Source organism: Pleurodeles waltl, chromosome 4_2 (genome assembly GCF_031143425.1).
Source record: "Pleurodeles waltl isolate 20211129_DDA chromosome 4_2, aPleWal1.hap1.20221129, whole genome shotgun sequence".
Taxonomy (NCBI): Eukaryota; Metazoa; Chordata; class Amphibia; order Caudata; family Salamandridae; genus Pleurodeles; species Pleurodeles waltl.
Window position 1 is genome coordinate 273,428,225 of NC_090443.1, and position 72,089 is coordinate 273,500,313.

A 72,089-nucleotide genomic window follows, 5' to 3' on the forward strand; every position below is an offset into this window, starting at 1 on the left:
CAACCACCTCACAATAGCATCCAACCCATGCACCTGCACCCAAACACAGCAGACAGACACTTCCTACCACCACTCCCTCTTCCTCCACTCCCAAACCTTCACCCTCTTCCAGCCCCAGTGTCCCTAAAAGGATTTTTCTCTCCACCCTTGACCTATTCCCTGCCCCTCCAACCCCCCTGTCCTTCACTTCGGGCCAGGGTGGGCAGAACCCAGCCCAGCACCTCAGCCACCCATTCCATGGCCACTGTAGTTTCTGCAGCTACTGCAGGTGTGAGAGGCTCCAAGGTGACACCTGTCAGCACTGCCAGTGTGCCTGTAGCAGCTGCCAAGGGCAAGAAGGGTCCACCAGCTACCAAGTGCAAGGAGGCACCACCAGCTAGCAAGGGCAAGGAGGTACTACCAGCTGGCAAGGGCTAGGAGGCACCACCAGCTAGCAAGGGCAAGGAGGCACCACCAGCTGACATGGAGGCACCACCAGCTGTCAAGGGCAAGGAGGCACCACCATCTGCCAAGGGCAGGAAGGTAACACCAGCTGCCAGAAGCAAGGAGGCACCACCAGCTGCCAAGGGCAGGAAGGGAAAACCAGCTGTCAAGGCAAGTGAAAAAGGCACAGAAGCCGCAGGCAGGATGTATCTGGTGCCTGGTGCTGGAGCAGCATCTGGGCAAACAACACCAGCCATGGCACTTCAGCTGTCGGAGGCTGCTGGGGAAGGGCTGGAGCCTCCCCTCACCACTGGCAGCACCGCCAGCAGCGCCACCAGCACTGCCACCTGCACCGCCACAAGCAATGCCACCTCCACCGCCACCAGCATCACTGCCAGCAGCAGCAGCCCCAGTGGGCTGCCGTCCGAGGCTGCAGGGGAAGGGCTGTAGCCTCCCCCACCACTGCCAGCACCACTGCCAGCAGTTCCACAGACACCACTGAGCAGCTGTCACCGCCGGCGGGCAGTGTGTAGTCGTGCCTACATGGGCTGAAGCAGTTGGCCCCTGAAACAACTGTAGGTGAGACACCCAGATGAGAGACTATGATCATGCACCATTCAAGATCTGCATCGCTGGCCACAAATCCCCCACCAGAACCGGTGGAAGAAGGCATCCACTCACCCCTTCCTTGCCAAGATGAAGCACACTGGGCACAAAGACCCCTCCAGAACCAGTGGAAAAAGGCATCCACTGACCCCCTCCTTGCGAGGATGAAGCACACTGGGCACAAAGCCCCCTCCAGAACCAGTGGAAGAAGGCATCCACTGGCCCCCTCCTTGCCAGGATGAAGCACACTGGGCACAAAGCCCCCTCCAGAACCAGTGGAAGAAGGCATCCCTTCACCCCCCTCCTTGCCAGGATGAAGCACACTGGGCTCAAAGTTCCCTCCAGAACAAGTGGAGAAGCCACCCACTAGAGAGACTGTGGATTTGCACTCCCCAGGACCAAGCAGTGGGCAAACCACCCACTACAGAGACTGTGGATATGCACTCCCCAGGACCAAGCAGTGGGCAAACCACCCACTAGAGAGACTGTGGCTTTGCACTCCCCAGGACCAAGCAGTGGGCAACCTACCCACTAGAGAGACTGTGGCTTTTCATTTCCCAGGACCAGAAGTGTGCAAAACACCTACTAGAGAGACTGTGGCTTTGCACTCCCCAGGACCAAGCAGTGGGCAGCCCACCCACTAGAGAGACTGTGGCTTTGCACTCCCCAGGACCAAGCAGTGGGCAAACCACCCACTAGAGAGATTGTGGAGTTGCACTCCTCAGGACCAAGCAGTGGGCAAACCACCCAATAGAGAAACTGTGGCTTTGCACTCCCCATGACATCGCAGAGGGCATGCAGCCCCCTCCAGGAGCAGTGGTGTTTTACCAACTTCCGGCTGAGGTGCCCCCCCTTCCCCTTCCCCCTGAGGTGCCTGTGGATTTTTGACCTGATGCCCCAGCAGTGTTCTCTCCGTATTGAGGCAGGAGTCACGTGTGGCCTTTGCCTATGTGATATGGCCCTATGGGCCATGGACAGTTTAGACTGGGCATTGTCCCTCCATTTGTATATATTGTAGATACTGTTTTGTGCTTTGAAGACATATTTCTTGAAATTTATATTATTACACTGACTTTACTCATTTCCTTTTGTCCTTGCGTTATTCCTGAGGGGTACAGGGTGGATTTGTACTGTTTTTGCAACTGTTTGTGTGTATGTTGTTGTGGGTGGGGGTGGGTGTGTTGCATGTGTGTGTCACTCTCTTTTTCCTCCCCCCTCCCTTGGGTGCTAGGTGCGGTACTCATTGTGGTCGTCTTCGCCGCCGTTCATGTTCCTGGTGTAGGAGGAGGTATACCAGCATGGGAAACACCTGCAGTTCGGGCCCCATGGTGTTGTGGTTCTTCCTTGAGTGTTGAGAGGTGAGTCGCGTGCTTTTGATGGCATTGGTACCACCCCAGAAAAGCTGGAGGATTGGCTTCTTGTAATACTGTGGGCGGTACATTGTCTTCCACCTGGCTGTTGGTGGTTACCGATGCGGTGCTTGTTGCTACCGCTGTGGCGGTTAGTGTGTTAAAGTGGCTGTCTGTGTTTCCACCGTGGTCAAAATTCAATTTTTTTTACCGCCGGTCTGTTGGCGGTGTTACCGCCGCTTTCTCACTGACTGCCAGGGTTGTAATGAGGGCCATAGTATCCTAATTTTTATTTCCTATCAAAGTGTAGGGTGAACCAGAATCAGCTGGAACAGCTACCTCCTTCCCTCCAATCACAACTTTACACTTGAGTATCTTTATCATTTCAATATCCTATTCTCGCACATTTAGGAGTTCATCTATCACATGTACAACAATTCCTGCACGTTTTGTATAGTATCAACATTAGAGACTACATTGTCTTCTTTAATGTAGCACACCCTGGCATAGTGATATTTGTCCCCGCGTTTAGGACATGTGGACAGCTTTGCATAATAATTCAGACTGTTGGGTCCATGGCTAGCACTTCCATAGGGTTAGCACTTGAACTTTTTACCAGTTTGTTTTTGTAGTCACTTCTTTGCTTCCTCACTTTAGTACCATTGTCACGAATTCCATCTTTCACCCTTGCTATTTCAGCTACCGTTTTTGACTCATTCCTAATTTCTATTACGAATCCCATGGCATACTCTATGCTTTTGATTAAAGTAATAATGTAGGAAAGTACCATCTTCCTTGGCATATTACCCCCATTTTTACCTGTATGTCAGTATGTTTTTGCCTGTCTCACTGGGATCCTGCTGGTCAGGACCCCAGTGCTCATAGTTTAGGGCTTAATGTGTGTGTCTGTATAGTGCTTGACTGTGTCACTGAGGCTCTGCTAATCAGAACCTCAGTGCTTATGCTCTCTCCACTTTTAAATTTGTCACTGTAGGCTAGTGACTTAATTTACCAATTTCAATTGGCACACTGGAGCCCCCTTATAAGTCCCTAGTATATAGTACCTAGGTACCCTGGGCATTGGAGTTCCAGGAGATCTATATGGGCTGCAGCATTTCTTTTGCCTCCCATAGGGAGCTCAGACAAACCCTTGCACAGGCCTGCCATTGCAGCCTGCGTGAATCAACACACACGTTATTTCACAGATATTTTCACTGCACTTAAGTAACTTATAAGTCACATATATGTCTAACCCTCACTTAGTGAAGGTTAGGTGCAAAGTTACTAAGTGTGAGGTCAACGTGGCACTAGCCAAGGTGCCCCCACATTTTTCAGGGCAATTTCCCCCGGACTTTGTGAGTGCGGGGACGCCATTACATGCGTGCACTACATATAGGTCAATACGTATATATAGCTTCACAATAGTAACTCCGAATATGGCCATGTAACATGTCTAAGTTCATGGAATTGTCCCCCTATGCAAAATCTGGTATTGGAGTGCCAATCCCATGCATCCCCGGGGTTCCAGCATGGACCCTGGGTACTTCCAAACTAGCTCTCTGGGGTTTTCTCCCTCAGACAGGTTTCTGCCCTCCTGGGGTCTGGGCAGCCCAGTCCCAGGAAGGCAGAACAAAGTATTTCCTCTGAGAGAGGGTGTTACACCCCCTTCCTTTGGAAATAGGTGCTAAGGGCTGGGGAGGAGTGGCCTCCCCCAGCCTCTGGAAATGCTGTGAAGGGCACAGATGGTGCCCTCCTTGCATAAGCCAGTCTACACCAGTTCAGGGATCCCCCAACCCCTGCTTTGGCGCGAAACTGGACAAAGGAAAGGGGAGTGACCACTCCCCTGTCCATCACCACCCAAGGGGTGGTGTCCAGAGCTCCTCCAGTGTGCCCCAGACCTCTGCCATCTTGAATGCAGAGGTGTGAGGGCACAGTGGAGGCCTCTGAGTGGCCAGTGCCAGCAGGTGACGTCAGAGACCCCTCCTGATAGGTGCTTACCTGGTTAGGTGGCCAATTCTCCTCTGAGGGTTATTTAGGGTCTCTCCTATGGGTTTCTTGTCAGATAACGAATGCAAGAGCTCACCAGAGTTCCTCTGCATCTCTCTCTTCAACTTCTGCCAAGGATCAACAGCTGACTGCTCCAGGATAGCTGCAAAACCGCAACAAAGTAGCAAGACGACTACCAGCAGCATTGTAGCACCTAATCCTGCCGGCTTTCTTAACTGTTTCCTGGTGGTGCATGCTCTGAGGGCTGTCTGCCTTCACCCTGCACTAGAAGGCAAAAAGAAATCTCCTGTGGGTTGACAGAATCCTTTCCCCTGCTAACGCAGGCACCAAGCTTCTGCATCACCGGTCCTCTGGGTCCCCTCTCATCTTGACTAGCGTGGTCCCTGGAACACAGGAGCTGGATCCAAGTGACCCCAACAGTCCAGTGGTCCTTCTGTCCAAATTTGGTTGAGCTAAGTCCTTGCCTCCCCACGCCAGACAGTAATCCTGTGTACTACGTGATCTGCAGCTGCTAGGGCTTCTGTGCACTTTTGCAAGGATTCCTTCATGCACAGCACAGCCCAGGTCCCCAGCACTACGTCCTGCATTGCTCAACTCGCTGAGTTGACCACCGGCTTCGTGGGACCCTCTTTTGTTGTGTTGAGACGACCACCTTGCTCAGATTTCTTGAATGCCTGTTCAAGTACTTCTGTGGGCGCTTCTGCATGGTCTCTCTCTGCTGCTGAGCACCCCCTCTGTCTCCTCCTCCAAGGGGCGTCCTTCTGTTCCTTCCTGGGCCTGGGCAGTACCCATTATCTTTAACTGCATCTCTTGCAGCTAGCAAGGCTTGTTTATGGTCTTTCTGCGTAGAAACAACTCTGCATCCACCAACACGCCGTGGGACAGCTTCTGACCAAAGGAGAAGTTCCTGGTGCCTTCCGTTGTTGCAGAATCTTTGGCTTCTTCCACCCAGAGGCAGTCCTTTTGCACCTTCATCCGGGGTTTAGTGGGCTCCTGCCCCCCCTGGAATCTTGCGTGACTCTTGGACTTGGTCCCCTTCCTTTGCAGGTCCTCAGGTCCAGGAATCCATCTTCAGTGCTTTACAGTCAGTTGTTGCCTTTGCAGAATCCCCTATCTCGACTTTACTGTCTTTCTGGGGTAGTAGAGTAACTTTACTCCTACTTTTCAGGGTCTTGGGTGAGGTATCTTGGACACCCTTAGTGTTTTCTTACACTCCCAGCGACCCTCTACACACTACACTAGGCCTGGGGTCCATTTGTGATTCGCATTCCTTTTTTGAAGAATATGGTTTGTGTTTCCCTTGGGCCTATTGTGTCCTATTGCATTCTATTGTATTCTACAGTGTTTGCACTACTTTTCTAACTGTTTACTTACCTGATTTTGGTTTGTGTGTATATTTTTTGTATTTTACTTACCTCCTAAGGGAGTATATCCTCTGAGATACTTTTGGCAGATTGTCACTAAAATAAAGTACCTTTATTTTTAGTAACTCTGAGTATTGTGTTTCTTATGATATAGTGCGGTATGATATAAGTGGTATAGTAGGAGCTTTGCATGTCTCCTAGTTCAGCCTAAGCTGCTCTGCTATAGCTACCTCTATCAGCCTAAGATGATAGAACACTACTAATCTACTAATAAGGGATAACTGGACCTGGCACAAGGTGTAAGTACCACAAGGTACCAACTATAAGCCAGACCAGCCTCCTACATGTGCCACAAGGGTTCACCTTACAGTTGTAAGGTAATGTGCTGTGATGTTGCTTCATTGTGAAGGACGGAAGCTCAAGTCTCTGAGAACTGATTCAAGGGAAAGCTATGAATGGAAGCCGAAGATATGGGATCTCTTGCACTGAGTTCAAATGATAAGAGGGCCGCGAGGTGGCAATGATAATTGCATGGCCCAATGCACTACTAAAATATGTAATAAAAAAACAACAAATGCTTCTTGCAGGAAATCTATTAGCAATGACGTTTCAAAACAAACAAGATCTCCTCTTGACAAGATACCTTTTTGTGTGACTCACCACAAAATTGTAAATCTTCCAAGATGATGGATGATTCAGATCCTCATGTGTGGTGGGGAATAGGCCTACCCCAGCGGAATTCCCTCATCGCACATGTAGGCTTTACTGCTGCAAGAAAAAGCTTGGACCCTGGTAGGTTTTTTCCATTTTCTAAAGTTTTGAATTTTCCCAACCAAGGGATAACAGAACCGAACACTTCCATTTCTCCCTACACAAACCATCCCACTCTACAACAGTATACCCAGGCAACATATAGCATCCCCCATTCCAATCAGATCAAACCGTAACAAACTACTGTCCATTATTCCTGTTTGCATTCTCTAAAAATCATGATCTTATATTCTGCCTCAATAAGTCTGATATATTTCTGGACTTATTGAGTGTTGGGTGGATGCAGGACACCCACTCAAAAGGGGTGAATATCCCATCTGCCATATTATGATTGTTAATATCAATGGAAATTTAAATATGCCAAACAACATATAAGCCACTTTTTAGGTCAAGCCTAGGCAGCGCGCATACTCTGTCTCTCAACATGTTGTAAGCTACTTCTGTGGGCTTGCAACGTCCTTCACTTTTGTTAGTTCCTTGGCCTGCCTTTCAAAATTCCCTTGAATTTGTAGGTAAATGCTTTACGTTTGTCCTGCCTTGAGGCTCTTTTGCTACCACCTTGGAGACGGATCCTTTTATATGGATTATTAGCCACATACCTCAGTGTGGTGCACTATTTTTTTCCACTCCGCTTCGCGCTCCATGTCTGTATGTTGTTTCTTCCTCTTCCTTGTTTTTGGGCATGCCCCTGTTTCTTTGTGGGGTATGCACCCAAAGGCTGCAAGCTGGAGAAGGTGTTCTTTTTTATTTATTTATTTTTCATTTTTTAAGTTTCACATAGTGCAAACTCGATTGGAGGAGCGCTTTACATGAGTACCACCTATGTACAAGTTTAGCAGTTGAAAAAGACTGGCACATTTTAAACAGAAAAACTCCAGAAATCCTCAATGTGGCTCTCCCGGCATCGCACGAGAGCCAATGATACAAAATGCACTGCACTTGGGAAACTTGCTCCATAATGCTTTGCAGGCCATTTCTTTTACAAAACATTTTGGCCCATAACTCAGCCTGTGGTGGTCCTATGACAATGGGACCACCACCAAACCGTTCAGTACGATTCTATCTTTCTGTGTAGGTCATCTCTGGGTCGCCACACTAGGTTGGGTGTCCAAAATAATGACCCCATCCACCATTCAGTATCTTTTTCAGCTTTGTCATGGCTGGAACCTTTGTTTTACAGCTGGGAGTTGTTTGTATTTTAAGGGCCTTGTTTGTAATGTTATTCTAGTAGGCCTGAAAATGTGTAATGCACTACACCCTATAGAGTCTAAATATATGGTTACATTGCATTACATTTTGCCGTTCTCTTTTCAGGTGGTTATGCTCTCTAGGGGCTGACTATATGGTTACATGACTGTGTTTCTTACAAATAGTATTTTTATTGTGGTGCCCTCTAGGGTCTGTTCTGAGCATTACGGCTAAGAACCTGCAATATTTGCTGCACTTGGAAACTCGCTCCATAATAATTTGCGAGACATTCCTTTTATAAACTATTTTTGCGCATAACCTACAATGGAGCCACTATCAAAATGTTCAGCACGGAGCGCTCTTTTTGTCTAGGTCATCTCTGGCTCCCCAAACTAGGTTGGGCAGGCAAAATAATGACCCCTCCCACCGCTCAGTGGCTTTTTGAGATCTCTCATGGCTGGAACTTTTGTTTTACAACTTGGAGTAGTTTTTCTTTTAAGGACCTTATTTGTAATATTATTCTAGTAGGTCGGCTAGGCCTGAAAGTGTGTAATACACTACGTCATCTGGGGGCTAAATATATGGTTACACTGCACTATGTTCTGCCATTCTGTTTTTGTGTGGTTATGCTCTCCAAGGACTGACTATATGGTTACAATACCAGATTGCTTACAAATGCTATTTCTATTGTGGTGCCCTCTAGGCTCTGTTCTGAGCATTACAGTCAAGATACTACAACATTCGCTGCACTCGCAAACTCACTCCATAATGCTTTACGAGGCATTCCTTTTACAAAATGTTTTTGCCTATAATCCACTGTGTGGTGGTCCTAGGACAATGGGGCCACCATCAAAATGGTCAGCACGATGTGATCTTTCTGTCTATGGCATCGCTGGGTCCCCACACTAGGTTGGGGGAGTCCTGAAAATAATACAATAAATATAATGGCAATATTTTTATTTTCTGCTGTAGATAGAGGAAGAAGGTCGGTGGAAGTGCTTTAGTTATATGTAGGGCCACTGGAATTATGTGGCAGAGAGGACCAAATTATGCGGCCGGGTTGACCAATTTTTGTAGCAAGAAAAGTCAAGTTATGCATTTACAACACCAATAGCTCTAACTGAAGCAAATTTGAGACATATTGCATTGCAAATGCTTGTTTGCAGATGCTCTGCTCTGCCAAACTCTAATTAGAATCTACATACAGAAACCTAAATGCCCAAGAAATTGTGATGAACTGATCCCTAGCAGCATACTTGAACAACTACTGGTGTAACTTTACTTGAAGAGTAATTGAAATAAACGTTTCAACAGGTGAACAAAGTAAGGCTAATAGAATTAGAGCAGCTGTGTGAAGAATCAGGGTAAGCACCACATGAATCCTAGGAAGATAAATGGTTGGTGACTTGTGATTAGAGGTGAGCAATATCGCCTGATTCTCAACTTCCCACTGCCAGATCTGCAACTGAAATACAAAATGCATCCTGTGAGAAGGGAGTAGGGCCTCGAGAGGGGAGGGGGACTTGTGCTGAGAAGTTCCAAAGAGGCATTTTTTGCAAACTCCTTCCTCCCAAAATAAACGGAAAAAGCTTGCTGAGGTTGGTGCTGATGTCCTGGGTTGTTTTCATACCCCTTAATAGATGTCAGCAGTTTAAAGCCTCTTAAAAGCAGTTGAAAATCCACTCTTTGCAGTGATTTTTAGCTTGTTTTCCTTGCTACCATGTGATATCGGCTGCTCATTGGGTGGCAATGTGAAGGGAGCTGATATTGTGTGTTACACGATGGCACCTTGTGATCTAGCAAGTCTTCACTGCTGCCAGGGGCTGAGAATGGATTCGTACTCCTTGAAACCATTCGTTGGCCTGAATTTACACCACCAGGCACATTTTAGATGAATGACTCACCGCTCTCTCATGCTGTCATAGTAGTCCTGTTTCCTGCACTTCAGAAGTGCGCACCAACAGTATCAAAGCCTAACTGAACGAGAAAAACAGTGTGGGACTTTCGAAGCTCAGTCTGCTCTTCCTCAGTGCCTCACTGTATATCAGTGCTGTCGGAAAGTAAAGAGCCGTTGAAGTAATGTGTGCATTAACATACCGCCAAGACATGTAAAAGATACACTGCAAAGTGCACTGAAAGTTTGTCTGTATTTATCTATTAAGAAGAAAAAACTGAATAATCTTAAAATATTATACAAATGGTTGCACTGCAACATCAACTGAAAACAAATATTTAAAAGAAGGATTCAAATTAATCCTTAATTCCATTATGTGCATTGTGCCAGTTACAGTGTCACACTATGGTTACTACTAATGGAAAATAATACATCTCAAAACACATAATTCTATTCATTTTATATATCACTTTAAATGGCAGTTTACTTAATATTGTTTTTTCTCACAAAAGTGGGGGTTGGCTGTAAAGGGTTGGGCACAGTGAAATTTTGGATGTGGTATAGGATTTAAGAAACCCAAATTCGCTGAAATGAAATCAAAGGTTATAGTTATAAGTTATGGTTTGCTTTAGTTTTAACACTCTAGTTAGTCTATGTTTAAAAAGAATCTCACAAATTCACCCACAAAAACAGAGTTAAACTTCAGTTTTTCCCATTAATGAATTATGAGAAACCACTGAATTTCGCAGATTATGAATAGGAACACAATCGAAAACCATGCAAGAAATAACCAGCACACCAAATGCAATGCGTAACTAAGTTTTTAAATGACCTTCTCAGTGAATTTCATTGTTTTTTTAATGATGCACTTATGCTCCAAGCCCAGCTGCATATGCCAGCACGGCCTTTGTTCAGGCCATATGTGTAACCCACGGCAGGCAACCAATTGCTGCAGCATTTGACCTTTGGCTGTGCGAAGCTGGGGTTGATCAAGCCTAGAGCCCAACCAGCTGGGAGTAGCCATCACCCATTGCGCATAGCCGGGGGTGGATGTAGGGCCTGGCTGTAGCTCTGCACGCAACCTGCCACATGCAGACATCCACAGTTGTTCAAGGCATTTGTCCTTCCTTGGTGGTGGCTGGCTGGCAAGCCCTGCTGTGCACAAGAGTTGGCCAGGCGTTTCATTTAAAATGATTTCTAATTTGTGAATACTAAATAGGATTTACAAAACCAGTACAAGCTTCATGCCCTGAAGCTTGTATCGCGGTTCTGTTTTCGGACTCACGAATCTCCAACACCTAAAATGGCATTCTATAAAGATGTGCATGTTTGTTAAAAGGCAGTGCTCTGTGCAGCAGCTACTTACATCGACTCCATTCTGAAATGTCAGCAAACTAGCAGATATTAGCCAACAGATGTGTTTGTGGTTTTATTTCAGTTGTTAATTTTGCAGAAATCTTAAAATTCCCACTTTTACTCCCTCTAGGGTCTCTAATACAAATTGCCAGAAGTGGAATCAGTAGGGGGGAACCGCATAGGGCCACTGGGTAGTCCTCTGTTTCTAGACCTGAAATGTCTGGATCTGGAAGCACTGGACATGTTTTGCCAGGTGTAGTTCACACCTGGAAAATCTGTGCCTGGGAGAGCCCAGCCTCCTTAGTACTACAGGGTGCAGACAATCCTCCCTCCTGAGAGGACACATACCCTGATGCCCTCCCAACCCCCACTTAACAATTCCTGAGCCAACCCGCCTGCTCAGCCCACAAATATTTACCACTTGCTCAGACATATGTGGTAGATATCTGTATTATTATATCTGGAACAGATGCAAAAAAGTGCAAAAGGAACTTGTGCCACCAGATACAGCCAGTTAAAGTTTAACTCATGATCAGCATTTATTCACTAGCAGATACACATCCTGGATCGATAATTTCGGCCCCAGTATCCTGCCAATAAGTTAATACAGAAATCCTTTAGAAGGACATCTGGTTTTACTGCATAAATTACTCATGGACATCAATTCAGCAAAATGCCAGGGGTAGCAGCAGTAACTTCATGCATCATGCACTAATATATCAGTACAAAAAGATCTCATTTTAGATTCTTACCTTCCTGCCTTTTTTTGTTTCATCTCCTGCCTTTTCTATTTCTGTGCCTTTCCCCTAGTTCTTCCCTGTCCCCAATTCTCTTATTCTATTATTCTCTCTCTACCCCTTTTTCTCTTCACTCTGACCTTTTCCCCTCCCCTTCAATGTTTCCTATTTTCTGTTGTTCCTTGTTCTTTCCTCCTCTTTCTTCTTTTGCCTCATAATTCCTCACTTCTCTCATTTTCTCATTGTGTTGTTCTTCACTGTCACATTGGTGAGTCCAGTCCCTGGAACCTTAGCCCTGAAAGTTCAGTCCCTCTTTCACATTATGTATGATCCTAAACCTGATAGCAGATATAACTTTTGAAGGGGGGCATACAAATATTTGGTCACTTGCAACTGTTAGCACAGCAGACCATATTAAGTAAGCTTACAAGGGAGAAGCGAATAGGCCGATGGACCTTTTGACCATGTTTCGAGTTTTCCCCACCATATTATCCCGTACTAATACAGATCAATTACAAATAGCAGTCAATTACATCAATAATCAATAAGAGTCAGTAATTTCCACACATCATGACCTTGCAGTCATTTATAACCACACCTTTATGTAAAAGTTAGAATGTTTATTTCCCTATATTAGCAATGCTAATGTCACATAACTTAGGGTCAGATGTAGCAAACATTTGCGAATCGCAAATGGCCCGATTAGCTATTTGCGACCGCACAAAATCCGAAATGGGATGCAAAAATCCCATTTCCGAAGTGCAAATAGCGATGCAAGCCATTACCGACTCGCAAAATTTGCGACCTGATTTTGCGACCTTCAAATGGGAAGTCGCAAACCATATCCAAAAGCCAGTCACAAATTGCGACTAGTAACAAAAAGCCCATTTTGCACATCCAGATTAGCACTGATTCAGAGCAGGTGGTAACCAGAACCAAAGTATAAAAGGAGACCCAGAAGGCATCTGAGTTACATAAAATGGTTGAACTGTATGTGATAGCATGGAGGAGGAGAGTCCACGCTGCCCAGCAGAGGAGTAAGAGGAGGCAGAGACAGGAGAGGATATACCGAACCAGGCAGACAATGTTTCAACAAACTGAGGAGGAGATTTATGACAAATATAGACTGAGCAGTGCAGCAATTTTAGAATTAATTGAACTACTTAATCCTCAGCTTGAATGACAGATTATGTGCGGCAGCGCAATCCCTACACATGTGCAAGTGCTATGCTCACTGCACTTCTTTGCCTCGGTAGCTATCAAGGGTGATTGCCGAAGCAGGTGGGGTATCCCAGAGTTCACTCTCACGATTTTTCAGATCATTCCTAGATGCCTTACTCACACACATGTCCAGATATTTATACCTACCCAGGAATGAGGCAGAAATTAACAGCACCAAGTTGGAGTTCTACAGAATTGCCAACTTCCCCCATGTAATAGGATGTGTGCACGGGACACATATACAAATCTGCCCTCCTGCAAATCTGGAATATGTGTTCCGCAATAGGAAATGTACCCACTCACTAAACATCCAGGTGGTGTGTAATGCACATAATGTCATTACTGACATTTTTGCTAAATTTCCAGGTAGTACAAATGACTCATACGTATTCAGGCATAGTGGGATACACCAACCCCTAGAACGTGGGGAGTTTGGAGACAGATATCTATTAGGTATTGCTGAATACACCTTGAAGCCTTACATACAGGTCAATGTGGATACCATTCATGCCCTGCTAAAATTGCTTATTTTTGGCAAACAGGTGACAGTGCATACGCTCTAAGACCATGGATACTTACCCCGAACCTAACACATGGCAATGAGAACGAGAGGCGATATAACAGTGCCCATCAGCGGACCAGAACTGTAATTGAGAGGACATTTGGCTTGTTGAAGGCAAGATTCAGGTGCCTCCACAAAATTGGAGGTGCACTCCAGTATGCCCCAGAAACAGCATTCAAGATTGTCGCCGCCTGTGCAATCCTACACAACATTGCCACCAGACGTGGCCTACATCTCACCCCTGAAGACATAGACACGGATGATGAGGAGCAAGAGCTACCACACCGACAGCCTGGGGACTGAAGCATCGCAAATCAAGGCAGACAGAGACGGAACCACATTGCAACCCAGTACTTTGGCAGGTATGTGGCAATTGTCACCACACTCACTGATGTCAGATACACATAGCCCAGTTGTGTAGTGAAACAAACAAAACCTTTTTGCTACTAAACTATCTGGGAAAAGAAAAGTGCTGTCTGTCACAGTCTGTAATTGTCCAAATGTAATGAAGACACATTATAAGTCATGTGCCTCATGAACAGTGCTGTATGGTGGCTCACACCCTCCTCCTTGTGCGGCCAGCATGACTCATCCCTGGTGGGTCTCCTGCCGTGCACTACCACTCCGTAGCATACAGGACTCACTGGCAGACACGCTACTGATGGTTGACCCCTCCTCGCTGTCCTGAGGGGTCTCCCCTGTCCCCCTTACATCCAGCCTACTTTCCATCAGGTCCACAGCATGGCTGATGCGGCCAAGTCCTCGCGCCACATTGCCAGCAAAGTGCCCAAGTTCCACCTGTAGGCTGACTGTCCGTCTTGAGAGGCCTGTTGTATTGGTTGCAAGACACCCACTGGATGCAGCCAGGTGGTCAAAACGTGCCGCTGTGTGTCGCTCCCTGCGCCTTGCATGTTGTCGGTCTGCCACTAGTTCAGTCACCAGATGGCGGATGGCCTGTGTCAAATCCCCTAAATGTTCATTCATCGTGGTGAACTGACTGTTAACATCCGCCAGCCCATTGGTCATGCTGCTCTGCATCATGTTGAGGGTTCTTGTGATTGTCCTTAATTGTCTATTTTGCAGGCGCTGACCATGGATGAGGGATGCCTCCAGGTCCGCGAAGCCTGCTTCCCCTACATCCTCCTAAGGCACCGACTGAACTCTGTGCCGGCGTCTGCGCATTCGTCCAGCTGCTGGCTCTGATTGCCTCTGTGGGGTTGGGCCCTGGGGTTGTGTCAGCTGCCCCCATGTCCTGTGCATGTTCCTCAATGGACCCTGGTGGTGTCCTGCCGGGCCCAACAATTTCAGCAGTAGCCTCTTGCAGTGTCTCTGGCCCATGCTCTCCTGCCTGCCTGGTGTAGCTGCTGGGGGTGTCTTTTGGGAGACCTGTGGGACATAGGGGATACACTGTCAGTCTCTCACATCTGTTTTATGCCTCATAATAAACATTTGCCTATATTCTGACTACTGTACTACATTTCCCACAATGCACTCTTCTAGAGGTTGCTAGACTAGAATGGAGCTAGTCTGGTGGTTCCTGCTGCTGTGTACTGGGAGAGTGTGTATACTGCATTTGTGGGTTTCAAAGCATATCTCATGGTACTCACTTTTGGATGTCCCTGGCGCTGAACTGTCCACTTCTCCCATGCCAATGACGGCCTCTGGCTCCAGGGACTGCTCAACCATGCATTCCATGGCTGTGGGTGGTGGGACGGTGGATGGGCCTCCTACGTTTCCCCTCATCTCTCTCAGGCACTCTGCAACCCTCTCCTTCGTCCTGGAGCGCAGGTCATACCACTGCTTCCTAATTTCCTCAAGGGTGCGGTGGCTCACCCCTATGGCATTTATCTTTTCCTGGATCTGCTGCCATATCATTTTCTTTTGAGTGTCTGGGACACTCATGGCTGCCTTCCCAAATAGTTCATCTTGGTGCAGGCAGCATTCTTCAGTCAGCACCTCCAGCTCTTTCTCAGAAAACTTCACCTTCCTTCTCCTGCCAGCACTGCCTGTCTCCTCCATTGTTGCAGCAGCTCCTCTCTCCTGGGTGTGGCACAGCAGTTTGCCAGGTGTATTTGATGACTTCCTGGTTCTGATGTCATTACCAAGAGCCAGGAAGTGGATTTCCAAACTGTTGTGCAGCACCTGCAGGCAATTTGCGAGTCAGTCGCAATTTGCGACACCCTTCTAGCAATTTGCGACCTCGCTTTTAGCAAGGTCGCAAATTGCGACCTCGCTAAAAGCGAAGGTCGCAAATTGCGACCTCGCTAAAAGCGAAGGTCGCAAATTGTGGTGCGACACCTATGCGACTCGCAAATTGGTATCACAATTATTTCTTGAATTTGATTTTGTGAGTTGGAAATAGCGATTCGCATTGAGTCGCTATTTCCGATTCACAAATGTTTACCTACCTACATCTGGCCCCTTGTCTCAAAATCAAATAATAGACATACAGAACATTCCTAGCCGACCAAAGCGTCAAAAGAATCGCAATTTAATCAAAGCTTGAGCTACCACACATTCTAAAGTTACAGTACAAATTAATAGCAAGAATAACTGTGCAAATGATATTGCATACATTTAGATTCAGCAAAGAAAATACATCAACTGTTATCACATGTGGTGAGCTTGACCTACTACACATTCAAAGGTTACAGTACAAAATAATAATACGAATAGCTGCGCAAACAAAATAGGGTACATTTAGATCCAGCAAAGAAAAGACATCAACTGTTATTATAGATAGCGAACTTCATCAGTGAGAACCCTAACTAACATCGGATTAGAATAGCATGTTTGGGCTTTATGCAAAACGATTTAGGGCCAGCTGTATCAAGCTTTTTTGCATTCGCAAACGGTGCGAATTGCAAAGTTCGGCCGTTTGCAAATGCAAAGATGCCTTTCACATTGTATGAAATAGCGATTCCTTAAAATTCGGACCCCATTTAGAGAATCGCAAATTGCGATTCTCTAAATTGGAAATTGTAAATTTAGAATTCCTATTTGCCATTTCCAAAGCACATGTATCAAGCATTTCCTAATTGCGAATTGTACATTTTGGAAATGGAATTACCACAAATTAAAGTTTGGTGGTAACCATGTGCAAATTTTAAAAATGCATTATGAATGCATTTTTAAAATGGAAATGTAGCGCACACATGCCGCTAAGGCATGTGTGTGCTTCACATGTCCGTAAAAATATTTTTTGGGGTGCAGCAGAGGGGGCCTTAGAACCCCAGCACCCTGGGATTTGCATTTCCTAATTTGCAAATTCCTAACTGGAATTCGCAATTTGGGAAATGCAAAAACATTTGCAACAGGCCCATAGGTGCGAATGGGGTCGGATTCTCTATTTGCGATTCAGTAATAGCATTGGCAAATTTTTAAGAAATCGCTATTACCAAATCGCAAATATCATACATACTATTTTGTATTTCTTAAATAACGATTTCTTAACATTTGCTATTTAAGAAACGCAAATCGTTTTTTTGATACATCTGGCCCTCAGTCACATAAATTTGGAGAAATATCTAACTACGGCTCTATCAAAATAGTGGTTGGTACCTAGAAACAAAAGCAAATAGACATTACAATCAGTACCTTTGTCAGTTTACCTGACCTCAGTATGGTTCAGCATCTATTATCAAAATGCCCCTCACCTACAAAGTGCCTATCTCCTGCAAAGCACCTCTGCCAAGAAAATCAATTTCTCAAAATGTACGTCTCCCTGTTAAGTTTATGTATTCAAAAGAGCCTGCACATGTTTTCCTGCATGTCTCCTGCAATGTACCTCTCTTGTACTTCAAGCACTACTGTAAAGCACATTGGGCCAGATGTATGAAGAAATGGCTTTGCGAATCGCAAATAGCGATTTTTAAGAAATCGCTATTTCTGAGTCGCAATAGGCTATGTATCATAATTGCGATTCGGAATTAGCGATTTCTTAAAAATCGCTATTTGTGGTTTGCGAGGCCCATTTACAGAATCGCAATTTGCATTTTTGTAAATTGCGATTCGGTAATTGAAAATCGCAAATTGCGAGAAATTGTGAGAATGCACACCTGGAGGAGCCTGATGACATCACAAGCAGGAAGTGAGTCATCCCAGGCAGTTTCAGGTGCCACACCCAAACCAGCACTCAGAGAGAGTCAGCCCAGCCACACTGAGCAACACTCTGAAGGAGGCAGCACACCAGAACAACCATGGACACCTCTGCCCAAGGAAAGGAGAAGGGAGAAAGTAAGCGTAAGCTTAAATTTAGCATGCAAGAGCTGGAGGTGCTGACAGAGGAGGTGGTCAGGAGCCATGACCGGCTTTTTGGCAAAAGCTCACTCCAGGTGCCTGAGAGTGAGAAAAGGAGACTCTGGGCAGACATACAAACAAAGATCTGCGCTGTTGGAGTGGCACAGCGCTCGGTAGAAGAAATTAAGAAGAGGTGGTACGACCTGCGGTCCCGTGCCAAGGAGAGGGTGGCAAGACGACTGCAGGAGGCCAGGAGCACAGGAGGCGGCCCACCCACAGAGTCACCCTCCACCCCGATAGAGGACCTAGTGGAATCCACACTCCTCCCTGAAGCAGTCAGTGGAGTCACTGAGATTGACACCTCCGGCACACCAAGTACCAGCAAAGGTAGGTGCAATATTGATTTGCCCCTTAGGAATTAGCAAGTAATGTAAAACATTGTGAGAAGTAGTCCATTACACATCTTAGAAGCAGCACAATGCCTTATGGGAGTGGCAGTCCACAACCCAGAGCTGAAAGTAGCACATACAATGTAATTAAGTAGAGCGACACCCAGAAGAACACAACACCCACAACACAGTGAAGAGAAGTACCTGTACCTTTATTACCATTGTGTGACCGTAATTGTAACACACATAACTGACATGCTGCATATTGTCGTTGCAGGTGGGCCAGGCCCAGCAGCCACAGCATGTGCCAGTTTAGGGGAGACTGACACCCATCCTGCTTCAGACTCAAATACGAGTGGGTCTCTGAACATTGTGCCACTCCGATGCAGGGCCAGGGCACTGCCACTGCTAGAACTCAGTCAGGACTCCGATGAGCAGTAGGAAGGCCCACATACACCATCCCCAACTGGCAGATGCACCCAGATGCAGAAGCCTAGTTCGCAGCCCAGTTCCCCGCAGGATGGCTACAAATGCAGGTGCACAGGCGTATGAGGCAGGTGAGGGAACCTCCTTCTTTGGTGGCCTGGAATCAGCTATGTTGCAGCAGCAACGCCTGCAGAATAAAAAGATCACTGCATTACAAAAACAGATGCAGCAACATAATGCCAACATGGGGAGCCTGCATCGCCAGCTGGAGTGCCTGAATGCAAACATTGAACAGCTGCATGAGGGACAGGTCCAGGCATCGCAGGACACAAGGGAGCTCACTTCTGCTGTGAGGGAACTATGTCAGGAGCTGAGCCATGACAGGGGGAGTCACTGCAGGCAGGAGCGACGCTTCATGAGCATGTTCAGGGGATTTTGTCGCTCTGTCACTAGGCTGGCTAATTCCACCTACCAAATTTCACGTCGTGCAGTGGCTGCACAGGTGGAGGCAGCACACAGTAGCAGGGATGTGGCTCACGGACTAGTCCAAATCACAAATGTGATTGACAATATCATGGGAAACAGGTCAGCCACACAAGCGAGCTTGGACTGGGGGACATGGAGGACATTTCCAGCCTCAGCAGCCTAGTTGTGCCCGCAATGGACACCAGACGGCGCAGTGCCAGGCACAGCATTGCCACAGAGGCAGACAGTCGAGGTGCCAGTGAGGCGACTGGGCACTCGAGTGGTGTGCGTGTCCGCAAGAAGTGACTGTAGTGGCCAGAGGGGTGATGAGTACACTATGAAGGAATAGTGCTTTACTGTGAACTGCTATTGGTTTTTTTTCAACCCACTTTTGTTGGTATTCGTTGGACTAACATTACCTGACTTTAAGGGAATAAATTTACTCACTACAGGTACATTTGTCAGTGCATTTGAGTTTACATACTTACATCTGAAATGGTTGTGTGTGATGTCAGCACGCCTTTGCCTTCCCTCTGCTGCACTGGTCCTGTCTGCTGGCTGTAGGTGTGGTATGGGATCATCATCCTCATCTGAGTCTGGCTCCGATATTTCCACAGGTATGCCCCTGGTGGTAGCTATATTGTGCAAGATTGCACAAGTATCCACTATTCTACATTTCGTCTCTGGGCTGTACTGTAGTGCCTCTCCACTTTTGTGGAGGCAGCGGAAACGACTTTTCAGCAGGCCAAAGGTGCAGTTCACCACGTTGCGGGTCGCCCTGTGTGCTGCATTGATCTCCATTCAGCAGGCGTAGTAGGATTTAGGTAGGGCATCATCATGTAGGTGCGCACTGCGTAGGCACTGTCTCCTGGAAGGGACAGAGGGTATATTGAGTAACTGAGCCATATGACATCAGCACGCCATCAATGCACCAGTGTACAGAGGGACAATACCTAGTAGATATCCTTCTACAAACTCCCCAGCTAGCAGTCTTGTGTGAATCCCGCCACGGCGAAAGATGTATGAATCATGGGTGCTCCCTGGGTACCTGACCACGAGATCAGTTATGATGTAGGAGGCATTGCATATCACTGTATGTTCATTGAATGTTGGTATTTACGGTTGCGGGACACATACAATGTGGCTGATGGTGGACAGATTGCAACATGTGTCCCATCTATGGCACTAGGACATGGGGGAACTGTGTTATCTGGTGAAAATCTATTTTAGTCGGCTGTATTTCCTGTGTGGTGTGGGGGAATCTGATGTACTGGTGTATCCTGCTCAGCATGGCGTTAATAAATGCATTGAAAAATCTAGAGAGGGTACTCTGTGAGACCCCTCCAGCTGCTGCTGTGACCCCTTGATAGCTCCCTGAGGCAAGTAGGTCGAGGGAGCATAATACCTGCGCATGGGTGGGGATACTGTGAGTCCTATGTGTTCTGCGCTGCAGTATAGGTTGTAGCTCAGCTATCAGATCAAGTATCATGGCTGAGTTCAACCTATACCTCTCAAATATTTCCTCCTCAGTCTGGTCAAAACGTGTAATGCGCACTCTGAAAATGCGCTCCTGTCTCCTCCCTCTCCTCAAACCTGCCAAGATCCTCATCCTCCTCACCATTACGTAGAGTGCAGCCATTGTGGAAAAGAGTCTGAGGCATTCTGGGCCTCTTTATATAGGTTGCACCTGGTTTCACTTAGTGGTATTTTGCATGTGCAAAATGCCATTCTGCGAAAAATCGCAATTTGCGATTTTTTGGTGCATCAAATTGCGACTTGGATTTTGCGAATCGCATTTTGCGCCTCGCAATTTCCTACTGGAAATACCGAATCACAAAATGCGACTCGCAAAACCAGGTCGCAACGCAAAAAAACGCAATTTTTGCAATTTCTTATTTTTGGTCTGCGAATGGCTTTCATGCATCACAGACCACGTTTTTGCATTCGTAAACGACCGATTTTTGCGATTCGATCCGTTTGCGTATGCTAAAAAGTTTCATACATCTGGCCCATTTTTTTATGCTATACCTCCTTCCTCTAAAAAATACACCCTCCACAGTAATGCATCCTTGCCTATAAGGCACGTTTGTACTCTTAGGTACTTTTTGTATTTTTATTTGCCTCACACATGTCTTTCCTAATGGCTCAGTAGGATGGAATTCAATAATGAGGTTCCATAAATACAATAGTAAAAAGACCAATCCTAGTGTCTGCTGTGGGTAAACTAGGGCTGTATTTATAGGCCCCAAGTGCCACTTTTTGTGATGCTCTAGTGGCGCTAAGCACAGCACCATATTTACAAGGTGGCTTTAGGCCACTTTTTGTGGCTTAACACCACCTTGTAAATATGGCCCCTTCCCACGCAGCACTGTGCGTGGAAGAGGCGTGCAATGGGCGTTGCTGTGGGTGTGCCATAGCAACACTCATAGCATTTTGACTCTGCCTCAGATTTATGAAATTTCGTAAACCTGAGGCAGCGGCAAAATCAGGGCGCAACGAGGAGGAATACTTTTAATCCTCCTCGTTTTTTGCTTTTTCTATGCGTGCTGCATTCTGCCACGCGCATAGAAAAAGCGAAATACCAGAAATTATTGTTTATGTGTGGGAAGGTGTCCCTTCCTGCACATAAAAAATCATTTGAAATGACGTTTTGACACTTCTGTGTGTGCTGCATTGTGCAGCACACACAGAAGTGCCAAAGGCCATTATTGATTGTTTATGTGCAGGAAGGGATACCTTCCTGCACATAAAGAATCACACTCCTCGACACAGACATCCTTGCACGATGGTGCAAGGAGGTCTGCGTTCACAGCTAAATTTAGCACCAGTGCAGGGGTAAACGCAGGGGTGCACCGTCTTCCCTTAAATACGGCGCATCCCTGCATTTCTAAAGTGATGCAGCACCGCACTGCGCCACTTTTCTTTAAATCTGGCCCTTAGTTGTAGAGCTTTAAACGCTCAAGAAAGATACAAGAGCAGTCACTCTCTCGGTCTTGCACCAAGTGTGTAGCAATATTCAGAGCATACTCTTTAAAGCACAATGCTTCTGTGCCACACAAGGGTGCTAGGTCCGAGGCTGACCCCTTGTGACACCCCCCTTTATTTACCTCTCTGTTTTAGTCCAAACTGGTGATCACTCTCACTGAGCAGCAGCTGCAGGTATACTGGGAAGACACTAGGCATGCAGGACTGACTGATTTCACACCATCAGTGATTCTCTTATGCATCAGTCTTTGACTGGGCTGTGCAGAGGCACTCTGGAGTCTTGAATCTGGGTGGGTCTTCACTCATTAAGCTGTATTGTATGAACCTTCCCATGCCCTCTGAGATGTGTCTTAGTTGTTACAGTTATGTAACAAATGCACCTGCCCACCTGATTATGGTGTGGCAGAACTGGAAATGGACTGAGACTGATTTCTGTGTGTAAGGCTTTCCAAATTAAGGGCCAGATTTACGAGGCCCTTGCGCACTTAGCACCACATTTGCGGCACAATTTTTGGCACAAATGTGACGCTAACAGGCCACTACCATAGCGCCATATTAACAAGGTGGTGCAAACTTGTAAACACTTTGCGCTACATCATGCATAATGGATGCATGATATATGCAAAGGGAGCATTCCCCTGTTAGAGGGTTGCTAAAAATGATGCACTGGAATCTACAAGATTCGTCTACCAGGTGTGAGAATAATAGGGACAAGACCTCCAAAGAGACATCTACATGGTGACATCCTGTCCTTGAATTAGGAATCATCGTGGCAGGAAATTCAAAACATGCTTAATCTTAGTGCCTTAAAGTACCTGAAATAGACACGGACATATTAGCAGCGGGTGATTCAAGCAGGCATGGGTATGGTAGTATCAAGCACTTTAAGCAGGCATGTGGTGACAAGCATTTAAAAAAGGCAGGAGCATGGTCGTGGCAAGCACCTCAAACAAGCATTAGCATGGTGCTTGTAAAGACCTGAAGCAGAGAGGGGCATGGTGCTTTCTACAACGTCAAACAAACATGGGCATGGGAGTGGCAAACATTTCAAGCAGTGATAGGCATGGTGGTGGCGTAAACCTCAAGCAGGTACGAGCACGGTAGCAATTCAAACAAGAAGCAGCGTGATGGTTTTAAGCATGTGAAGTAGGCAAAGCATCTTGGTGGCTGGAGCTTCAAACAGACGTCCTCAGGGTCCCAGCAAGCACTTCAAGCTGCAGATTGTCCTGGTCCTCTAGGCTGTGAATCATAGCTCCAGGAACCCTGATTTCACTGTATGTAAAGCTGAACTAGATGCAGATGAATTCAGAATGGTAAGTAATGCAAGTGTTCTTCCGTGTTTAAATGGACGGGTATGCACTGCGCATTTTGCCTGTTTAGTAACCTATAAAGCAGCCCTGTTTATGCAAAAACGAGATTATAACGCTTATGGAGAGGAGACAGCAAGGGCATAACGAACTGAGATTATCTGAGCTTTGCATCGAACTACTTCTTCGCTCTGGAATTATAATGAGGAAAGCCGCACTGGCCAATACAACAATTTAATTGTAAATATGTTTATGCGTGATATCTGTCACTGATGTGCATGTCCTACAAAACATGCTTTTATCCACATGTTCGTGCATGTTGTATTACATGTTATGAATTATAGCGTCGCTCTGCAGAAAATTTGCAGCGCTAAGTAAATTTAATGCACAATTATATTTATCAACGAGACTTTCGTTCGTGTTGTGCTTCGTTTATATTGTTCCCATATTTGTTGTTTCACGAAGCATTTTGTGCAGAAGATAAACATTATGTAAATTAGCTAATTAATCCAGTTTGTGCAGTTGAGCACTACAACGAGTTGAAATCCGAAGGAAAGGTAAATCCATGTGTTCTTCCAGCACGTTTTGATTCAAGTGAATATATTTAATTGCTGAAGCATTGTCATTCTTATCTCAAAGAAGTAAATTGGGCGTTTAAATATATAACAGATAATGTGAAACGAAATTCAGAGGCTAGTGGTCCAGCGTCTCTCTCCAGCTGCTCCATTAAAGCATGTGACCTTTGTTCTGGAAGCTGCCATGTATTTCCCCTGCAGGGATAGTGAGGAGCCCCTTACCCCAAAGTCTCCTCACACTATATACACTCCTCAGTAACACTAGTCCTTTGCACTAAGGAAACAGAGCCCCTAAATTATTGGTCTTCCTGCCGATATTCTCAAATGAGTCCAAAGGAACCCGATGCCCATGTCGTAGATGGTTCCAACAAGTCAGATTTTTTGGGAATACGTAGATGCACCAAGAGGTGGTGCCCAATGGCTTCCCCTTGCTAAGTAAGCCCAAAGACCACTTTAAAAAATGTATTTATTTTGGTACTGAACATGGACGACCGCAACCGTTTTATGAGTACTTTTGTGCAAAAATGATTGACAACATCAAGGTAAACGCAGACAGCAGACTGAGTGCGATCACCTTCAGTGCACCTGTCGTTAGAGTTACCCTAAGAATATCACAAACCTCTTTTAGTATAATGTGGTGAACATAGGATGGATAAATCTGAGTTGCTACTCATAAAGGAACAAGATCTTCCCCTTTACCCAGTTCTTCCTCTCTCAACTTCCTCTTTCCCAATCCTATCGGAAGACAATGTACAAGGTTTCCAGACAGAGCAGACTACTGGAGATTGTACATTGCTAGTGTCACATCGGCAGCACCCAATCGTGTAACGAAACTTGAGGGGGTTCCTCCTGCAAAGCACATGAAGGGCCCCCCTGCTACCCAGCCCACCTCCTACCACTTTTACTGAGGGTCCCCCCTGGAGCTCAGCCGCCCGCACCTTGTGGGCTGCGGGGGTTTATGTTACACCACTGGCAGCACCCCCAATATTGTATTCCAGGAGCAGGACAAGGCCTCCTCCCGCCCAACCCCCACAGGGGGGGGAAATGTGCCCAAGCTGGTTGGTTGCAATGTCAAATTTCGTGGATGTACTGACACTATGAATATAAGCTGCAGCCCTACTCTAGCTCATTGAAGAACAACCTCAACAAAGAACTATGTGGACGCTGCTGTGGTCCTTACAGAATGTGGAGATGCCTGTAGCTTGTTACCTCATTTCTGGCAATGAGCCTACCCACCTGCTGAAGCTTTTCTTTTCTGCCCACTTTCAGCTGCTGGCCTTGTCTTTAAGCCCAGAGCCAGGCTTGGAGTCCAGAGAAGCATGGGCAGTGTATAAAAAAGCCCTATGTACATTCATCCAAGACCGGTGAAGTTGGGGCCGAAGAACCATCTATCTACAATTACAGATGTTATGAGTGATGGCTCTACCACGATAAGGCAATCCATTCCCTAACTTTCTTTGCTTTTACCTTTATTCATCAATGTGGAACCAACCTCCCCCTATAGGTACACACTAGCTTCCACTTGGTATAGTCTGAGAATGGGTCCACTTCAAGCCTCAGTGTCTATAGTACTGGAATAAGTACAACAATGCCAGACGCCCCAACCATCTCAACTGCATCCTCCTCAACACCGGCTCTGTCCACAAGCATGCCATCGAGCTCTGGGACCTACTCACGTCAACCTCCCCTGACATCGCCTTCCTCACCGAAACATGGATGAACTCCTCTTCAGAACCAGACATCGCCATAACCATCCCTGAGGGCTACAAGTTCACACGAAGAGACCGTATCAACAAACCAGGAGGAGGAATCGCCATTATACACAGAAACACCATCAGGATCCCCACCGACACCAACCACGCCCTAGATGCCGCAGAACACCTGCACTTTCAGATACACATCAACGCCAACACCACCCTGAGAGGAACCCTTGTCTACAGACCACCAGCCCCTGCTCCCAATTTTGCAACGCCATCGCTGACACGATCAGCTCCCATGCCCTCGCCTCCTCGGACTACCTGCTCCTCGGTGACCTAAATTTCCACCTGGAGAACAACAAAGAATGCAACTCTGCTGCCCTTCTGGACAACCTCAGCCTCAAGCAACTGGTCACTTCGCCCACCCACTCAGCTGGGCACGCACTCGACACCATCTTCTCCTCCAGCAGCCACATCACCTTCACCCACACCACCGAACTCCACTGGACCGACCACCATTGCGTTAGTTTTTCCTTCCTGAAGCCCACCACCCTCCACCAACAGCATCCGCTCCCTCACCGCAAGTGGAACAAGGTCTCCAAGGAACAACTAATCTCCAACCTTGCCCAAACCCTACCACCCAAAACCAGCGACCTCAACACTGCCGGTCTCAACCTCAAGCAATGGCTCGACGAATGCGCCAACACCCTTGCTCCACTCAAGAAAACCAACAACACCCGCGTCAACAAGAAGGCTAACTGGTTCACCGCAGACCTCCAGGCCTCTAGGCCTCCAAACGGAAAGATGAGAAAACCTGGCACCAAGAACAATTAGAGAGCAACTTAACCGCCCTCAAAGCAACCATGCTCAAACACCACCAGCTCATCCGGACCACCAAAAGATCCTTCTACAAAGAACGAATTGACAACAACACACACAACAGCAAGGAGCTATTCAATATCATCAAGGAACTCACCAACCCCAAGTCCTGCTCCACCAATCCTCCCCACTCACAAGACCTCTGCAACTCCCTCTCCATCTACTTCCACCACAAGATCACGGACATTCATGGAAGCTTCCACCCCACCACCCCCTCCACCGACATGGTCGACCCCATCGTACCTTGCTGCACCAACGTACTGAACACCTGGACCCCCACCAACAATGAGGAAACCACCAAAACCATAAGCACCATCCACTCCGGCTCCCCTGCAGAACCCTGCCCTCACCACGTCTTCGATAAGGCCAGCCAAATCATCGCTCCCCAGCTCCGGACCATCATCAACAGCTCCTTTGAGACCGCCATTTTCCCGGAAAGCTGGAAACACCCCGAAGTCAATGTCTTACTCAAAAGCCGAACCAGAAGTCCTCAAAAACTACCGACCGATCTCCCTACTCCCCTTCCCCGCTAAGGTCATAGAGAAGATAGTCAACAACCAGCTTTCCCACTTCCAGGAGGACAACAGCCTACTCGACGTCTCCCAGTCAGGCTTCCACAAAAACCACACCACCGAGACCGCCCTCATCACCTGCACCAACGACATCAGGACCAGGCTAGACAAAGGTGAAACCGTTGACCTCATCCTCCTCGATCTCTCTGCAGCCTTCAACACCGTATGTCACCAAACCTTCTGCACACGCCTCTTCGATGCCGGAATTCGCCAAAGAGCCCTGGACTGGCTCACCTCCTTCCTCTCTGAGAGAACACAAAGAGTTTGCCTCCCCCCGTTCCGGTCAAAGGCCACCAAAACCATCTGCGGAGTCCTCCCGGGATCCTCACTCAGCCTCACCCTCTTCAATATCTACATGGCTCCGCTTGCCAACATCATCTGATCCCATGGCCTCAACATCATCTCCTACGCTGACGACACCCAGCTCATCCTCTCCGTCACAAGGAACCCCGCAACCGCCAAGAACAACCTCCACACTGGACTCCTCGCTATTGCCAACTGGATGACAGCAAGCCACCTCAAGCTGAACTCAGAAAAAACAAGATCATCATCTTCGGCCCCAACAAGTCAGCATGGGACGCCTCCTGGTGGCCAGCCACCCTGGGGTCACCCCCAAGACCAACCACCTACGCACGCAACCTCGGCTTCATACTAGACTCTTCACTCTCCATGACCCAGCAAATCAACACCATCTCGCCCTCATGCTTCAACACCCTTCGAATGCTTCACAAGACCTTCAGGTGGATTCCCGTAGAAACCAGAAGAACGGTCACCCACGCCCTCGTTAGCAGCAGACTGGACTACGGCAACGCCCTCTACGCGGGAACGGCCTAGCTCCAGAAAAAACTCCAGCGCATCCAGAAAGCCTCAGCACGTCTCATCCTCAACCTCCCTTACCACAAACACATCTCTGCCCACCTCAAGGACCTCCACTGGATACCCATCGACAAAAGGATCATCTTCAAAATCCTAATCCACGCTCACAAAGTTCTCCACGACACCGGACCGGCCTACCTCATCGATCGACTCAACTTCCACATCACGACATTCCAATTCCGCTCCGCCAACCTTGCTGCCCTCGCAACAGTCCATCGCATCCACCGTACCACAACCGGTGGCAGATCCTTCTCCCACCTCGCAGCCAAAATCTGGAACTCACTCCCGCCAATCTACGTAAGACCCAAGACCTCCTGACCTTCAGGACGCGCCTAAAGACCTGACTCTTCAAGCAGTAGCACCCGCCAGCGCCTTGAGACCCTTCTGGGTGAGTAGTGCGCTCAACAAATAATTTGATTGATTTGATTGATTGATTCCAGCACTGTGCATGGGGTTCTGTTGCCCTTCTGTATAGAGGTTCTCTTCCTAAATGGCTGACAGACCTTGAATCCAGTGACGTCCAGTGACGTCTGAGTGTGTGCCGGTGTGCCGTTGTGCCAGTGCATCCACACTCAAACAGTTCAAATGGTCAGGCCAAAGCCTCACTTCCCTGGAAATGAAGACATTGACACGGAATCGCTAGGACCCTGAGGTCACAAGATAAGAATATATTTTAAGGTGTCAGAAAACACAATTCTAAACTGGGAGATAACTCTCCAAAATTCATGACTGCCTCCACAACTCATGTCTGTGAGGTCTGTCACACTTGATTCTACTAAATTAAAATCGTGTTTAAATCCACCGCAAGGTATATACAGTGTTGTGTTTGAGACCCATTAGCGTCCGCCTGGAGTGTTTTAGGAGCTACCGTTTTTGGCAGGAGGATCAATATCTTCCATTTCCCTTTCATTTTTGTACAGCACAGCTTTTGAGGTCAGTTGTTTATAGGGAATAGTATGTATTCTGTGCAACTTTGGTGGCGAGAGTTGCAGCTGCCTTTCTATGTGCTATTTTTGTTTTGAACGGTGTAAATTGTTTGGTTATATATTTTTCAATTTTAAAGAGAGGTCTTGCACTATAAACTAAGGCATTTTACATTCTAAAAAATGAGCCATTCATATGCAGTAAAAAAAGAAAGCTATGATATGAAAAGCACACTGGTTGGTGAGGGTAACCAAAACATTTCTCTTTAATTCAAGTGTGCCTAGAACAAGTCACTTTTAAAAATTGTATAAATAAAATGGAAGAGAAATAAAAAAAAGTAGTTGTGACTCTGAAGTTGATCTTTTAAATTTAGGAACGCCTACATAAAGAGAGTTCTTGCTCATTAGTCCCCTCTGTCTGCCTACTATGTTATGCAACTTAGTCAAGTAAAGTTTTTTTTGGATGAACAGCCTTGTAGGTTCGACATCCAAGTTGTATATTTGATCCTTACTTCAATCGGCAACGGGTGGGGGTTTGGAAAGGATGGGAGTAATGTGATCAAACGTTTTGGCAAAAGGTTAGTTTTCACACAGTACTTGAACACCAGGGAGACCGGAAGGCCAGCAGAAAGCTTGGGTTGAAACATATTGGGCTAGAAAAGGCTGAATTTCAAGACTGATAAAAATTGTCTGAAAACAGAAAATGCTGGCATGTTTACGACGGAGCTCATACAACATCCTTGACAGGCTGACCAACGATGAATGCCAGACAAGAGAGTGAAGGTACATCTTAAAAGTCTCTAACACCAAACATCATGAAATACTAGTCCCTGCTCTCTAAAAAAGCCAGACCTATAACAAAGCTGAAAGGGAACAACAGGCAGCAGTGGAAAAGATCAATGTCTCAATGGAGAGATATTATCCTAAGACCATTCACTTCAAAATTATTTAATGATTTGGAATTCTAGGAGGTCCATATAAAGCAAGAAAATGAAAAATACATAGACAACTGAATAAAATAGGTCCTCAAAACAGGAATGCACCTTTTAACACCGTCAACCACATTCAGAGCAAATGTAAAAAACACTTTAAAAAGTTAAAAACATCAATATAAAACATTTCATTTGGTGGGTTGAGCAACAAATACATAACTTCATCAGTCGTGCGAACAGAAAATGTTAAAAAGAGGGGTCTCAGCCACTAACAACAATATAACAGCAAGCAGGACATATAAAAAAACATGTTTCAAATCCTGGCTTTCATTTTTATAAAAGTGGCATGTGCTTGACGTATCATACCATTTGGATGGTACATTTTACAGGACAATATTTAGATGAATGAGTGTCCAGAGGCATCTAGCCCCATGGGCCATATTTCATGTCAAATAATGCTGGAGGCAGAATCACCGAGGCAGGAGCATCAAGGCAGGAGGGGAGCAGAGCAGAACAGCGGTAGGATTCGTGCAGTCCTACATGGGGCGAACGGTGCTCAGGAGGTGGCGGTGTTACAGAGGTGAGGTGGCGGCAGTGCGGTGAGGCGAGGTTTGGCATTTGGTTGTGGCGATGCCGGCCCCCCTTGCATCCCGCGCTGCCCCTGAGCTCCTCCACTTTCTCTCGCTCGGAGCTCGGCTGTCCTGGTGTCTTCACCGACCAGAGCGAGGCCAGGGCAGGCGAGTTTATGTCTCACATCTCAGCCCACATTAGCATACATCAGCCCTCACCAGCCTTCACCTGCCCAAGCCATCAGCCTAAGCTATCAGTCTGTGTGACACAGTAGAAGTAGAGTGCCGCTCAGTGGTGGGTTCCTGCACTGGTCGACATCGCAGCGGGCGTATTCTCAAGGGGGCAGGGGAGAAGTTGGGCAGGTGGGCAGGAGGACAGGAGGCCAGCAAACTAACAGGGCCCACTGGGTCCATGGATAACAGCAGTGAGTGTGGCTACCTTAGAGTGTAGCCACTGAGGCCCTTATTTATAATATTTTAGCACCGCATTTGCGCCGCTTTTTGACATAAAAACGGTGCAAACTTACAAAATGCAATTGGCCCATATTTATATTTTGTTTAGCGCCGCATTTGTGCCGCTTTTTGACGCAAAAGTGGTGCAAACTTACAGAAGCAACTGGACTGCATTGACAGGGCTTTGGTCACAGAATTAGAGCATTTTGGGTTGAGGGTCCTCAATGGGAAAATGAAAGATGACAATCCTCAGAGGTTTACTCATTGCAACATGTTATCTACAACAATAACTGACTATACCATAATGGCTCTCCCCTTGTTATTGTAGTTAAGGAAGTTTGAAATCAAAACTTCTTTGTAGAGTGACCCCTCTTACCAACACATTGAGCTGGCTTGGAAAATAACAAGACATTATCCGGCAACTGAGGATCTTGGCAGACTGGCTCATTAAATCTGAAGCGCCTAATTTCGTCTCATTGATCCCTGCCGATGCTAGCTGCAAATGTGAAGGGGATACTAGCACTTTCAGCAGAACATTCTACCACAGCAGTTGAAGCCTAGACCACCTTATTGGCAATGGTATTATCATCTCTTTGCCCAACACTCGCCCGAAGCCTGCACAATTGGCTCCTTTGACTGCTAAAATGCTAATGTTAAGAAGGGATCTGTGGCGTGAACTCCGGAAGGCTATGATGCTGAAAGCCACAGCCACCGTTTGGGTAAACATAAAGCTGTGAGTATAAGAAACAACTATGGCTGGAGTGTAAAATAAAGCACGATAAATTCTGGGCTAAGCTGCTTTTAAATGCCAAACGCTCTAACACCAGGGCCTTCTGGATCATGGCTAATGGCATCCATCGGGCACACAGAATTATAAGCTATTCTAACATCCCTAACGATACATGGGACTGATGTCTGTCAGTAATGTTCACGGTGAAAAAAACGAAAACATCACAAGATATTACCAACGTTAATGGGTTAGAGGTAGCATTACCATCCGACCGCGTACAACCGAATTTTCAACAAACCGAGCCGATGACCCACATATATACTGCAGCAATGGTGGCTAAGGTATTCCGGAAAGGGCGTATGGATGGTGCACCTGGTCCTAATAGAATTCCCCAGGCCATTTACAAGTTAAACCCAGAATATTGGTCTGAGCCACTTGCTGCATCCGGCCCACGTGGGAAGGACACCCCCATGGAAGGGATGGAAGGGGAATCGCTTCCCCTTTCACCCCCCCCCTCGTGCTGACCTCTTCAGAGATCACCTCCCATCGCGCTGGAAGCTCAGCTTCTACTGCGATCGGAAGAGAAATGCTTTTGCATTTCTCTTCCGACGGGGAGGTGGGGGAAGGCACAGGCATGAAAGGAAAGGCCTTTCCTTTCATTTCATACCTCTGTAAGCATTTCTGCAGCCTGATTGTGAAGCCCACTAGACAGCAGGGATTTGTGTTTTGTTCGTGTTTATTTCACTTTTATGCATTAGGGGAGTGGCCCCTTTGGCAAGGGCCGGTTCCCAGGGGGTAATATGTTGTTAGGTCTTTTCTGCCACCCTCCCAGGGGCAGATTGGCCTGTTTTAATTAGGCCGATCTGCTCCTGGGGGGGGGGGGGGCAAAAGCCACTGGACACCAGGGATTTTTTTTTTTTTTTAATGTTTTGAATGAAGGGGTGCGACCCCTTGAGCAATGGTCACTCCTCCGCGGGGCAATTTATTATTAGGCCTTTTCTGCCCCCGGGGGCAGATCGGCCTATTTTAGTTAGGCCAATCTGCCCCCAGGGGGGACAGAAGCCACTAGACGCCAGGGAGATTTTTTATGTTAAGAATGAAGGGGAGCAACCCGTTAAGCAAGGGTTGCTCCCCTGGGGGCAATTTTTTTATTAAGCCATTTCTGCCCCCGCTGGTGGCAGATCTGCCTATCTTAATTAGGGCAGTCTGCCCCCAAGAGGGGCAGAAACCACTGGACACCAGGGATTTTTTTAAACATCAGTTTCATGCAAGGTGATCGATCCCTTAGGCAAGGGTCTCTCCCCTGGGGGGAACCTTTATTTTAGGCCACTTCTGACCCATTTGGGGGCAGATAAGCCTATTTTAATTAGGCCAATCTGCCCCTGGTGGGGCAGAAACCACTTAGGTACCAGAGATTGGTGAGTGTGTGTGTGTTGTTTAGGGGTGGGGGAAAGGCCCACCCCAAATAAATGGGGACAAAGTTGTTCTGCCCACCAGTGGGTAGATGGGACAATCACCCCTGATTCACTCCCAAAGGGGGGGGTGGGGGGCAGAAAGCCTACTAGATGCCAGGGGATAAAAAAAAAATAGTGGGGTGGTGGCTACCAACCAGTATGGGCATAAACCCACCCCCACCCCAACTGAAGGGGGTAACAGTCTTTCACCTCTCCCCCCACACATTAAAACATCTTATTCTACTGCAAGAAAGAGGTAATTTGATTATTTTGGGTTTTGGTTTTACAAGTGGGCCATGAGAACTTGTCTAACTCTGAAAATCGTTTCACTTGCAAAGGTGAGGGCTGCACTTTTTGGACTTTGGGACGCTGCCATGTAGAAAAATCTACGAGACCTAGACACATCTGAAAACTAAACATCTGGGTGAGTCCTGGGTGGTGTGCTTCACATGCATCCCGCACCATTTTCTTACCCACAATGCCTTGTAAACCTCCAACTTAGCTTGAAATCACACATTTCCCCCACATTTTTGTGAAGGAATCTTCTGAAATCTGCAGGAATCCACAAAATTCCTACCACCCAGCATTGTCGCATCTATACCGATAAAAAGTTTGCCCTACTTGTCAGTCTAAAATTATTTTTTTTCAAACTGCCCTTTTGGATCCGCTTTGGTTCCCCCTAATTTTCAACATGTTTTTGGCTCTTCCCTGTCACAAGTACTTGACTTACCTACACAAGTGAGGTATCATTTTTACCAGGAAACTGAGGGGAATGTTGGGTGGTAGGAAATTCGTGCCAGTGCGGTGACCCCACACAGAAATGTCAGAAAAATATGATTTTTTTAGTTAAATTTGAGGTTTTCTGAGGATTCTGGGTAAGAAAACACTGGGGGATCCACACAAGTCACACCTTCTTGGACTCCCTCGAGTGTCTAGTTATCAGAAATGTTTGGGTTTTGTAGGTTTCCCTATATGGCTGCTGAGCCCGGGACCAAAAACGTAGGTGCCCCCTACGCAAAAACACATAGGGGGTCATTTTGACAGCGGCGGTCGGTGGTAATGGGCGTTGGTACCGCCAACAGGCTGGCAGTACATACCGCTACATTATGATATTAGCTGTACCACTCCGACCACCATGGCAGTAGCAGCTGCTGGGCTGCGGATAAGAATCTCCAGCCTGGCGGCCGCTATTGCACCACCTCAGGCATTTTGACCCTGCCTACCGCCATGGTTTTTGTGGAGTTCGTAATGCCACAAAAACCATGGCAGTAGGCCCTATCAGTGACAGGGAATTCCTTTCCTGTCACTGATAGGAGGCCCGTCCCCCAAACAACTCCCCAGACGCCCCCCCACCTCACCTCCATCTATGCTCCCCCTTCCAATGTCCTATCCCCTACACACACACACGCAGACACGCACCACGCATACACATACCCACTCACACAGGCATACACACATTCATACACACATGCATCCATTCATTCATGCATACATCCGCACCACATTCACACTGACATGCAGACATGCATTCGCATATCCTTCCTTTCATGCATACATGCACGCAAACAACACTAAAGATACATTCACATTCATGCACACACTTATGCACACACACCCCTACACACACACACACAACACCCTCCACCCCCCTACCCTGTCGGAAACCTAACTTACCTGGATCCAGGGGGTCTTCCAGCAGAGGATGGGACTTTTCATAATACATCTGGCGGCGGTCTACTGGCGTGACGCTGCTGGTTCAAGCAGCGCCATCTTAACGCCATCCGCCAGCATGGTCACAGTCGGATTTCCACCCTTCTTGTGGCTAAAATCCGGCTGTGGTCATTATTTGGCTGAAAGATGTTAGCCACGGCGATGGTCTTTTGGCAGCCATCACAGTGGCGGTAGGCGGTACGCACCGCTGAAGTCATAATGTAGGCCACAGTTTTGTTTTTGGTAATTTTGATGTGTCTGCATAGTTTTTTGGGGCATTTTCTTTCACAGGCACTATGCCTACCCACATAAGTAAGATACCATTTTTATTGGGCGACCTGGAGGAATGCTAGGTAGATGGAAGTTTGTGGCTCCCCTCAGATTCCAGAACTTTGCAGCACCGAAATGTGAGGAAAAAGTGTTTTTTTGGCACATTTTGAGGTTTGCTAAGGATTCTGGGTAACAACACCTGGTGAGAGCACCACAAGTTACCCCATCCTGGGTTCTAGTTTTCAGAAATGTCCAGGTTTGATCAGTTTTTGTAGGTGCCAGCTGAGCTAGAGACCAAAATCCACAGCTAGGCACTTTGCAAAAACATCTCTGTTTTCCTTGGGAAAATGTGATGTGTCCATGTTGTGTTTCGGGGCATTTCCTGTCGCGGGCACTAAGCCTACCCACACAAGTGAGGTAACATTTTTATTGGGAGACTTGGGGGAATGCTGGGTGGAAGGACATTTGTGGTTCCTCTCAGATTCCAGAACTTTCTATCAGCGAAATGTGAGGGAAAAGTGTTTTTTTGCCAAATTTGGAGGTTTGCAAAGGTTTCTGGGTAACAGAACCTGGTGAGAGCCCAACAAGTCACCCCATCCTGGATTCCCATAGGTGTTTAGTTTTAAAAAATGCACAAGTTTGGTAAGTTTTCCTAGGTGCTGGCTGAGCTAGAGGCCAAAAAACATGTCAGATTTCAATGTAAAAAAGTGATGTCTCCATGTCGCGTTTCCTGCTGCGGGCATTAGGACTACCCACACAAGTGAGGTACCATTGTTATCGGGAGACTTGGGGGAACATAGAATAGAAGAACAACTGTTATTGCCCCTTGTCTTTCTCTACATTTTTACCTTCCAAATGTAAGACAGTGTGTAAAAAAGACATCTATTTGAGAAATGCCCTGTAATTCACATGCTATTATGGGGTACCCAGAATTCGGAGATGTGCAAATAACCACTGCTTCTCAGCACCTTGTCTTATGCTCATTTTGGAAATACAAACGTTTCCTTGATACCCATTTTTCACTGTTTATATATCACCAAATAAATTGCTGCATACCTGGCATACAATGAAAACCCATTGTAAGGTGCAGCTCATTTATTGGCTCTGGGTACTTACAGTTCTTGATGAACCTACAAGCCCTATATGTCCTCACAACCAGAAGAGTCCAGCAGACGTAACGGTATATTGCTTTGGAAAATCTGACATCGCAAGAAAAAGTTACAGAGTTAAACGTGGAGAATTTTTTTTGTTTTTTTCACCTCGTTTTCAATATTTGTTTTTATTTCAGCTGTTATTTTCTGTAGGTAAACCTTGTAGGACCTACACAAATGACCCCGTGCTGAATTCAAAATGTTGTCTACTTTTTTTAAATGTTTAGCTGTCCGGGATCCAGCATTAGTTTTACACCTATTTCTGTCACTAACTGGAAGGAGACTAAAAGCACAAAAAATAGTAAAATTGGGATATGTCCCAGTAAAATGCCAAAACTGTGTTAAAAAATGTGGCTTTCTGATTCAAGCCTGCCTGTTCCTGAAAGCTGTGAACATGGTGATTTTAGCACCACAAATCCTTTGTTGGTGCCATTTTCAGGGAACAAAACCACAAGCCTTCTTCTGCAGCCCTTTTTCCCATTAAAAAAAAAACAAATTTTTTGCTATATTTTGTCTAATTTCTTGGTCCCCTCCAGGGGAACCCACAAACTCTGGGTACCTCTGGAATCCCTCGGATGTTGGAAAAAAAATTAAGCCAATTTGGCATGGGTAGCTTATGTGGCACCTGAGGGAGAAAAGGCCTGGCAGCGAAGGGGTTAAATTCAGACTTTCTAGAGCTACACTGGAAGAAGTCACCGACTAGAAGTATTTGGGTTTGTACGTGGACAAACAACTGAGCTTTCTGGCACATAAACAACATATTTTACGTAAAGTTAAGGCTTTAGGGGCATATTTATACTCCGTTTGCGCCGAAATTGCGTCGTTTTTTTTGACGCAATTTCGACACAAAACTAACTCCATATTTATACATTGGCGTTAGATGCGTCTAGCGCCAAAGTCCATGGAGGTTGCGTCATTTTTTAGCGTGGACACCTACTTTGCGTTAATTATATGCAAGGTAGGCGTTCCCGTCTAAAAAATCGACTCCGAGGCATGTGCGTCGGATTTATACTCCCGGCCAAAAATCACGCCCGGGAGTGGGCGGGTCAAAAAAAATGACGTACGGCCGCTTTTGCGCCGTTTTTTAGCGCCTGCAAAAGGCAGGCGTTAAGGGACCTGTGGGCTCTGAAGGAGCCCAGAGGTGCCCTCCCATGCCCCCAGGGACACCCCCTGTCACCCTTGGCCACCCCAGGAGGACACCCAAGGCTGGAGGGACCCATCCCAGGGACATTAAGGTAAGTTCAGGTAAGTATTTATTTTTTATTTTTTGTGGCATAGGGGGGCCTGATTTGTGCCCCCCTACATGCCACTATGCCCAATGACCATGCCCAGGGGACAGAAGTCCCCTGGGCATGGCCATTGGGCAAGGGGGCATGACTCCTGTCTTTGCTAAGACAGGAGTCATTTCTATGGGGGTTGGGAGTCGTAAAAAATGGCGTAAATCGGGTTGAGGCGAAAAAATTGCCTCAACCTGACTTGCCCCATTTCTTGACGCCCAAACCCCATATCCCCCTACGCCGGCGCTGCCTGGTGTACGTCGTTTTTTTTAACGCACACCAGATGGCGCCGGCGGCTAACGCCGGCTAACGTCATTCAATAAATACGGCACCCGCATGGCGCTTCAGAATGGCGTTAGCCGGCGCTAATTTTTTTGACGCAAAACTGCGTTGGCGCAGTTTTGCGTCAAAAAGTATAAATATGGGCCTTAATATTTGCTTTTTGTTCTACTGCTCAGTTGAATGGCACCTCATTCCAAAATCTCCTAGCAGTAATGTCAGCCAATTTTTTTCCTACAGTGGGTTATGGGAGTGCAGTATTACATGGGAAAGATGCCGTTATGCGAGAAAAAGAACAAATAAGAGTATTTGGCCTTCCCCAGACAGCGTCACCAGCCCATGTCAGGCTAGAATTTGGTCGAGTGCAAAAACGACTAGCCCAATTGTATCACACCATTAAGACGTGGCATAAAACATGATCTAATGCCTCATGCCCCATAGCTGACGCACAATGGTCTTTAGTGAACAAGGAAGCTAAATCAGTCCATAGCTGATACTTATCCCAATCTCTTCAGGAAACATTGACAATGGACCTATGGAATGCTAATCTGTCACATTCTGTTTTTTACCGATTATTGAATGAGCTTATGAAACCACATTCTCACATTGACAAGAACATCTTTGCATCTCTCCCTCATGCATGGATGGTCCTGCACAGTTGCAACAAGTTAGTGCCAGCCCAGGTGTTAACATCGACATACTTAGCATAGTTGAAACGCCAATTGTTAGCCCTGTGTATTGGGGCCTTGACTTCCTTGGCAAATAAACCTGAATGATAAGGTGCAGACTATGGGGGTCATTCTGACCCTGGCGGTCGGTGATAAAGCGGCGGCCAACCCGCCAACAGGCTGGCGGTTAAAAAAATTGAATTCTGACCCTGGCGGGAACCGCCAACAGAGCCCGCCACTTTACCACTCCGACCGCCACGGCGGGACAGACAAATAGCGCGGCGGTCACCGCCAACAGGCAGGCGGCAGACAATGTACCGCCCACCCTATCACAACTCACCAATCCGCCACCTTATCCGGGGCGGGAGCCCCGCCGATAAAAACACGGCGGAAACAGACTACGAACGGGAAAATGCTCACCTCTATACACTCCACGAGGACGGAGGACAGCATGGAGCCCGAATTACACATCCTACCCGCTCTCGTCTACCTGCTCATCTACCACGAGTACGAACTCCGGCACAGACGACAACGGTGATTACCGCACCTACGACACAGGGGAGGGGGGGAGGAGGAAGGGTTACGGGCACACACATACGCATCACACCCACCCCCCAACTATCTATACACCAATGCAGAGCACCAAGTCAAAGTGACCCCACCCAAACCCCCCGGAATAACGAAAAGATATGATTCAAGTGAGAAACAACATTTATGTACAAAATAGGTTCATGGAAGACATGGTTAAATAGGAAAATGATGGAAAAAATTTCAAATGTAAACATTGCGTGACCGAGAAATAGAGGCAGAAAGTCCCGCACAGTCACAGAAATTGCAAATGTCCGTGGGCCAAAGTGTATCAACACATGGGCAAAGCCCACACAGGAGACCTGAGTCCGTTGGAGAGAACACTGCAGGGGCATCAGATGACAAAACTACAGGCACCTCAGGGGGAAGGGAAGGGGGGGCACCACAGCCACATGAGTCCACGACGCCAGATCCAAGAAGGGGCCACCATGCCCACTGTTCAATCCTGGGGAGTGCAAAGCATCAGTCTCTCAAGTCTCTACAGTGGGTGGCTTGCCCACTGTCATATCCTGGGGAGTGCAAAGTCACAGTCCATCAAGTGGATAACAGTCTCCACAGGCAATGGAGGAGGCAGGGTGGGCCGAGTGCAGCGTGAACATTAGCACGACACAGAACCGGCACAGTCATTGGGCCAGCGGTGCTTGAGACGGCGGGGCCCAGCGGAGCGGTGTTTGACAGGAAGGGCCCAGCGGAGCGGTGCTTGACAGGAAGGGCCCAGCGGAGCGGTGCTTGAGACGGCGGGGCCCAGCGGAGCGGTGCCTGAGATGAAGGGCCCAGCGAAGCGGTGCTTGACAGGAAGGGCCCAGCGGAGCGGTGCTTGAGATGAAGGGCCCAGCGGAGCGGTGCTTGAGCTGAAGGGCCCAGCGGAGCGGTGCTTGAGACGACGGGGCCCAGCGGAGCGGTGCTTGACAGGAAGGGCCCAGCGGAGCGGTGCTTGAGACAGCGGGGCCCAGCGGAGCGGTGCTTGACAGGAAGGGCCCAGCGGAGCGGTGCTTGAGATGAAGGGCCCAGCGGAGCGGTGCCTGAGATGAAGGGCCCAGCGGAGCGGTGCTTGAGACGGCGGGGCCCAGCGGAGCGGTGCTTGACAGGATGGGCCCAGCGGAGCGGTGCTTGAGACGGGGGGCCCAGCGGAGCAGTGCTTGACAGGAAGGGCCCAGCGGAGCGGTGCTTGAGACGGCGGGGCCCAGCGGAGCGGTGCTTGACAGGAAGGGCCCAGCGGAGCGGTGCTTGAGACGGCAGGACCCAGCGGAGCGGTGCTTGACAGGAAGGGCCCAGCGGAGCGGTGCTTGACAGGAAGGGCCCAGCGGAGCGGTGCTTGAGACGGCGGGGCCCAGCGGAGCAGTGCTTGACAGGAAGGGCCCAGCGGAGCGGTGCTTGACAGGAAGGGCCCAGCGGAGCGGTGCTTGAGACGGCGGGGCCCAGCAGAGCGGTGCTTGACAGGAAGGGCCCAGTGGAGCAGTGCTTGACAGGAAGGGCCCAGCGGAGCGGTGCTTGAGACGGCGGGGCCCAGCGGAGCGGTGCTTGAGACGGCGGGGCCCAGCGGAGCGGTGCTTGAGACGGCGGGGCCCAGCGGAGCGGTGCTTGACAGGAAGGGCCCAGCGGAGCGGTGCTTGAGACGGCGGGGCCCAGCGGAGCGGTGCTTGACAGGAAGGGCCCAGCGGAGCGGTGCTTGACAGAAAGGGCCCAGCGGAGCAGTGCTTGACAGGAAGGGCCCAGCGGAGCGGTGCTTGAGATGAAGGGCCCAGCGGAGCGGTGCTTGAGACGGCGGGGCCCAGCGGAGCGGTGCTTGACAGGAAGGGCCCAGCGGAGCGGTGCTTGAGACGGCAGGGCCCAGCGGAGCGGTGCTTGACAGGAAGGGCCCAGCGGAGCGGTGCTTGAGATGAAGGGCCCAGCGGAGCAGTGCCTGAGATGAAGGGCCCAGCGGAGCGGTGCTTGACAGGAAGGGCCCAGCGGAGCGGTGCTTGACAGGAAGGGCCCAGCGGAGCGGTGCTTGACAGAAAGGGCCCAGCGGAGCGGTGCTTGACAGGAAGGGCCCAGCGGAGCGGTGCTTGAGACGGCGGGGCCCAGCGGAGCGGTGCTTGACAGGAAGGGCCCAGCGGAGCGGTGCTTGAGACGGCGGGGCCCAGCGGAGCGGTGCTTGACAGGAAGGGCCCAGCGGAGTGGTGCTTGAGATGAAGGGCCCAGCGGAGCGGTGCCTGAGATGAAGGGCCCAGCGGAGCGGTGCTTGAGACGGCGGGGCCCAGCGGAGCGGTGCTTGACAGGAAGGGCCCAGCGGAGCGGTGCTTGACAGGAAGGGCCCAGCGCAGCAGGGCCTGTCTTGGCGGGGCCCTCTTCAGCGGTGCCTTTCTGGACGGCGGGTCCCTCTTCAGCGGTGCCTTCCTGCACGGCGGGTCCCTCTTCAGCGGTGCCTTCCTGCACAGCGGGGCCCTCTTCAGCGGTGCCTTTCTGGACGGCGGGTCCCTCTTCAGCGGTGCCTTCCTGCATGGCAGGGCCCTCTTCAGCGGTGCCTTTCTGGACGGCGGGTCCCTCTTCAGCGGTGCCTTCCTGCACGGCGGGGCCCTCTTCAGCGGTGCCTTTCTGGACGGCGGGTCCCTCTTCAGCGGTGCCTTCCTGCACGGCAGGGCCCTCTTCAGCAGTGCCTTTCTGGACGGCGGGTCCCTCTTCAGCGGTGCTTTCCTGCACGGCGGGGCTCTCTTCAGCGGTGTTTGTCCTGTTATTCCAGGGAGTCAGACATGGGCAGGACTCCCTGCTCAGTCGCCCTCCGACCGTGCAGTTGCTGGACCCTTCGGTGACGGTGTCCTGGGCCCTTGGGTGTCCTCCCTCACACCCGGGATGGGGCTTGTGGGGCCCTCCTGGTCCGCGCTCCTGCTGCCTGACTTCTCCGCCCTGCTGCCCTTGCCCTTCTTCGCTGTGGCTCTCTGGGCCTTGCCTCCCCTGGATGTTGTGGCAGGTGAAGTGTCCAAACTTTGGTCCTTGGGGCAGCCGTGGCACTCCTCCCGCGGCGGCCCCTCACTTTCCGGGTCCTCATTCCAGCGGGGGGCTGGCTGTCCCCTTGCTGCTGACCGATGTCTCACTGCTGGCAAAGGGGGGACTCCAAAATCCATGGACTACGCTGACACAGGAACCCGGGCTGGTGGTGGCTGAGGTGCTCTTGGGACTCTTAGCAGATGGAGGGGGTGGGTCAGGTGAGGGAAAGAGGTCAAGATTGGAGAGGTAAAACTTTTTAGGACCAAGGTAAACGGTAGGTGCAGTGGTTATGGGAGTGGAGGAAGAGGAGGTGGTTGTAGGAGAGTCAGGTGTGCTGTCCTTGGGTGAAGGTGCATGGGCTGCAGGCTGTCGTGAGGTGGTTGGCTGTTGGGTGAGTGGCTGCCTGCGTTTGTGTGTCTTGGAAGAGGGGGTGACAGACACAGTGGGAGAGGACAGAGGGGACGTGTAAACGGCAGTGGGGGTGGTGACTGCACGTGTGCGGACTGTACTGGAGGGTGTGCTGGTGATGGGTGTACTGGCTGTTGGTGGTGTGCATGCAGGTGTGAGTGTAGACGTCACAGGGAGGGAGGAGGGAGACGAGCAGGTGGGGGACACAGAGGTGGTAGTGGCTGTTGGCATGTCTGCATCTGGGTGTTGCTTGGGTGAATGTTTGTGTGATCTGTGGTGCTTATGTCTGGATGAGCTGCCCTTGGGTGTTGAGGTGTGTGCAGGCTGGTCTGATGGTGTGGATGGGATAGGCAGAGGAACAGGAGACAGAGACAGGGTGGAGGCAGTTAGAAGAGGGAGGCTGGAAACAGGGACAATGGCTGCCGTCAGTGCTGAGGCCAGAGAATTGAACGATCGTTGATGGGCAGACTGACCCGAATGAATGCCCTCCAGGTATGCATTGCTACGATGCACCTCCCTCTCTACCCCCTGGATGGCATTCAAAAGGGTAGTCTGCCCAACAATGATGGTCCTCAGGAGGTCAATGACCTCCTCACCGAGGGCAGCAGGGGTAACAGGGGCAGGGCCTGAGGTGCCTGGGGCGAAGGAGATGCCCGCCTTCTTGGGCGAGCGGGCACGGAGCGTAGGCTGAGGGGCTGCTGGGAGGGCGGAGCTGGTGCGCTGGGTGGCGGCTGTACCTGTAGAGGCGGGGGCACGGATGTTGGCGCCACCGCTAGGGAGCTCCCATCCGAGGACGTGTCGGTGTCGCTGGTTTCACCACGGCTCCCCGTTGTGAAGCTCCCCTCGCCCTCCGTATCACTGGTGGCCCCGGTGTCTGTGCCATGGCCCACCGGGGCCTTGTGAGTCGCAGCTCCCTCGTGCTCCGGTGCCAAGTCTCCTCCGCCTGATGATGCTGAAGCACACATGCACAAGAAGATAAAGAAAAAGGGTGGGGGGAGACATAATAAAAGGTTGAGTACATGCATTGTCAACACCGTTGGCGGAGAGGACAGACACAGGAGCCTCATGCACTAAGCCGCGCAATCGGGGTACACTACTGAGTACTTGTGACTGGGCCAACAGGTCTAGGGACAACAAACGCGCACATGGGTGATGCAGGACCATGGCTAGCTGTACCTGGCACCGTACAGAGGTGGGAGCGGGGGCACAGGGACATGGCTAAAGGAGAGGAAAACAATACAGAAAGCGCCCTGGCCTAATGTCACCCACAGCCCTCCTCCCCCACCCAGGCACCTCCACTGCGCGTAAAGATAGCTGAATGTGCTGGTACTCACCCCCTTGTGTCTGCTGTGATGTCATCACGCGCCCATCCAAATCGGGGTAGGCCACCGCCAGGATCCGGGACATCAGGGGGGTCAGGGAACGACTGGCACCCCTCCTAGGTTGGGAGGCCATCCCCAGCAGTGACTCGGCGGTCTTCCTGGTCCCGCGGCGGATGTCCTCCCACCTCTTGCGGCAGTGGGTGCCCCGTCTGTTGTGGACCCCCAGGTTCCGGACTTCCTTGGCGATGGCACGCCAAATGTCGATCTTCTGATGGGCGCTGACCATTTGACATGTACAGGGTGGAAATTGAAATATCATCAAATTTCCGCATGATAGATGCGATTGGCCCCCCTTCCACAACCTTGCCATGTGGCACATGCTCTCATCTGTCGTGCCTTGCACTCGTCATTGTCCCCCTACCCCACCATCTTACATCCACCATACACAACCCAGGCATAGCCCATTCAACATGCACACAGTGTACTTACCTGTTGGTCTGGAGGACCGTAGAGTCGCGCATACTGGGGCAGGACCCCATCCACAAGTTTCTCCAACTCTTCTGTAGTGAAGGCAGGGGCCCTTTCCCCAGTCGCAGCAGCCATTGTATCTCCCAGACCGAGGTCACAGCAGCACTTGCAGTATAGGTCCTCTCCTGTGGATGATCAGGTCTCGAGTGATTAACCAGATAGAAAATGGCGGTCACGCCCGCGGCGGCGCGTACCGCCGCGGTGCGTTCCGCGACCGCCGGCGCAGCTAGTCATTGGCTCGTGAAACCCATAGGGTTCGATGTTAACCAATGCGGCTTTGCGCCGCGGTCTTCAACCGCCTACCGCCATGGTGTGTCACGCCAGCGCATTGACCTCACATACCACTGTCACACTTCACAGGTCAGGCAGCCGCCATTACAATTGACCACAGGGCTTAATTACTACTGCGTCACACAGGCCTAGGCCTTGCATTGCCACTCATACAAGCCATTCAATGCATTGAGAATCGTGTACTGTGCAAGCTGTAGTTACGTACCTGTGGGTTGCTTGACTCTGTGCTCCATGTTGTCCTTCCTAGGCACCGTCCGCTGGGACTTGCGAGGAGAAGGATGAATCCTCCTGTGTACCGACCGCTGGTGGACCTGTCGACAATGGAGGAACGTCATATAATACTTCACTACCGACTTGACCGAGCCACTATACATGAACTGTGTGCCCAGCTGGAGCCAGCACTGATGTCCCCCATCCGCCAACCCACAGGAATTCCCCCTCTGGTGCAGGTTCTGTCAGTCCTCCATTTTTTGGCAAGTGGGTCTTTTCAGACAACAGTGGCCATGTCATCAGGGATGTCTCAGCCTATGTTTTCTAAGGTTTTGTCCAGAGTGTTGTCTGCCCTGACGAAATACATGCGGAGCTACATTATTTTCCCTGAGGAGGGTGATTTGGCCACTGTGAAGGCTGACTTCTATGCCCTTGGACACATCCCCAACATCATTGGTGCCATTGATGGGACCCATGTGGCCTTAGTACCCCCAAAAGACGATGAGCAGGTGTACAGAAACAGGAAAAGTTACCATTCGATGAATGTCCAGGTGGTCTGTTTGGCTGACCAGTACATCTCCCATGTAAATGCCATGTTCCCTGGGTCAGTGCATGACGCGTATGTTATGCGAAATAGCAGCATCCCCTATGTGATGGAACAGCTACAGAGACACCGTGTGTGGCTAATAGGTGACTCTGGTTACCCCAACCTGCCGTGCCTACTGACCCCAGTGAGGAATCCCCGGACCAGGGCAGAGGAACGGCACAATGAGGCCCATGGGCGATCTAGGAGGATCATAGAAAGGACCTTCGGCCTCCTGAAGGCCAGGTTTAGGTGCCTGCATATGACATGGGGATCCCTAATGTACTCACCCAAGAAGGTGTGCCAGATCATCGTGGCCTGCTGTATGCTTCACAATCTTGCATTGCGACGCCAGGTGCCTTTTCTGCAGGAGGATGGTCCAGATGGTGGTGTTGTAGCAGCTGTGGAGCCTGTGGAGAGTGAAGAGGAGGAAGACGACGGGGACGACACGGACAACAGGGACACGGTCATACAACAGTATTTTCAGTAGCACCCAGGTAATAATCCCCCACGTCATTTTACATTTACTTCTGGCCTCCTGCATCTCTACTTTCTGTGTTTCCCCCCAGTTCCTTTCAACTGAATTGTGACTTTCCCTTGGCTTTTCAGAGCTGTATGACCCACTGCGTGACTTCTGGTTTGTTCGGCCATGGAGTAAAGCAAATTGACATTGGTATGTTGTCATCACAATGTAACTGTACATTTTTGACCCGTTATGTGTAATACATTTGTTAAGAATACAAGCAGACTCCTGAGTGTTTTAAGTGCAATAAGTGATTTATTTAAAGTGCTACATATAGGTCCATGATAGTAAAACGGTGATGGGTGGGGGTGGAGTGATGTCCATGGCAGAGTCCAGTTTTCGGTCGCACAGGTGCATTGTCCATATGCCTGTGGAAGGATGGAGCAGGGGCAGTTCTAGGTTGGACCGGGTGACGATGTGGGACAGTGGAATGATATCCGGGGGGATCTTAGGCTGGTGGGGGTCTTGGCATCCTACTCTGTCTTCCTTTGTGATCTCAGGCTCCTCTTGCGGGGTGGTTGATCTTCAGCAGGAGGTGGGGTTCTGGTGGCCCGTCGTTGTGTGGGGGCCTCCTGTCCATTAGCGCCGGCGGAGGTGGTAGGCTGTTCCTGGTCCGGGTTGGTGACAGGGGCCCTTTGGGGTGCCACATGGTCCCGCAATGTGGTGACTATTAGGTTCAGGGCCTGGACGATGTTCCTGAGCTCCTCTCTGTACCCCATGTACTGTTCCTCCTGCTGTGCCTGGATCTCCTGGAACCTGGCCATTACCGTCGCCATCGTCTCCTGGGAGCGGTGGTATGCTCCCATGATGGTGGTGAGGGCCTCTTGGAGAGTCGGTTCCATGGGCCTGTCCTCCCCCCCTGTCGCACTCCAGCCCTCCCAGTTGCCCTGTTTCCCCGGGCCTCTGTCCCCTGGACGGTGTGCCCACTACCACTGCCCCCAGGTCCCTGTTGTTGTTGGGGTGTTGGGTCAGCCTGGGTGCCCTGTAGTGGCGGACACACCGCTGATTGACCTGTCCTGGAGACAGAGGCATGGGCCCGCTGGGTGGGAGCGGTGCTGATATTCCCAGAGGGGGTTAGGTCTGCTGTGGCCTGTGTCTGTGTGTGGGGAACCGACTGTCCAGAGGTCCCCGATGGTCCGGGCTGGTCATCAGGTTCCAGGTCGACAGAGCTGCTGTCCTCACTGCGGGCCTGTTCTGGGGGTGGGATGGACATATCTGGACCCTCCTGGCCGGTGTGTTGGCGTTCGGGCCCTGCAGGGGTGAAAGAGTATGGTTATTGCTTCTGTGTGTTTCATGGCGTGCGATATGTGGGTGCCCTTGTCCCCCAGTGCTGGCATTCCCTTGTGGCAGGAGTTGTGAGGGTGGTTTGTGGGGGGGATGGGTATGTGCAGTGGTCATGCATAGGTGATGGGTGTCCATGGTTTGTGTTGGCATTCAGGGTTTGGTTTTGGGTTGGGTGGGTTGTGCTGGTGAGACATTGGCAGGGAGGCTGTGTGCTGGGGGGTTGGGGGTGAGGGTGGGGGTGTGGGTTGGCATGCTGGTGGTTGGGGGGGGGAGTAGTTGAGACTAGACTTACCAGAGTCCATTCCTCCACCTACTCCAGCGAGGCCCGCAGGATGCAGGATGTTAAGGACCTCTTGCTCCCATGCTGTGAATTCGGGAAGGGTGGGTGGTGGTCCGCCGCCAGTCCTCTGCACAGCGATGTTGTGTCTGGAAACCATCGACCATACCTTCCCCCGTAGGTCGTTCCAGCGCTTTCTGATGTCTTCCCGGTTTCTGGGATGCTGTCCCACAGCGTTGACCCTGTCGACAATCCTCTGCCATAGCTCCGCCTTCCTGGCTATTGTGGTGTGTTGCACCTGTGTGCCGAAGAGCTGGGGCTCTACCCTTATGATTTCCTCCACCATGACCCGGAGTTCTTGGTCCGAAAACCTGGGGTGTCTTTGGGGTGCCATGGGGTGGTGTGGATGAGGTGTGGGGTGGTGTTTGCGGTGATGCGAGTGGTGGTGTGTGGTGATGTGTGCGTAGATGTGGTGTGGTTGATGATGTTGGGTTCCTGTGTGTGTTGGGGTTTTCGATTGCTGTGCTCGCTCGCTCGCTCTCTCTCGCCTTCTCTCCGATTTCCAACTAGTGGAGGTTTGTGGGTGATGTGGGTGTGTGTTCTATAGTTGCTTGGATGTGTGGGGGTGGTGTTTGTATGTGTATCAGGTGTGTGTATTTCAAATTGTCCAATGTGGCTGGGTTTTGGAGCCTGGGTGTGTATTTTGACCGCGGCGGTGTGTACCACCAATGGAATACCGCGGTTGAAAGACCGCCGCGTGGATTCGTGGGTCGTAATGGCATGGGCGTGTTTGTGTTGGCGTGGCGGTGGAGGTTTGGTCATCTCCAGTTTATCGCTGCCCGCTGATGAGGCGGCCTTCCGTGGATGTCGGGTTTTTGGCGGCTTGGCAGTTGTTGGTCAGAATGACCGTGGCGGGTTACCGCGGCGGTAGAATGGCGGTCTTCTGACTGGCGGTAAGAGCCTTTTACCGCCGAGGTCAGAATGACCCCCTATGTGACACAGCTAAGGAGGATATTGTACACATAGGGGGTAATTCCGACCCCGGCGGTCATGGACCGCCGGGGCCGGGGATGCGGGAGCACCGCCAACAGGCTGGCGGTGCCCCGCAGGGCATTCTGACCGCGGCGGTTTGGCCGCGGTCAGACCAGGAAAACCGGCGGTCTCCCGCCGGTTTTCCGCTGCCCTGGGAATCCCCCATGGCAGCGCAGCTTGCTGCGCCGCCATGGGGGATTCCGACCCCCTCACCGCCATCCTGTTCCTGGCGGTTCCGACCGCCAGGAACAGGATGGCGGTGAAGGGAGTCGTGGGGCCCCTGGGGGCCCCTGCAGTGCCCATGCCAATGGCATGGGCACTGCAGGGGCCCCCGTAAGAAGGCCCCACTTTGAATTCCAGTGTCTGCTCAGCAGACACTGGAATTCGCGACGGGTGCAACTGCACTCGTCGCACCTTCCCACTCCGCCGGCTCCATTTGGAGCCGGCTTCCTCGTGGGAAGGGGTTTCCCGCTGGGCTGGCGGGCTGCCTTCTGGCGGTCGCCCGCCAGCCCAGCGGGAAAGCCAGAATGGCCTCCGCGGTCTTTCGACCGCGGAGCGGCCATATGGCGGTTCCCTCCAGGCGGGCGGCTCCCGCCGCCCGCCGGGGTCTGAATGACCCCCATAGTTTGCATCTGTCCGGCTCTAAAATAATTTTGCCTCCGAATTAGTGCTTAATTTGTGCTTGTTGTTTCTGGTGCTGAGCACCGGCACTTATTTTTGAGGGCCGGCGCTTATTCTTCTGCCTTAAGCATTTGCTGCGAGCAAAAGACACAGAAAAACGAAAAAGCTTCACAAAAGGAGAAAACAGAAAGCTGCTATATTGAGCTGGAGGGACAAGGAGTGGCTTTCGATGGATTGAAGAGGCCCGAGGTAGCTTCAGGATTATGCCACCTCAGTATTCTGTGTTCCCACATTTAATTGCAGCAGCCGCATGTTTACAAGGAGGGGTTTGAGCACCGGCACCTTTTTATCTACAAATTAAGCACTGCTCCGAAAGCTGAGATCTGCATAGAGCACTGGCTGCATTCTTGTCCTCCAGCTATAATGTCATATCTTGTCATGGCTTGACCTGGTCTACCCACAGAAGAATTGCAAGTTCTAGAGATTTCTTCAATTCGAGTGAAGTTATTGAATGGCCAATCTGATTAGATGCCAATAAGCTCCCGAACTCCTACATTATGAGCTCTAAGTAATTTTCACCTGTCTCTGTATATAATGCACTCTTTCAGCACGTATGCACTTTTTTACTAGGAGACTGTTTAAGCAAACCACTGCGCACAATGTGTATTAGTTATAACTTTTTGCCTTGCGAATAGCATTATGCATGATACCAAATACACATCCTTTTTGCACCAGGGCTCTGAGGTGTAAACAATGAATTCGCTCAGTTTGTACATTCCAAGCATCTTCCTGGCTGTTTCTTTGTCACTAATAATTTCTTGATTGCTCGTTATATTGTTCTTAACTTCAAGCTACTGTCCATATAAACCAACTGACTTAAATTGCTATGCCACATGAAAACAGATTGAGCTGTGTTAGCGTGTCTGACCTTAATGAGCAAACTTACAAGGGGATGCAAATAGGTCGATGAATCTTTTGACTCACAATTAAGATGTTCCCACCATAACTCTAGTACATGCAAATCAACAATCAATAATTAATCAATAATATCAATGATCAATGATACTAAATAGCATCAGTAATCAATGGAGTGACTAATTGTCACACACCATGACCTTTCAGTCACGAATAACCACACCTTTAGTAAAAGTTAGAATATTTATTTCCCTATATTAACAATGCTAATGTCATGTTAGATAATCTCAGTTCAAATAATAAACATACAGAAACATCACTGGCGGTCTAAAGCAGCGAAAGAAGCGTTATCTAATATTAGTAAGAACTATGCGCAAACAATATCACATACATTTATTTTCAGCAAAGAAAAGACATCAAACGTTACTACTTATAGTGAACTTCATTAGTGAGGAATCCTTATCTAACACCAGATTAGCACCAGCATGTTAGGTTGGTACCTAGAAAGAAAAAGCAAATAGTCTTAAGAAACACATCAGTAATAATATACCTCTCCTCAAATGAATCAGCACAGCAAGCAAAGATAGTCTTTGTCACCAGGACATCAGTGCAGTCAGCAAGGCATCAGGATTCAGCATCAAAGTTCAGAAAAACGCAAAGTCTTTAAGCAGTAAAGTAAAGCATGTCTCTAGACGCTCAGTAAAGAATGTCTTTTCGGCAAAAAAGAAAATGGGCAAATGGCTATCTTCCATCAGTGCAGTCCGACTAAGTTATATTTCCTAAAACTAATTCCTAAGTCCCTATTGGTCAAGAGATTGCATGTTCACATTTTGTCCAATAAAACTAAAACATCAAATCTATACTTTCTACCAGTACTCAGTTCACATGTCGCTGATTGTCTCCTCTTGTAATGTCCTCATCATCTGGCTCGTCAGGTAACAATATTGTTGCAGCTTATATTCCAGTCAGTGTCTCCATTGTTCTTCTCCTGAGAAAGTCAGTCTTACACACATTACACGTATATTGTTACATTTAGCAAAAACAGCATCTTCTAGCAATCGGTTCTCATGAGAAAAGACTTTTAGCTACGAGCACATTTGGTCAGCTCAGTGGAAAATCACAATTTAATCATCTAAGCAAACAATTTATTAATTGGTTTAGAAATACAGCTTGACATGAGGCCGTGCAACTAGGCCAAAACCTCAGCTGAATTAAGGCCTACAATTAATAAAGCTAATACATAATGCATACCCCTCAACATGATGTATTACGACAATAATCAAACAAAAGTTCCATATTTCCTATTAATAAGCCATGAATAAGTATACTTCGTAAACATTAGCGGCCACTCAAGTGGACACATTTTCAGATATGTGCATTTTTTTTCTTTATATTATTCAATTTTCTAAGCAAATCCATTACTCAGAACACATGCATACTCATAAATATTTGTATTAAAACACCTGCTTTAGAAATCCCTACTCTGATGACTAAATGTGTCATCACACTAAGCTATCACTCACAACTTTTTGCATCAGCTAAAATTCTGTCATTTCAGTCCCTTCAAATCCTTGTCCCCTTTTTTAATTTTCCCTAAATTATTATTCCCTTTTCTTTTCTTCCCTCCTCTGATTATTCTTTGACCTTTTCATTTGCATTCTTTTACTCAATTTACATATTCCCCATATTCTAAGTAGGCAAACCATGACAATTAATATCCCCTGTATAATTTTCAATAAGATTCCTTTCACAATGTTGCTGAGCCAAATTTCCACTGAAGCAAAACTTTTACCAACTTCGAGTAAGCTTCTGATTTCTTTACTATTATCAGGAATAAACAAATAAACGAACAAAAATGCCTAGAATTAAGCATCCTACAAACTCCGCCATCTTTTGCTAAAATAATGTCTAATGCAAGGCAATTCTGAAAAGTCATAGCTCTTTCAGCAGCTAATTCAGTATCTACCAGGATTATGGCTCCTGAAAAATTTCTCAGCATGTCATCCACAATAGTAGACAACTTTCGAATCATCTTTATTGAATTCAGAACAACTCCCACTGAAGGTATTATTGCTCCAAATATATCTCCCACTATACCAGAAGGAGACTCTCTCCTCTGTCTCATATGATGTCATTCATTCACTTTTGAACACTTCTTCAAGTCATACATTTGAAAAATCTTTGGGAAAATTATTCCCAAATAACATGTCCCATACCATCCTCTTGGAAGACAGTAATAGGCATTAGGAACACTAATGTAATATATCCCAGGAGTCGCTGGATCCTGTCCATTCAACATAAATGTCCATTTACTCTGAAACAAAAACACATGTCTGCATTCACTCGTTCCCACAAATAAAGTGTCAGTGCGTGATTTAGGCCTATGTATACAAAGTCTCCCTACGTGTTGCACATCTAGAGCTAATTTCCCTTTTGTTTTAATTGTACTATAAGCATAATCATTCTTGTAAGTCCTCTTCTCTAAGCCTTTTTCTAACTTCTCCTTCTATGCCTTTCTCCTGTCATCTGTGTGATCTAAGAAGCTCTTTAGATTGTTTCTGTGAGCATCAGCTGTACCAAATGTTAGTGTAGGTTCGAAGAAACCTCTAACTAATACTATGCCATTATCCTTAGCTGCTCTACTCAGATACCTAATTATAGAGACGAATGAAAACGTAGCATCATAGTTGGAGTAGAAATATTGAATGTACTCTTGATTTTAGAATCTTGTTAGGAACAGACTAAAACTTATCCCATAAGTGAGAGGAAAACTGTGATAAGTAACTCCTTCTTCGACTGATGAAGGAATCTGTGTACATGCATAACAATTCCTCTCATCCATCGTCTCAACATACTCACTCAGCAAGCAATAGAAGACATTAGAAGAAAGTTCTCCTTGGGCATTAGTACCCTCATACTAATACTTCTCATCTAACCTAAATGTCTCTATTGCGGTTAGTGCAGTAGTTGTTTAAAAAGCAGAAGTATGGTTGGCTTCACTCTTATCAAGAACAGTCATTCCCACAATCAATACCACACACAATATCTCACATACAATCGCCAAACCAATACTCATGTATTTACAGCACTTATTTTTCCTACCCTGCTGGCTAATGATACTCATGATTTGTAAAGAATCAGAAATCAGAAGAGAAATTTAGAAAAAGCAGCAAATCAAAAACAAAATCTTCTTTCAGCAGTTATTTACTGCTCTCAGTCTTTCTTCCAGGATCCCTTGTCAAAATCGGTAAGCAGCTTGTCAAAATCAGGTTTCAAATGTCAAATCAGGTTATCAAAGTCTTTTCTGGTTACTTTCAATAGTCTAAAATGTTCTCAGATTGTTTCAACAGTTCAGTTCATCAGCTTCCTTCAAGTGCCAAAATATTGACCTGGAATGTCTCTATCAAAACAAAAGGACAACAATTATTTCTGCCATTCACTTGTAGTTGCATATGCCCATTCAAGACCTGCATATCTTTGACTTGCTATTCTCTTTTTTTTCAACTTTCGATCATCATTCAATTCTCCTTCACTTAGATGTTCTCTCCTTGTTGTATTCATGTCTTCTTCAATTGATGTTTCAACAACCACTTCCTTTCTCTTTGCTTGTGACTCTGGCCACTTATCTCCTTTCAGTGGAACCTTGGTCAATGTTCTTTTCAGTGTTGAACTTGAAACATCTCCTTGTTCTATGGTGTTTTCTCTGGATGGATCTGCACTGGTTCAGGAGGAGTCAGATCACAGTGACTTTGATCCGCCTCAACTCCTTCCCCCTCGGAGCCAGGCAATTGCTCTGTTTGTCTCTCAAAATCATCTACTTCTGGGAAAGCCTTCCTTTGACTAGGCTCGCCTGCTCCCTCTGTTGAGATAGGCTCTCCATCACCCTCTTGGAGGTCTTCTCCTTCGTCTTTCACAGGAGTGACTGAACCGTCCTCAACGGGCTCAGATCCAGTCTCAGTTCCCTTTTGTTCTCCTTCCGGCTCTCAGACTTGTTTTGCTGCTGTTGGTACTTTCAACAACTCGGCTTCCTCAGCAGTCGGGCATATCACTTTCTTCGCGTGAGTGGCATGGATGCAGTTTGGAACTCCATCACACTTTACAGCTGTGGTAGTTGTCAGAACTACCTGGAAAGGTCCTTTCCAATGAGGCTCCAAACACATTTTCCTCGCGTGAAAGAGCAAACCACATCAGCCAGACCTTTGCAGTAATCCAACCCCATATGATCTGTAATGTTGACAAGTGCATTCGCAGGCACCGCTGGCAACCTCATAGCTCGGCCCATAAGGATCTCATGCGGTGACGATCCTGTCTTCCTTTTGGGTGTGTTTCTCATTGTAATCAGAGCTAAAGGCAGTGTGTCAGGCCATTTCAGTTCCATTGACGCACTCATCTTTGCAACTCTTGACTTCAAGGTACCATTCATTTGTTCCACTAGTCCTGATGTTTTAGGGCAGTAACTACAATGCAACTTCTGCTCAATATTCAATGCTGCATACAGTAATTTAATTACTTCATTGTTGAAGTGACTTCCACCATCTGATTCTAAAGAGATCGGAAACCCGAAACATGGTATCAGTTCCCTAAGCAGTAATTTCGCTACTGTGAGACTGTCATTTCTTCGTGTAGGGTAAGCTTTAATCCAGTGAACGAAGATCCAGACAATCACCAACACAATCTTAAACCTCTACACACAGGCATCTCAAACAAATCCATCTGAATTCTGCTGAATGGGTCTCCTGCTTTTCCAATGTGGCTCAAATTAACCACTGTCCCTTTCCCTGCGTTCATTTGTTGGCAAATGATGCAACGATGCAAACTGCTTCAGCAACCTGTCTAAATCTTGGGTTTAACCAATCGTGCTTAAACAAATGAATCAGGTCATCCCTCCCCACATGTGCTTGACCATGACAATACCTAGCCATTTGAGACAATGGACTATTAGGCAAAACTAATTGACCCTCTTCTGAAACCCACAGTTCATCTTGTCGTTGTACACATTTCATTTTGCTCCATGATTGTTTCTCTTCCCTGTCAACATTATTCTGTAACATTTTCAATTCCTCCAAGGTGTCAATCACTTTCAATGAAAAACTTGGACATGTTTCATCTTCTTCAGGTAACAGTTCCCACTTAACTTTGAATGATATACAGTTCAATGTGCAAAACCTTGTGACTTGATCTGCATATCCATTTTCCATTGACACAAAGTCCTGAGACTTCAGATGTGTACTGCATTTCACCACGGCAATCTTTGGGCATTTGAATAGCGTGCAAAAGATCTTTAATTCTCTCACCATTCCTCACTGGTGAAACAGAAGAGGTCATAAAACCTCTCTGTGACAACAACTGGCCAAAATCATGAACTATTCCAAATCCATACTGGCTATCCGTATAGATGGTAACTTTCAATTGAGCAGAAACATGGCACCCTCTAGTAAGGGCTACCAGTTCTGCTACTTGGGCAGAATACACTCCTTGAGCCAAGAAGCTTCCAGAACACCAGTAATTGTGCACATGGCATATCCTGCTCTCAGTGTCCCTCTATTGTCTCTTAGACAAGAACCATCGACAAAGATAATTTGGTCATTCTCTTCCAAATGAGTATCTCTAATGTCAGGTCTCGGCTTTGTGCACAAGTCAGTTAGATCAAGACAATCATACTCAACGTCTTCCAATTTTTAAATTGCAATATTTTCATTAGGAAGTAAGGTTGCCGGGTTCTGCACTGTACATCTTTTCAATGACACATTTGGTGACCCTAGAGTACTCGTTTCATATCTGGTCAATCTTGCACCAGTCAAATATTGGGTTTTCGTCTTTGTAAGTAGGATCTCAATAGGCTGAGGGACCATTATAATCAAGGGATATCCCATCACAATGATTTGTCCAACCGCTGCAACTGTGTGCAAACAACCTGGTAAGGCTGCTGCAACTGGGTCCAAAGTAGCTGAAAAATATGCTACTGGGCGGTTTACACCTCCTTGGACCTGTGTCAAGACAGAAGAAGAACATGCATCACGCTCATGACAAAACAATTTGAGCAGTTTTGTGTAGTCAGGCATACCCAAAGCTGGAGCCTTGCACAGGCTCTCTCTCAATTTAGTGAACGCTTTCATTCCAGCCTGGTCTAACACTATGGGATCAGTGACTTCCTAATGGGTCAGCTTCTGCAATGGTCTTGAATTGACTGAAAAATTGAGAATCCACTGGCGGCAGTAGCCCACCATCCCTAGAAACATCCTGACATCTCTCTGTGTGGTCGGGGGATTTATCTGCAGTATGGTTGTAACCCTTTCTCTGGATATCTTTCTTGATCCCTTCTCAATCTGGTGACCCAAGTATTTCACTTCTTTCTGACAGTATTGCAATTTAAGAGGGGACACTTTATGACCATTCTTTCCCAAATGGTTCAGCAAAGCAATCGTGTCATACTTGCACTCGTCCCTTGTCTTGGACTCAATCAGCAAGTCATCAATGTACTGTACCAATGTCTATTGGAAAGACAATTCCAACGACTCCAAATTCCTTTTCAGAATCTGATTGAATATGGAAGGTGACTCTGAAAACCCTTGAGGAATTCGACACTAATAGTAAATTCGGTCCAGAAATTTGAAACAAAAGAGAAATTGGCTGTCCTCATGAAGAGGCAAAGAAAAGAAGGCTTGCGACAAATCAGTGACAGTGAACCACTAAGCATCACATGGAATCTGAAATATTATCACAGCTGGATTTGGCACAACGGGACAACATTGGACCACAATGTTGTGTAATTTTCTCAAATCCTGGACAATTCAAACTTTCCCACAGCGCTTTTTCAAACCCATTATCGTGAATTACATGGGCTGCTCAATACTTCCTTCAAAACCCCTTGTTTTACAAATTCTGCAGTTATATGGGCAACCTTTATAAGAACATCCTGTGCCATGTGGCACTGGGGAATTTGAGGGAAAGGAGCATTCGGCTTCACAGTGACTTTAACTGGCTCAACTCCCTTTTCAGACCTATCTCTTTTCCTGTCAGATCCCACACCTTCTCCTTAATCATTCCCTGCAAGTCAGGATGAAGTTCCCTCACTGTGAACACTGGAAAAATTCAATCAGAGGGTATTCCTCATTTATTGTCTCACATGCTGTCTCTGGGGCCTGGTCATCTTCATCATCGGTATTCATCTGAATCTCAATTCTATCATTTGAACAAGTAATCAAGCATTTAGTTTTACACAGCAAGTCTCTTCCCAGTAGGGATACTGGACTTGAAACACAGACTACGAATTTGTGAAATCCCTGGAAGTTGCCCATTTTAACCTGAACTGGTTCTGTAATCAGGTTAGTTAAATAATGATTTGCTACCCCCACAATCTGAACTGTTTTACCTGAAAAGGGCAAGTTTGGAACCTCAACTGATCTTACTGTAGAACATATAGCTCCTGTGTCAACCAAGAATGAAACTCTGTGACCCATGACTTTCTCCTTCACATAGGGACCTCTCTGATCTCTTCTAAGGAAGTTTCAAGCACACATGGCTCCTTATCTGAACTTTCTCTCATCCAATCATCGTTTATTCCATTCTCACTCTGTGACAGTAATTGGTGTACTGTGTTATTACTTTGATTAAGCTTCTGACCCGTGACCTGTTGAGAAAGCATCATTTGCTGCTGTTCCTTTGGGGCTTGAGGTATTTGAATTTGCTGTCTAGGTACCATGGGAACCTGCTCTTGCATCAGCTGCAACTGTGTCATTTGTACACGTGGCATTTGCATCTGCTGCATGGTTTGAAAAATCTGCACTTGATTCGCATTATTTTGAAAATTTGGATTAGGACCTCTCATTCTCGGTCTCTCATGCTCTGGAATGAATTGATGTAAATAGTCTGCTGAACAACACCTTCCTGCACCAACATCGGACACTCCCGTTCCCAATGTTCGACAGCTCCGTAAACGTGACAAGGCAACAATTTCTTCATCAACTGCACATCATTCTGAACCACTACAGTACCCGGGTAAGGACCACGATTCATATTACCTCCGTGACCCCTACCTCTCATCTGGGGCTGAAACACCATGTTTCCCTGCTGCTGCTGCTGTGGTAGCTGTTGTGGCAAATTCCCTTGCATGCCTGTCTGAGCAGCTTTAATCTGCATCAACATTGCCTTTTATTTCAGCTTTCTCTGCTTCAACTCACTTTCATCACTACAGTGTTTTGCATACTGCAGCACCTCATCAATCGGCTTTGCTTGCCAGCAAATCAAATGACTCTTAATCATTTGGCTAACTTCAGGTCTATATCCTTCCACAAATCTGACCACAAAATGAATCTGTCCTTCGCCTCAATAGTCTCTGTATCACAGTAATGCTTGAACGCCTGTAATAATCTCTGATGATATGCATGTATCGACTCCTTCGCTTCTTGAGCTGTCCTGTCAATTCTCTGCCAATCAATTTTCTTGGGTGAAATTCTCAAATTTCAAAAATTCAATCACCTTATAGTAATATTTCATTACCTCAGGATACAGTGCACCCGTAATTTTATGTCTCTCTGGTTCTCTTGTTGGCCAATCTATACTTCTCTTACACTCCATCCACAGATCAGCTAGGACCACTATCTCTAATAAGATGTTCAGATCCTCCCACAGGCACTTTGCAAGCTTTGCAAACCTGTCTATCTACTGGTACCATTCTACTGGCTTCTCCCTTAATTTTGGATAATCTTTTGTAAATGATAGAATATCACTTCTGCTCAACGGGACATGAACAAAATTCCCTCCTGGAATCTTTCTCATTGGTAAAATCTTCACTGGATCCTAGCCTTGGTGCACATTTGGAGTCAGCTCCACGGAATCCCTTTTCCTTTTGTCTCTTTTCTTTACCCATCTGCCTTCCCATTTGTCTAATGCTCCCCAAGTCTGGGCACTTTGAAGTAATTCCTTAAGGTGTGCCTTCATTCTGGCAGATCTCATATGTTCAAAATCTTTAGTCTCAAAATCTAATATGTAACTCTGCTTCAAATGTTTGTTTTCTCTATTCCTATGCCGTACTTCTCTGCCAGGTCTGCCAGCTTCTGATGCACATTGCTCACTTCCCTTGTAATCTTTGGGCACAAATATCTCAACTTTGCTTCTGTGTAGGATTCTAACCTGTTCACACCCATTGTTCCCTCAATGAACTCACCTGCTTCCATGCTTAGCCTAGCATAATTCAAATACTCCTCTCCCGTAGGAGCACTCTGTGGGGTATTCAGCTTGTCTAACCATTCAGTCAATGGCTGAACAGTCAAACCTTGCAACTAGATGTTGCTTGCTTGGACAGGTGGTACCTGCTGTGCAACTGCATTTGGGGTCTGCGGTGTTAGCAATTTGAAGCTCTGGCTAATGTTTGAGACTATCTTAGTATCTGGAAGCACTCTGAATGGACAAAGGTCCAGCAATGATCTAAATCCGTCAGAAGTCCGTCCCACAGGAGAAACTACTCAAGTGTTTTCGTTATTTCCTCCCCTCTTTACATTCTGTGTCCTGACACCCTGTTCACATAGTCTGGGTTTCTTTTGTGCAAATAAGGTCACGGCCGGACCAACCGTAATAGGTAGAGATATAGCATCTGGGGTTGGTCTGGTACTTAAGTTCTGTGGGAGAGTAACTCCCATGTTCTGATTCATCATTGAAGACATATCTGACTGTGCCCCTGTTCCTGGAGTAAATCTCAGCATGGCTTGTGGCTGCACTTGGGGCAGTAAAAGTGGAGTTGGTTTATCATTAGCCAGCAACATTGGTCTTGGGAAAACCTGTTCCGTAGGCCCCATTGAGGTGGTAGCCGTTTCCATAATGGGTACATATGGGTAAATTCTCAGGACCTGTGGCGGTTGCACCTGATTTTGTACCACTGGAGTAGTATGCGCGTTAAGACTACCCTGCATCATACTCTGTATCAGGCTAGTATTAACCTGCACTGGACTCACTGTCATATTAACCTGTGTCGGAGCTGAAGGATCAGCACTGGTGCTTGGACCACCCTCATGTGCTGCACATGGTGGTGGACGATTTCTCAATAACTGTAAAATAAATCAATCATCATCCAATTCTTCCTCCACTGTTGAAGTCTTTCTAGCCTCCCTACTTTCGGACGGGCTTCTGTTAATCTTTCTAGTAACTTTCCTTCCGTCCTTCTCACTTTCCTCCGTAATCGCTGGAAACAACTTAATTCCATGCAAAATCTAATTTCTCCAAATTCTCTGAACACTGTCCCACCTAGCCTCTGTTAATGTCTTTTCTGCCTTTCTCATTCTCCTCTCGAATTTCTGTTGTTGTTGTTGCTGTCTGGCTACTAGCTCCCAGATCGCTAATGCCTCAAACTGTGCTGGTCTCGGAAGGGGCTTTGATTCATATAGCACCATCCATAAATCCTCTAAAACCCTCAAGTTGAACATTCCATTAGCAAGAAATGCTAAACTCCCACCTTTCTCTGTCACTGTGCATCATTGCTTTAGCCAAAGACATCGTGCAACACCCTTCTCTTCCATTACAATATAAGCTGGTGTACCTTCTGACAATGTAGCCTCGCCTGTACTCGTTGTAATGTACGTATCTCCCCTAAAAGCACTCTTTGTAGCTTTGAAAAATGTCATCTTTTCAAACTTTTTGTTATTCAAAATCAAATCAGGAAGTGACTTTTAATCCCAGAATTCTCTTCACCCACCTTCTCAACCAATTGCGCCACATGGACAGCAGCTAATCCACGCGCGATCCTTCTCACTAACCGACCTATCCCAGCGCGGCTCTAATGACGTCACACTCACATGTACTTCGGCTGACAAAGTCTTGCGGCTTGTCCTTCTAAACTTCGATTCACACAAAACTAATAGAAAATTGCGAGCACTCACCCAAAATCAAAAACCAAAATCTGCTGGTTTACTACAGGAAAGGTAACACAATCGCTTCAGAAACTTTATGGATTTTTCAATGATGGATCTTCCCTCTCTTACAACTACTCCTTCTTTCTCAGTTTCCCTGATTTGCAAGCCGAATTCGACCCGCAAAGTTTACTCTCAACTGATCAGTGGGTCTGTCCTGGTGCACATAGGACTCACCAGATCTCAGTCGAAATTCTCTCACTCACTTTGACTCACACTCTGATTTGTCGACCATGCCCAATCGACCTACTAAACCAGACAAATTACAACATAAAACCAAGTGTCTCATACACTTTTCAATATACTCCAGAGTCTTAGACCACGCAGGGTCCGTACATCAACAACCACGTGGCCAATTTACGAGCTCAAAGTGCCACACACATGTGAAGTTTGACCCCTTCCCTACTCTCACACTTCGAAGTACGCACACTCCTTCTACAATTTCATTTGAAGTACGCAAACTCCCTAAACCCTCATAAACATCACAATTCACCTGCAACTTGCATAAGCTGTGCAAGCACAAAACCTACTGCATTCACTCTGTCACTAGAATGCCTAGAACATCCTCAAACAACCAATGGCAGGCTCCAAGATTCTTGGAAAGTCATTTCAAGACTTAGGGAAACATTTTCTCTCCAATTTGTATCATTGAAAAATAAATCCAAATCTCAATATTAATGAACTCTCAAAAGAGCAAATCATCAAGCTACTACTATCTCCATTAATCTTTATGTCTTCCTGCTACCATCCCTGTGAACACTTATGATAATTTATTAGGGAGACGGACCATCGAGCTGTTACTATCTCTGTGAATCTCTTAAGGAAAAAAAACCATCAATCTTACTACTATTTCTGTTGATACCACCCATACTGACAATCTATGATGGGCCCCAAGGAGACAAACCTGTACCAGACATCTACGATGGGCTCATAAGGAGACAAACCTGTATCAGACATCTATGATGGGCTCTTCAGTATACAAACCATCCGTCTGCTACCATCCCTGTTAGCGCGTCTAACCTTAATAAGTAAACTTACAAGGGGACGCAAATAGGTGGATGAACCTTTTGACTCGCAATTAAGATGTTCCCAGGATAACTCCAGTACATGCAAATCAATAATCAATAATTCATCATTAACATCAATGATGAATGATAATCAATAGCATTGGTAATCAATGCAGTCAGTAATTGTCACACACCATGTCCTTTCAATCACGAATAACCACACCTTTAGTAAAAGTTCGAATATTTGTTTCCCTATATTAAGAATGCTAATGTCATGTGGGATAATCTCAATTCAAATAATACACATACAGAAACATCACTGGCTGACCAAAGCTGCCAAAGAAGTGTAATCTAATCCTAACAAGAACTATGCGCAAACAACATCACATACATTTATTTTCAGCAAAAAAAAGACATCAAACGTCACTCCATATAGTGAACTTCATTAATGAAGAATTCTTCTCTAACACCAGATTAGCATCAGCATGTTGGGTTTCATGCAAAACAATTTAGTCAACACAAATTTGGAAAACATCTAACTATGGCTCTATCAAAATAGTGCGGTTGGTACCTAGAACGGAAAGGAAAAGCAAATAGTCTTAAGAAACACATCAGTAATAATAATAATGTACCTCTCCTCAAATGGATCAGCAATCTAAGATAGTCTTCGTCATCAGGACATCAGTTTAGGTAGCAAGGCATCAGGATTCAGCATCCAAGTTCAGAAAAATGCAAAGTCTTCAAGGAGTAAAGTAAAGCATGTCTCTAGACGCTCAGTATAGTAATGGCCTTTCGGCAAGAAAGAAAATGGGCAAATAGCTATCCTCCATTCTTAGTCCGACTAAGTTAGATTTCCTAAAACTACTTCCCAAGTCCCTATTGGTCAAGGGATCGCATGTTCACACTTTGTCCTATAAAACTAAAACATCAAATCTATACTTTCTACTAGTACTCAGTTCACATGTCGCTGATTGGCTCCTTTTGTAATGTCCTCATCATCCGGCTCGTCAGGTAACAATATTGTTGCAGCTTATACTCCAGTGAGTGTCTCCATTGTTCTTCCCCTGAGAAAGTCATTCTTACACACATTACACTTATATTGTTACATTTAGCAAGAACAGCATCTTCTAGCTATATGCTCTCATGAGAAAAGACTTTTAGCTACAAGCACATTTGGTGAGCACAGTGGAAAATCACAATTTAATTCTCTAAGCAACCAATTTATTCATCGGTTTAGAAATACAGCTAGACATGAGGCGGTGCACCTAGGCCAAGACCTCCACTAAATTGAGGCCTACAATTGATAAAGCTAATACATAATGCATAACCCTCAATATGATACATTACTACAATAATCAAACAAATGTTCCATATTTCATATTAATAAGCCATTAATCAGTATACTTCGTGAACATTGGCGGCCTCTCATGTGGACATATTTTTAGGTGTGTGGATTATGTTTCTCTATATGATTACATTTTCTACGCAAATCCATTACTCAAAATACATGAATACTCATCAATATATTGATGAAAACACCTGCTTTAGCAGCTGCTCCGGGGGGGTGCCTTTGCACAGGGTTTAAATGTAATGCTGCAGTATGCCATTCAATCTGTGACGGCCTTTTAATTAGCAACTTGCATTGTGGTAAAAGGAGACGACTTTGCACTGGGTTTAAAATATACCATGGCAGCATGTTGCATTTCATATCAGTAGACTGCAAACTCTTTTATAAAAATTAAGATTGCCATACATGCAATGGTTTTAAATTACTGAATATGTTTTATGAAATAAAATAAAATGCTAGTTCTTTAATGCTGCACTTCATTAAGAATGAAAGAATCAAGATCCAAACAGAAACTTAACTTAGAAGAAACTTGCATAAGAAAGCTTTAAACTGTACCAGCGACATGGATGAGACCACACTTAAATCAAATCAGATTGCTCTAAAACATAAGGTGTTGTAGGGAGTTCCAATCACTATTCATGAGGCAATGTCCCCATCATACTACTTCCACCAAACCCTGTACAAATTAGCCTTTTAAACCAAATTCTAGTCCTAATGCAGAAGTAGGCGCTGAGGTATTAACTGATAGTAACCTCCTTAGTATTTGTCCTTTGGTCTTATTTAAAAAGCTCCATTTTGCCATATCAATTAATGCAACAGCATGAAGAGGCTTGAGTGGAATTTCGACCTGATACACAAGCAGGAGATGAGAGAAGTGCCTATGCCCCATGGCCTGTGATTGAGCCCTACAAATACTATTCTGTATAAGCTCTGAATAATTTCATGTACTGCACATAATTGTATGTAGGAAAGTATAGGATTTAACTGTTTTCAGTTTTTGTGTACCAAGATGCCAAGAATAATTAGGATGGGTGCACACTCTTTTTCCCCAGAAGTATAACCCTTTACTGTGTGAGATGTTGATTTTCAAAATGTTTGCTCCATCACACTCCTGTAGAGCACCTCAACGATGATCTAAACATTTTTGGGGTTAAATCAAAGATCCCAATGCCATCAGCATACAACAGGCAAGTCAATGAGAGCCCCTGATACTGGCTTTAAGATAAAATATTAGGGAGACCCGATGTGAAAGGGAAAAGAGCATTGGTGCAAGCAAACTGTTTTTGTGGGGATAACTTTAGACAATCCCTAATCCTCGCCTAACAGTATCTCACATCAAGTAGAAGAAAAAACAGCAATAATTAATCAGAATAAAATGCTAGACATTCCAAGATTAAACAATTTTTTCCACAGTGTTAGGCGATCAATTATATCAAAAGCTGTGGAAAAGTCAATAAAAGCAGCTTAAACAGTCACATTTGTTTTTGTAATAAGTTGCAAAGCTGCAATATTATCTAAAGTGCTGTTCTCTTTTCTAAAAACTGATTGTTCTAATGGTATAATCATTATCATTAACCGAAGAGTTAAGGTGTTCCAAAAGGCATCTAGTAAAGACCTTACTCACAGCATCTAGTGGTGTGATTTGTCACTAATAAATGGGTAGATTGAGATTGTTAACACCAAGTTTATTAATGAGTTTTATTAATGAATATTCAAGTATTTTGAGTATTGGATTTGCATAGAAAATGTATTAACTTAGAGAAAAATATTGCACACATTTGATGATGCGCATATGTGAGCGGCCACCAATGTCCACGAAGTGTACTTATTAATGGTTTATTAATATGAAATGTTGAGCTTATGTTTGATTAATGTAGTAATATACCATATTAAGGGTTATGTATTTTGAATTAGCTTTATTAATCATAGGCCTTAACTTAGCGAAGTATTGGGCCTAGTTGCACGGCCTCATGTCAAACTGCATTTCTTAGGCATTTTTATAAAATGAATGCTTAGAGAATGAAATTTTGATTTTCTACTGTACTGACCAGGTGCTCGTAACCGCAGTTAGTTTTCATTGGAATCTGCTTGCCTGAAGATGCTGTACTTGCTAGTGACACAATGTTTAATGTAGAATGTGTAAGACTGACCTTCCCAAGAGAAGACAGTGGATGCACTAACTGGAGTATAGGTTGCAACAATATTGATACCTGACAAGCCGAATGAAGGGAACAGGAGAAGAGGAGCCAATCATCGACATGTTAACCATGTAGTAGTAAAACTTTAGATTAGGGGTTTCATTTTCATTGGACTAAATGTAGACATGCGATTCTTTGACCAATTAGGATGGGAAATAGCTTTAGGAAATCTAACTTAGTGGGACTGGACTAAGAGAAGAGAGGCCATTATTTTTCTTGACCGTCCTAAAAAGAGATGTGCTTAACTTTATTGCTAAAAAGAGACTTTGCTTATTCTGAACTCTAATGCTGAATGATGTCTTGCTGATCGAACTGATGTCCTGTTGACGAAGACTGTCACAGCTTGCTGAATCATATTGAGGACAGGTATAATATGACGTTACTGATTGTTGTGTCTATTTGCTTTTGTTTCTAGGTACCAACCGCTATTTTGATAGAGCCAAAGTTAGATGTTTTTCTAAATTTGTGTTTACTAAATTGTTTTGCATGAGGTCCGAACATGCTATTCTGATCTGATGTTAGTTAGGTTTCTCACTGATGACGTTTGCTATCTATAATAACAGTTGATGTCTTTTCTTTGCTGAATCTAAATGTACCCTATTTTGTTTGCACAGCTATACATATTGTTATTTTGTACTGTAACTTTTGAATGTGTAGTAGCTCAAGCTTTGTGTAGATTGCGATTCTTTTGCTGCTTTGGTCAGCTAGTACTGTTCTTCTATGTTTATAATTTGATTTTGTTATTGAGTTACGTGACATTAGGATTATTAATATAGGGAAATAAACATTCTAACTTTAACCTAAACGTGTGGTTATACATGGCCAAGAGGTCATGGTGTGTGGAAATTACTGACTCCTATTGATTATTGATGACATTGATTGCTGTTGTTATTGATTTGTATTAATACGGGGTTCATGGTGGAAAAAACTTGAAGCACAGTCAAAAGGTCCATCGGCCTATTTGCGTCTCCCTTGTAAGTTTACTTAATAAGGTCTGACGCGCTAACAGAGATGGTAGCAGGGGATGGTTTGTCTCCTTAAGAGATCACCATACAGTCCAGAGATAGGTAGTACAGTTTTTGTCCCAGAGATTATAAGCAAGAAATAGCAGCTGTCCCCAGAAATGATAGTAGGATAAGGGTTAATATCCTACAAAGAGCCAAGTAATTCGTAGATTGGGTGAAATTGGTGAAATTTTGGATTTTTCAGATTAGATGATACAAAGTGGAAAGAAAATATGCCCCTAAGTATCTAAAATGATTCTCAGAATCTTGGAGCTTGCCAATGATTGTTTGAGGATGTTCTAGGCATTCCAGTGATGGTGTGAATGAAGTCGGTGTTCCTCTTGCCCAGCTTATGCAAATCGCAGGTGAATTTTGATGTTTGTGAGGGTGTAGGTAGTTTGCGTACTCCAAATGAAATTGTAGAAATTGTGTGCATACTCCGAAGTGTGAGAGTAGGGAAGTCGTCGAACTTCACATGTGTGTGGCACTTCGTGCTCAAAATTATCCACGGGGTTGTTGGTATACGGACCCTGCAAGATCTAAGACTCCGGAGTATATTGAAAAAGTGTATGAGACACTTGGTTTTTGTTGTAATTTGTCTGGTTTAATAGGTCGATAGGGCGTGGTCGTCAAGTCAGAGTGTGAGTTAAACTGAATGAAATAATTTTCGACTGAGATCTGGTGAGTCCTATGTGCACCAGGACAGACCCACTGATCAGTAAAGAGTGAAATGTGCAGGTTAAATTTTGCTTGCGAATCTGGGAAACTGAGAAAGAAGGAGTAGCTGCTAGAGCAAAAGCCGTCAGTGAAAAATCCATAAAGTTTCTGAAGCGATTATGTTACCTTACCTGTAGTAAATGGACAAATTGGGTTTTGATTTTCTTTAGTGCTCGCAATAATTTGCATTAGTTTCGTGTGAATCTGAGTATGGGAGGGAAAGCTGCAAAACTTTGTCAGCCGCAGTACGTGTCAGTGTGACGTCATTGGAGCTGCGCTGGGATAGGTTGGTTAGTCAGAAGGGTCATGCACGGATTCACAGCCATCTGTGAAGCGCATTTGGTTGAGAAGGTGGGTGAAAAGAATTCTGCGATTAAAAGTCACTTCCTGATTTGATTCTGAGTAACATAAAGGTCACACAAATGAAAATTGTCAAAGCTTTAAAGAGCGCTTTAAGGGGAGATATGTACATTACAATGAGTATAGGGGATATTGCACCACCAGAAGGTACCCCAGCTTACATTGTAGTCGAACAGCAGGGTGTTGCACCATGTCTTTGGTTAAAACAATGGTGCAAAGAGACAGAAAAGGATGGGAATTTAGCATTTCCTGCCCATGGAACATTTATTTTGAGGAGCTTAGAGAATCTGAGGAGGGTGCTGTATGATCTGCAACCCCCTCCGAGACCAGCACAGTTCGACGCATTAGCAATCTGGGAGAAAGTCGACAGACAGGAACAGAAATTTGTGAGGACAATGAAAAAGGCAGGAAAGACACTAGTGGAGGCTAGATGGGACAGTGCTCAGAAATCGTGGAGAGCCAAGACTTTACAGGGAATTAAAAGGTTTCCAGTGATTACACAAGATAGCAAGGGAGAAGTAAGGAAAGCTACCAGAAAAACAAATAGGGGCCCTTCCGAGAGTAGGGAGCGGAGACTAAAGGAGTCTAGGAGATCTTTGACATTTGAAGAAGAGTCAGACGATGATGAGTTTATTTTGCAGTTATTGAGAAATTGTTCCCCACCGTATGCAGCGCAAGAGAATGGTCCAAGTACCACTGTAAATCCTTCACCACCAACCCAGGTTAATATGACGAGTCCAGTACAGATTAATCTGAGTGTGCACCTATTACTCCCAGTAGCACAAAATCAGGTGCCATAGTCAAATGTCCTGAGAAGTTACCCTGATGTACCTATAGTGGAAACAGCCACAAATCTAATAGTGCCTACAGGACAGGTTTTCCCAAAACCAGTGTTGGTTCAGACAGAGCCAACTCCACTTTTACTGCTGCAAGTGCAGCCACAAGTAATGCCAAAGTACACTCCGATATTAGGGACACAGTCAGACAGGTCCGTACTGATGAGTCAGAATACGGGAACTATGCGCCCACAGAACTTGAGTGTTAGACCAAGCCCAGATGCTGCATCTGTACCTGTCACCATTGGTCCAGTTGTACCTTTGTTCGCACGAGAGAATAACAGTGCAAATGGACAGGGAGTCCTGAATCAGAATCCAATGATGGAAGGACTTAATGAGAATATCCGAGCAGTCTCTCCTATGGGACAGGCCTTTGATGGATTGAGATCATTGCTAGACCTAAGACCAATCGGAGTTCCTCTGGATACTGTTAAAGGGTCGAATGTTAGTCAAAACCTGAAATTACTGACACTGAAGTCCCCGAATACAGTGGTGCAACGAGTGCTACATGTCCAGGCCGATAATATTTTTCTGCAAGGTTTGACTGCCCAACAATTGACTGAATGGTTAGACAAGCTGAATACCCCACACAGTGCTCCTAGAGGAGAGGAGTACTTGAACTATATGAGACTAGGAATGGAAGCGGGTGAGCTAATTGAAGGGCCTATGGGGGTGAACAGATTAGAGTCCTACACAGAAGCAGAAATGAGATATCTGTGCCCCGAAAATTACGAGGGAAGTGAGCAATGTGCATCAAAGGTTAGCTGACTTGGCAGAGAAGTACGGCATAGAATTAGAGAAAACAAAGCATTTGAAAAGGAGTTACAGGTTCGATTTTTGACACAAAAGACTTTGAACACATGAGATCTGCAGGAATGAAGGCACACCTTAGACACTTGCTCCAAAGTGTCCAGACATGGGGAGCCTAAGACAAATGGGAAGGCAGATGGGCAAAGAAAAGAGATAAAAGGTAAAGGGATTCCATGAAGCTGACTGCAAATGCTCAGCAGGGTAAGGATCCAGTGAAACTTTTACCAATGAGAGAGATTTCAGGAGGGAATTTTGTTCATGTCCCTTGGAGCAGAAGCCATTAGAATAGTACCAGCAGGCAGACAGGTTTGTGAAACTTGCAAAGTGTCTGTGGGAAGACTTGAACACTCTTTTAGCGATAGTAGTTCCAGGTGATCTATGGATGGAGTGTAAGAGGAGTATAGATTGGCCGACAAAAGAGCCAGAGAGAGATCCAAATAAGGGTGTACCATCTTCTAAAGTATTGAAATATTACTACAAAGTGATTGAATTTTTAAAAATGAGAATTTCGCCCAAAAACATTGACTGGCAAAGGATAGACAGGACAGCTCAGAAAGCCAAGGAGTCGATACATGTGTATTACAAGAGATTGTTGCATTCATTCAAGCATTACAGTGGTACAGAAACGATCGAGCTGAAACTCATGATTCATTTTGTGTTCAGATTTGTGGAAGGATTGAGACCTGAAATTAGCCAGATGATTAAGATTCATTTGATTTGCTGGCAAGCAAAACAGATTGATGACGTGTTGCAGTATGCAAAGTACTGTAGTGACGAGATTGAGTTGAAGCAGAGAAAGTTGAAGGAAAAGGCGATGGTGATGCAGATTAAAGTGGCACACACAGGGATGCAGGGAAACTTTCCACAGTAGTAGCAGCAGGGAAATGTGTCGTGTCAAAACCAGCTGAGAGGTAGGGGTTGCGGAGGAATTGGTAATGGAAACCGTGGCCCCGATTTGGGTACTGCAGTGGTTCAGAATGATATGCAGGGAATGAAGAGACTGTTGCCTTGTCACGCTTGCGAAACGGTCGGACATTGGAAGCGGGAGTGTCCGATGATGGTGCAGGAAGGTGTTGTTCAGCAGACAGGTGATATCAACTCATTTCAAAACATGAGAGGACCAAGAATGAAAGGTCATAATCCAAATCTTCATAATAATGTGAATCAAATGCAGAATTTTCAACCCCTGCAGTAGGTGCAAATGCTGCATGTACAAATGACCCAGCTGCACCCCATGCAACAGCAGGTTCGTTTGGTACCTAGAACAGCAGCAGGTGATACTTCCTCAACAGATCACAGGTCAGAGGTCTAACCAAAATAATAACACAGTTCACCAATTCCCGTTACACAGTAAGAATGGAATAAACAATGATAGGGTGAGCAAGAGTTTGGATGGAGAGGAACGTCTGCTTGCAGCTTCTTTAAAAGTAGATCAGAAAGGCCCATATGTGAAGGGAAAGGGAATGGGTCACAAGGGTTCATTCTTGGTTGACACAGGAGCTACACGCTCTACAGTAAGAACTGCAGAAGTTCCGAACTTGCCTCTTTCAGGAAAGACAGTCCAGATTGTAGGAGTAGCAAATCAGTATTTGACTAACCCAATTACAGAACCAGTTCAGGTTAAGAATGGCAACTTTAAGGGATTGCAGGAATTTGTAGTCTGTGATTCAAGTCCGGTATCCCTACTGGGAAGAGACTTGCTGTGTAAAACCAGGTGCTCAATTACTTGCTCAAATGACACAATCGAGATACAGACGAATAGTGATGATAAGGATGACCTTGCTCCAGAGACGATAAATGAGGGGTACCCCCTGATTCATTTATTTCTGTTCATAGTGAAGAAGCTTCCTCCTGATTTACAGGGAACAGTTAAAGAGAAAGTGTGGGATCTGACAGGGAAATACATTTGTCTGATAAGGGGAGTTGAGACAGTTAAAGTTCCTGTAAAGCCGAATGCAATTTTTCCTCAGATGCCCCAGTGTCACATGCCACAGGATATCCTTGTGAAGGTTGCTCACATAATTGCAGAATTTGTAAAACAAGGGGTCTTGAAAGAAGTGTTGAGCAGCCCATGTAATTCACCAATAATGGGATTGAAAAAACCATGTGGGGAGGTTTGAATTGTCCAGGATCTGAGAAAAATAAATGACATTGCGATCGTATGTTGCCCTCTTGTTGCAAATCCAGCCGTGATTCTGTTTCAAATTCCATGTGATGCTGAATGGTTCACCGTCATAGACTTGTCACAAGCCTTCTTTTCTGTGCCTCTTCATGAGGATAGCCAATTTCTATTTTGTTTCAAATTTTTGGACTGAGTTTACTGTTGGCGTCTTATTCCTCAAGGGTTTTCAGAGTCAACTTCCATATTCAATCAGATCTTGAAAACGAATTTGGAGTCTTTGGAATTGCCTTTCCAATCGACATTGGTACACTACATTGATGATTTGTTGATTGCATCCAAAACAAGGGACAAGTGCAAGTATGGCACGATTGCCTTGCTGAACCATTTAGGAAAGAATTGTCATAAAGTGTCTCCACTTAAATTACAATACTGTCAGAAAAAGGTGAAATACTTGGGTCACCAGATTTGAGAAGGGAATAAGGAAAACATCTAGAGAAAGGGTTGCAGTCATACTGCAGATGAGTCCCCCAGCCACACAGAGAGATGTCAGGATGTTTCTAGGGATGGTAGGATTTTGTCTCCAATGGATTCTTACATTTTCAGTCATTTCCAAGCCATTATAGAAGCTGACTCACAAAGAAGTTACTGATCCCCTGGTATTAGACTAGGCTTGCATGAAAGTGTTTTCTGAATTGAGAGAAAGTCTGTGTAAAGCTCCGGCTTTGAGTATGCCTGAATACACAAAGTTCTTCATGTTGTTTTGTCATGAGCGTGATGCATGTTCTTTGTCTGTCTTGATGCAAGTCCATGAAGGTATAAACTGCTCAGTAGCCTAATTTTCAGCTACTTTGGACCCAGTCGCAGCAGCTTTACCAGACTGTTTGCGTGCAGTTGCAGCGGTTGGACAGATCCTCACTCAGTGTGAAGGTATTG